Source organism: Eulemur rufifrons, chromosome 2 (assembly GCF_041146395.1).
Source record: "Eulemur rufifrons isolate Redbay chromosome 2, OSU_ERuf_1, whole genome shotgun sequence".
NCBI classification, from domain to species: Eukaryota; Metazoa; Chordata; class Mammalia; order Primates; family Lemuridae; genus Eulemur; species Eulemur rufifrons.
The window spans coordinates 97,751,924-97,824,012 of NC_090984.1; the positions used below are offsets into that span (position 1 = coordinate 97,751,924).

Consider the following 72,089-nt stretch of genomic DNA (forward strand, 5'->3'; position numbering starts at 1 on the left):
AATCTATAGATTCCATGTAATCTTGACAAAAACACAAATAGCATTTTTGCAGAAATAGAAAAACTCATCCTAAAATTTATATGAAATCTCAAGGAACCCTGAATAGCCCAAACAATCTTGCAAAAGTAGAACAAAGTTGGCAGGTGTGCACTAATTTAAAAACTTACTACAAAGCCACAGTAGCAAAAAAAAGTGTGGTACTGGCATAAGGACAGATACACAGACCAGTGTAATAGAATAGGCAGTTTGGGAATAAACCCTTACATACGTATGTAATTGACTTTCACTAATGGTGCCAAAACCATTCAGTGGAAGAAAGGACAATCTTTCCAGCAAATGGTGCTGTGAAAATTATATACCCACATATAAAAGAAGGAAGCGGGGCCATTACCTTACACTATATAAAAAAAGTCACCCCAAAATGGATGAAACACACAAATGTAAGAGCTAAACCTATAAAAGTCTTTGAAAAAAAGTTAGGGGATTGGATTGGTGATAATTTCTGATATGTGTCACCAAAAGAACTGGAAACAAAAATGAAAATAAATCTAAAAGTCAATAAATTGGACTTCATCGAAATTAAAAGTTTGTGCAACAAAGGGCACCATAAACACAGCGTAAAGACAACCTACAGAATGGTAGAAAATATTTGCAAATCACATAGCTGGTAAGGGATAAATATATATATATATTACATACATATATATATTATATGTGTAAACACACAAAACTTCCACAACTCAACAATAAAAAACTAAGAACACATTTTAAAAACGAGCAAAGGACATGAATAGAAATTTCTCCAAAGAAGATATACAAATGGCCAATAAGCACATGAAAGGATGCTCATCACTAGCTATTATGGACAGAATATTTCTGTTGCTCAAAAATCCATATGTGGAAACCCTAACTTCAAGTGTGGCTATATTTAGAGATGTAGTTGGAGATGGGACCTCCAAGGAAGTAGTTACAGTTGAATGAGGGCATTATGGTAGTGGGGCACTCATACAATAGAATTAGTGTCCTTATAAGAAGAGATACTGGATAGCTCATTAGCTCATATTCTCTCTCTCTCTCCTCACACTGAAGAAAGTCTCTTGCGAGAAGGAAGCCATCTGTAAGTCTAGAAAAGAGCCCTCATCCAAAACTGAATCAAACTCAGAAATTTAATCTGGGACACTTCTGGCCTTCAAAACTGTGATAAACTGTGCGAAAATAATTCAGTCTTCGGTATTTTGTTATAGCAGCCTGATCAGACTGATACAGATTTTGGTTCTGAGAATTGGGGTGTTGCTATAACAAATATCTAAAAGTGTGGAAGTCACTTTGGAACTGGGATAGGTAGAGACTAGAAGAATTCTGAGGTGCATGCTAGTAAATTGCCTTGAAGGGACTGTTAGTAGAAATATAAACATTAAAGGTGATTCTAGTGTGAGTTCAGAAAGAAAGGAGGAGAACTACAGAGAGCTATATAGAGGGCTCTAGAACTATCTAGCTTAGAGAAAAAAATATATAAAGATTATATATATGTAAAGAATATGTATAAAGAATACACACACACATATGTATATATGATCACAAACAGAATTTTTGTAGAAACATGGATGCTAAAGGCCATTATGGTGAAGTCTCAGATGGAAATGAGGAACATGTTATCGGAAAGTGGAGGAAAGATGATCCTTCTTACAAGATGCAAAGAACTTGGCCAAATTGTATTCTAGTGTTTTGTGGAAGTTAGAACTTGCAATAGATGAAATTGGACATTTAGTTCAGATTCCTGAGCAATCAATTGATGGAATGATTTAGTTTCTTCTTACTGCTTATAGTAAAATGTGAAAGGAGAGAGAGAAAATGAAGGAATTATTAAGTAAAAAGGAGCTAGAACATGAAAATTTAGAAAACTCTCAGCCTACGCATCATTTCAAAACTGAGAAAGCACTTTTCTGAAGAGAACATTGTGGGGAGTTAGTTATGCTCCCAGCAAAATATCGGGTCCCTCAGGCAGGGGTTGTCACAAAGGATGAAAAAATAGTAGGAAATAGAAATAAAAATAATACACAGAGGCAAAAATATAGTTTATAAAGAATAGATTTATGAAGATAGGCAAAGGAGGGTACTTGGAGGGCTACAGGATTTTCCCATCAATCCCGAAAAGCCGTGACTGAAATTTTACATAGGTATTTATAAGTACAGTGTTTCAGTTGTCAGGGGTAACAAGATTTACATAATAACAGATAGATTGGTTTAGGTTCAAAGTCTTCCAAAAGGCTTCTACAGATCCCTTAATTAACTCTATGTGAACAAATGGTTACAAAATCTTTTTAGGGCAAACTTCTACGTTTTAAGATAAAGCTATCACTTTAGCAAAAACAGAGACATCATGGCTCTGGTTATTCTGTATTAGAACAGAGATTTCAGAAGTCAAGCATGAGCTGTCGCTTATGCTAATTACTTTCACTGCATGGGACTGTCTGGGCCCTGGCTCGGCCCAGCTCGGGTGGCGTATCTTATTGATCAGCTCTCATCTCAGGCAGCCTGTCTTTATTGATCAGCTCCCCATCCCATGGCTCCATGCAAAACCTGCTTTGTCCTTCAAAGCAGGTGAGAACCACAGGCTTGAGACTGCAGGGTCACCTTGGAATGCAGCTGCTACTGACCATTGAGATGCCATCCTGAGGCAAGGCAGCTTTTGATATGCGGACTAACACGTTCACATTTTCCTTCAGGGCAAAGCCTTGCAAAACTCCTGAAATCATTTCTGTCTCTAAGAATATAGGAAGCATTTCTATAAATCAATTATTTCTTAGGCTCAGCAGAACACTAAGGCTGTGGCTGAACAACCATTTGATAAGGAGATCAGTATGAGTGTGAACCATGGATTTAATCAGTGATCTCAGCAGAAGCCAGGAACAGAGATGGGATTATACCAGTAGAAACACTGTCAGCTGGGACTAAAAGAGACAATAAAAATGGGACAGAATGAAGGAAGGCTGTTGGATTTCCCAGATTTTATAGGATGGAGCCATAGAGCTATATGGCTGAAAACATATATTATGCTGCAAGAAAAATGAAGAATGACCCTAAAGCTAATTCAGAGATCATCAGGGTCCCACTCCCACCACAGACCCAGAGTGCCTAGGCTTGGGGTGGCAAGGCTGCCTCCACCTTAGTTCCAAATGGTGGGGCCATTGTGGGGGTTGCAACAGGTCATGTTGCTGATGCCGGATCCTTGGGAGTGGGACCCCTGTCCCACAGAAGCTTGGGGGTGGGAGATACCTAGAGTAGTTGGGACAAGGCCACTATCCAAGTCAGTGAAGAAAGCAGGACCACTAGAAGGCAGGGCATTAGCCAAAGATTATTCTTGGACCTTAAGATCTAATGGAATTTCTCTTGCTAGGTTTTGGACTTGTATGGAACCTATTATCCCTTCCTTCTTCCTGGTTTTCCCTTTTGGAATGAGAATATCTATCCTAGGCCTGTCTCACCATTGTATTTTGGAAACACATAACATTTCTGGTTTTATGGGTTCACATCTGAGGAGAGATTTTGCCTCAGGATGAACCATACCTCAAGTCTCACCCATATCCAATTTAGACAATATTAAGATGAGATTTCGGACCTTATACTTTAAATTGATACTGGAATTAGTTAAAACTTTTGGGGCTGTTGAGATGGAATGAATGTATTTTGCATGCAAGACAAACATAAGTTTTGGGGGCAGATGTGAAATATTATGGAATTATACATGGTGCACGAAGGAAGTAATTAAGATTAAATGAGGTCATAAGGGTAGGCCCTAATACAATAGGATTGCAATTTTCATAAGAAAAGATACCAGAGCATTCTTTCTCTCTCTCTCCAAAAAGATACCATAGCATTTTCTCTCTCTGTCTCTCCCCCTCACCCCCGGCCAACCCCGTCTCTATGCACTAAGGAAAGATCATAAGAAGGTAGGGAGAGGTAGGGAGAAACTGACTACCTGCAATCCAAGAAGAGAGTCTTCACCCAAAAGTGAATTGGGCAGAAAACTGACTTTGGACTTTTAATACTCAAAACTGTGAGAAAACAAATTTCTGCTGTTTAAGCCCCCCGAGTCTCTGGTATTTTGTTGTAGTGACCCTAGCCTACTAAAATATTAGCCATTAGAGAAATGTAAATCAAACAACAATGAGATACCAGTTCACACTCATTAGGATGGCTATTATCAAAAAAAAAAAAAAAAAAGAAAAGAAAAAAGAAAAAAAGAAAATATGAAGTGCTGGAGAGGATACAGAGAAATAGAAACCTTTGTGGATTTCTGTTGAGAATGTAAAACAGTATAGCCACTATGGAAAACTATTTGGCAGTTTCAAAAAGTTAAATGTAGAGTGATGATATAATTCAGTAATCTATTCTCTGTATAGCCACATGAATTAAAAAGAGGAACTCAGATTCTTGCACATCAATGTTTATAGAAGCTTTGTTTACACTAGCAAAAAGGTGGAAACAACCCAAATGTCCATCAAGAGAAGAGTGGTTAAACAAAATGTGAAATACCCATACGATGCTATATTACTCAGCCTTAAAAAGAAATGAAATTCTGATACATGGTACAATATGGATGAACCTTGAAAACACTATGCTAAGTGAAGTAAGCCATTCAGAAAGCACAAACATTGTATAATATCATTTATATGAGGTAAGAGAGAGTTAAGAATGATCCAGCCCAAAATGTACTGATATGGTATATTGATTATTGCAAGCTGAAACCACTTGCAAAACTGTAGTTATAGAAAGGGCTGAGATGCTCTTTCCTACATGTTGCAAGCCATAAAAATTCCTTTGAGAAAGATGCCTTCCCTGTGTCAGGATGAAAAAATAACCCTATCACCAGAGGCTGAAAATTGTTCTTGTGACAGATATGTACAAATAAACTTACTGAAGAAACCCTATCTTCCACTAGCTTTACACCACCTTCAATATATCTCCTAGTGACCTCCCTAGAATGTACCGCCCCTAGATCAGATCCCTTTGTCCTGCCATTTCTTCAGAAATTTATCATTCTTTGTCTAAAAAGTAAAAACAAAATTCATTTTGGTCATTTATTTGGGTCTTACCCTCTTATGAGGGTCCCCATGTATATGTAAAAATTTATAAAACTTGTGTGCTTTGCCCCTGTTAATATATCTTGTGTCAATTTGGTCTCTAGACCCAGCTGACGATCTCACTTAAGAACTAAGATGGGTAGAGGTCATCTTTAGCCACCCCTATAGGTATCTAGAATAGATAAATTCATAGAAAACGAAAATATGCTAGAGGTTACCAGGGGCAAAGGGGAGGAGAGATGGAATGCTTATTATTAATAGGCACAGAGTTTCTGTTTGGGATGATGAATAGTTTTGGAAATGGGTACTGGTGATGGTTGTACAACATTGTTAATATACTCAATGCCTTAAATTGTACATTTAAAAATAGTTAAAACATTTTTTTAAAAGTTAGCAATAGAACTTTTGCGATCTTTTTCTTTTTTTATACTTTATCACAAAATAAGTAGTTGTAACTTTCCGTGCAATTCCTAAAAGTGTCATGATTGATGTAACATTAATTTTTTTTTTTTTTTGAGACAGAGTCTCACTCTATTGCCCAGGCTAGAGTGCCGTGGAATCAGCCTAGCTCACAGCAACCTCAGACTCCTGGGCTCAAGCAATCCTACTGCCTCTGCCTCCCGAGTAGCTGGGACTACAGGCCTGGCTAATTTTTTCTATATATTTTTAGTTCTGGTTACTTTCTTTCTATTTTTAGTAGAGACGGGGTCTCCCTCTTGCTCGGGCTGGTCTTGAACTCCTGAGCTCAAATGATCCTCCTGCCTCGGCCTCCCAGAGTGCTAGGATTACAGGCATGAGCCACCGTGCCCAGCCTGTAACACTAATTTTTAAGTTCAGAACAAAATTTAAATATTTTTACAGCTATCCACTTATTTATTTAAAAATAGGTGGATAGCTATTTTTTTAAATAGCTGTAGAAACACAATGGATTCACCTGGCAATATAATCTTATGTCTAGAAAACCCCAAAGACTCCACCAAGAGACTCCTAGAATTGATAATAAATTCTGCAAAGTCACAGGTTACAAAATCAATGTACACAAATCAGTGGCATTCTAATAATAGTCAAGCTGAGAGTCAAATTAAAGACTCAATACTATTCACAATAGCTACAAAGAAAATAAAATACCTAAGAATATACTTAATCAAGAAAGTGAAATATCTCTACAAAAATAACTACAAATCACTGAGGAAATTGCAGATGACACAAACAAATGGAAAAATATATCATGCTCATGGATCTGTAGAATCAGCATTGTTAAAATGTCCATACTACCCAAAGTGATTTATACCTTTAATGCAATCCCCATCAAAATACTAATGTCATATTTCACAGATCTAGAAAACATAATTCTACACTTCATTTAGAACCAGAAAAGAGCCTGAATAGCCAAAGCAATCTTAAGCAAAAAGAACAAACTGGGAAGTTTCAGGCTGCCAGACTTCAAGCTGTACTACAAGCCTATAGGAACCAAAACACCATGGTACTGGCACAAGAACAGAGATATAGACCTTTGGAATAGGACTGAGAATCCAGAGATGAAATCATCTGCATATGGTCATCTAATCTTTGATAAAGCAGACAAAAATACACACTGGGGAAAAAAATCTTTTCAACAAATCGTGCTGGAAAAAGTAGATAACTACATGTAGAAGATTGAAACTGGATTCCCCACCTCTCACCTCTTACAAAAATCAATCCACAATGGATAACAGAATTAAACCTAAGGCATGAAACCTTAAGAATCCTAGAAGAAGATGTAGGGAAGACCCTTTCAGACACTGGCCTAGCCAAAGAATTTGTGAAGAAACCCTCCCAAAGCAATAACAGCAGCAACAAAAATAAATAATAGGACCTGACCAAGGTCAGGTCAAAGGCAAAGAATTCTTGAAGAAGACCACCAAAGCAATCACAGCAGCAACAAAAATAAATAAATGGGATCTGATCAAATTTAAAAGCTTTTGCACAGCCAAGGAAACTATCATTAGAGTGAATAGATAGCCTACAGAATAAGAGAAAATATTTGCTCTCTACACATCTGATAAAGGGCTGATAACAAGAATCTATCTAGAACATAAACAAATCAACAAAAAAAAAATCAAACAACCCCATCAATAAATGGGCAAAGAAAATGAATAGAAACTTTTCAGAAGAAGATAGAATAATGGCCAGCAAACATATAAAAAAATGCTCAACATCTCTAATCATTAGAGAAATGCAAATCAAAACTGTAAGACTGGTGGCAGGCACCCCTCCCTTCCCTAATGAAAAAAGAGGCGGCTCCTCCTGTCTCTCGGTACCCTCCCCAAAACTTAAACAAAGGCCAACATCTCCTGGCTGAAGAAGCTCCCATCCCCCAACCCTAAGGACATATAAAAACCCACTCAAACTTCTGTGCCGCGCGACTTCTCGGGCCTTTCTCTCAGGGGGCACGCAAACTTCGCCCGGGAGCGCCCTAATAAAGCCTCATTGCTTTCCCCTTTTCAATTCTGTTCGTCTTTCTTTCTCTGGCGCCGGCTACTTCAAAGAAACCTTACATTTGGTGCCGGAAACCCGGGAGGGGCGTTAGGCTGTGCCGGCCCGCTCTGGGGCTGTGGCTGCACCACCCCCTTCCGAGAACTCTCACTTTCCGGACCGGGACCTCTGCTGACTGCCTTCCAGTCCCTGATTGACTACCTCAGCCTGAGTGAGTCATCCCGTGTTATCCCAACCCGGATCCCCCAGGAGCCTCCGTTCCTTCCGGGAATCTGTTCCCTCTCCGTTAAACCGTGGGCCCACGTCGGAGGCTCCCCCGTTCCAGGGGCTGAGGCTATTCGGGGACGCCTGAATTCCTCTCACCCCTTTCCGTGCCGGCACACTAGTCCTTGGGCGGAGACGTCCCCCCAGGCTTTTGCTGCCTCCGTAGCCAAGGATACTGTTCCTGGCTGTTTCCCATCCGGGTTAAGGCGACATGGGTAACCAAAATTCCAAAATTCCCCGCGAGACGCCCCTGGGGTGTCTGCTGGCCAATCTGAAGGCCCTGGATTTAGACATCCAGCCCAAGCGCCTCATTCTTTACTACAACACTGCCTGGCCAATGTATAAATTGGACAATGGCTCCCAATGGCCTAAAAATGGGACTTTTGATTTCAATATTCTACAAGACCTTGATAACTTTTGTCGCAGGAATGGCAAATGGTCGGAGATCCCATATGTCCAAGCCTTTTTCTGTCTGCGCTCCCATCCTTCTCTCTGTCTGACCTGCCACCCCGCACAAGTCCTCCTTGTGCTGGATCCCCCACTCCCCTCCTCCTCTTCTCCCTCTAACTCTCCACCGGATGTCTCTTCAGATGCCCCTTCTGCTTTCTCTGATCCACCAGACTCCCTCTGCCGTCCCCCCACTCGACCTCCACCATACCCGCAGGTGCCCGCCCATCCTCCCACATCTCCCAGCCGCTTGCTGCCGACGTCTCCAGTCAGCCAGCACACTCGCTCCCACGCAAACCCCTCGGACCAGCCCCTCCTCTGTCCGTTACGGGAGTTGGGAGGTGGCAGGCGCCGAAGGGCTTGTACGCATACATGTTCCCTTCTCCCTTTCTGACCTTTCTCAGATTGAAAAGCGCCTAGGTTCATTTTCTAATGACCTTACAGCCTACACCAAAAAATTCCGTTACTTGACACAGGCATATGACCTTACTTGACATGATATTTTTGTTATACTATCCTCTACGCTTACTACTGATGAAAAAGAGCGCGTCTGGACAGCGGCTCAGGAATATGCTGACAATGTCCACCTCACGGACCGCTCTATGCCAGTGGGGGCCGAGGCTGTCCCTCGCAAAGAGCCGGAGTGAAAATACCAACCTGACACCCCGGCCGGCCAGGAGGGCAGGAAACAGCGGGACCACATGTTGCAATGTGTCCTTGCCGGCCTCCAGGCTGCCGCCCACCGTGCTGTAAATTATGACAAACTCAGGGAAATCACTCAAAGGGCGGATGAAAACCCCGCAGCCTTTCTCAGCTGCCTTACAGACGCCCTTATCCAATATACCCGCCTAGATCCTACCTCCCCCGCGGGGACTACTGTCCTTGCAACTCACTTTATTATTCAGTCCTCCCCTGACATCAGAAAGAAACTCAAAATGGCAGAGGAGGGCCCTCAGACCCCTATCCGAGACCTGGTGAATATGGCATTTAAGGTTTTCAATTCCCGAGATGAACAGGCAGAGGCCCAAAGGGAGGCCCGTGTCCGCCAAAAGACACATCTGCAGGCCCAAGCCTTGGTTGCAGCCCTGAGGCCGGCAGGACTGGCAAAACCATCAACTTCGTCTAAGGTGACCAGCCGCGCTCCACCAGGCACCTGCTTCAAGTGCGGTAAAGAAGGCCACTGGGCCAAGCAGTGCCCACAGCCACGTCGACCCACCAAGCCTTGCCCGGCATGTGGTCAAGAGGGACACTGGAAAAGTGACTGCCCCTTGGGACAGAAGTCCGGAGGGTCAGTCCTTCCATCCCTAGACCTGCCGATGTCAGCTTTGGGTCTGGCTGCTGAAGACTGAAGAGGCCTCGACTCGGCGACCCCGATAACCGTCGCGGAGCCCAGGGTAACAATCAAGGTAGCGGGTAAGGCAGTGTCCTTTATGGTTGACACGGGGGCTACCTACTCTGTCCTGCCTTCCTTTTCAGGCCCTACCTATCCTTCCCAGGTGTTGGTCGTGGGTATTGACGGCAATCCCTCTCGTCCGCCCACCACCGGTCCCCTAACTTGTCTAATAGACGACCGTCCCATCACCCATTCCTTCCTTATCATGCCCTCCTGTCCCACTCCACTTTTGGGAAGGGACTTATTAACCAAGCTAGGAACCACCCTCCACTTTTCCTCTGGAACTTCCGCCCTCCTTCTTCTCTCTCTCTCTCCAGATTCCTCAGCTCCGCCCACAGCCTCTCCCGCTTTACCGAGTCCTACATACCTCCTCCCACCAGAACTCGTAGACCCCCAGGTTTGGGACACCTCCACCCCAGTGGTGGCCACACACCACACCCCCGTCCTCATTCGACTCAAAGACCCCTCATCCCTTCCCGGCCACAGTTCTCTATTTCACCAAACCACCGCAGAGGTCTAAAACCCATCATAAAACGTCTTCTGCGTGAAAAACTTTTAATTCCAACTGACTCTCCCTATAACACACCCATTCTCCCGGTAAAAAAGCCAAATGGCTCACACCGGCTAGTCCAGGACATTAACGAGGCAGTTGTCCCCATACACCCTGTGGTGCCTAATCCCTACACTTTACTCTCTCATATTCCACCCTCCACCACCCATTTTTCTGTCCTGGACCTCAAGGACGCTTTCTTCACCATTCCGTTAGACCCAGCCAGCTACAATCTCTTTGCCTTTACATGGGAAGATCCCGACACGAACATGTCTCGACAACTCACTTGGACTGTCCTGCCCCAGGGGTTCAGGGACAGCCCCCACCTCTTTGGTCAGGCTCTCACCCAAGATCTTCTTCAATGCCCCTTACAACCAAGCACTGTCCTCCAATATGTGGACAATTTATTACTTTGCAGCCCCTCATACTCTGATAGCCGCACACACATTGCCTCTCTACTCAACTTCCTTGCCTCTAAGGGCTACCGGGTGTCCCCCTCCAAAGTTCAGCTGTCTAAGCCTACTGTCACTTACCTTGGATTTAGTCTCACCCCCACTTCCCGTCATCTCACTGTTGATCGCCAGCAGGCCCTCCGCGACCTCCAGCCTCCCACCACTGCAAAACAAATTCTATCCTTCCTTGGGTTTGTTGGTTTCTTCCGACACTGGATCCCCAACTTTTCTCTCCTTGCCAAACCCCTCTATGAGGCAGCACGTGATGCCTCTGCTGGCCCTCTGTTAAACCCTCAGGCTGTCTGCCGCGCATTCCTAAAACTTCGAGACTCTCTCTTACAAGCACCCCCTCTAAGACTCCCTCATCCTGAAAAACCCTTTAACCTCTACACGGATGAGCGCCAGGGCCTGGCCCTCAGAGTCCTCACCCAACCTCTGGGACCTACTCCCATTTCCACCCCAGTGGCCTACTTATCCAAACAGCTGGACACCACGGTCCGTGGCTGGCCACCCTGCCTCCGCGCCTTAGCAGCGGCCACTGCTCTCACAGGGAGGCCCTGAAACTCTCCCTGGGACAGAACTTATATGTCTTCTCCACCCACCGTTTACAGGATCTTCTGACTCACCACTCTTTAGCCCTCCTCACCCCGTCTAGACTACAGGAATTCCATCTCTTGTTTATTGAAAATCCCACCATTACTTTATCACAGTCCCCGACTCTAAACCCTGCCACTCTGCTCCCCATTCCCTGCCTAACCCTGGCCTCACACTCCTGCTCAGAAATGGTTGAAGCCTCCACTACCTCTAGACCCGATCTGTCAGATAAGCCACTTCCTACAGCAGACTTAACTTTCTTTGTTGATGGCAACTCTGTCACAGGTGAGGACGGCAAATGCCGGGCAGCCTATGCCATTGTCTCTGCCTCTCAGGTAATAGAAGCCTCCGGACTTCCGGAGGGCACCACCTCCCAAAAGGCAGAACTCATTGCTTTCACCCGAGCCTTACACCTAGCCCAAGGCAGGAATGTAAATATTTACACAGACTCCAAATATGTGTTTATGATAGCTCACTGCCATGCTGCCATATAGAGAGAACGGGGCTTTCTCTCCACCAAGGGCTCCCCTGTTATTAACGCCACCCTTATCTCCTGTCTCCTCGAGGCCCTTCAGTTACCCACCCAATTAGCTATCATACACTGCAAGGGACACCGGACGGACGGGTCCCCCGTCACTAAGGGAAACAACTATGCTAATACTATTGCCTGTAGTCTAACATCCCCAAAACATCCTAGTCCAGCTCCTCTTCTTTTCCTTTCCATTCCTTCCCTCCAGCCTCACTACACTCCAGAGGAGCGTGACAGCCTTCTCGCCCAAGGGGGATCAACCACCACTGAAGGGTGGGTCCTCCTAAAAAATGACAAGCTGGCTCTCCCTAAGGCACAGGCCCTGGAACTCGTTAGCCAGGTCCACTCTTCACTTCATATTGGCACTAAGGGCCTTTTCCACCTCTTACAGCCTCGATTTTCACACCCTGCCCTATATTATCTCATCAAAACTGTTTACTCAAACTGTGACATCTGTGCCTCTGTTAACCCTCAAGGGGGCTTCAAATCCCCTATATCCACCCACCAGATGCGTGGTCACCTCCCTGGACAAGACTGGCAGGTCGATTTCACTCATATGCCACCTCACAAGCGTTTCAAATACCTTTTAACACTGGTAGATACCTTTACGGGATGGGTTGAGGCCTTTCTTACTGCCAATAAAACTGCTGCTGTCGTTGCCTCCACTCTCATTACTGAAATTATTCCACGCTTCGGCCTTCCATCCTCCATTCAGTCTGACAATGGCCCTGCTTTTGTTTCTAAGGTCATTCATCAGGTCTGTGAGACTCTCCATGTTGAGTGGAAACTTTATGTTCCCTACAGGCCGCAGTCCTCAGGAAAGGTCAAAAGGGCTAACAGACTGATCAAAGACCACCTCACCAAACTCATTATTGAGACCCGCCAATCATGGCTTGACCTTTTACCCTTAGCTCTCACCTGGATCAGGGCAGCCCCTCGGCATCCTACCTACCTTAGCCCTTTCGAACTCATGTACAGCCGGCCTTTTCTCATTAACCACCATCTTCCAGCCCAGCCCCCACCTTTGGCCTCCTATCTCCCATATTTCTCCCTCCTCAGGCAACTTCTCCGGGCCCACGCGGACAGATATCTACCTCAGCCTCCGGAGACCGACTCAGATATCTCTCACACGGGTGTACAGCCTGGCGACTCGGTACTTCTTAAAAGTCTTGACCCTAAGCCCCTTGAGCCCCGGTGGATGGGGCCCCACACAGTCATTTTGACAACACCTACGGCTGTAAAACTCCTAAACGACCCTACCGGTTGTTGACATCACATCTCACGCACAAGAAGGTTCTCATCTCAAGATGCTTCCCTGTCCTACTCCTGCCACCAGGTGGGTCCCACTAAACTCCGTTTTACGCAGACTCCTATGTCTCCTGGCCCTTCCAACAGCTGCTCCTGATTCAATATATGTCTGGAGATTTAAGGTACGCGAAACCCGCCCCTCGAGAGACACCCATGTGGCTGGCTCTGCTGACTGCTCTCCAAAAGGCTGTCAAACGGCCCTCACCATTCCCCTGTCCCTGACATCCGTTGACGGTGCCCCACTCCCGGTTCTATGCTACCTATATGACCAAACTTTTGACTATTGTCAGAAGCAGGCTGACGTGTATAGGGGGTGCACTAAATTGTCATGCCACTTCCATAATACTAGATATCCAAAGGGATGGCAAGGTTATTATTATAGGAAATACAGTTGGGGACCTAACACATTCTATTTCTCAGACAAAAATAAACTTCAACTAGATATCCTCGACCCTTGAAACCAGCGTTGGAAAATTGGAGTCACAGGCAAGGTATACTGGAAAATGCATGACTATTACCCTTCAGAGACTATTCACGTCAGCCGTGAATACGTCCTGGCCCACCAGACACAGGTTCAAATATCTATCAATATTCTAGAAGCAGAAGAAACTCTAGCAGGACAACTTTCCTCCCACCCTAAACATCCCCCTCTTACCTCCTGGCTGAATATTATTCAACATACCCTCGCCTTCCTAAACTCCTCTAAAATAATCTCTAATGTCTCCCACTGTTTCCTCTGTGCCTCCTTTCAGCGACCCCTACTGTCTGCTGTTCCCCTAAACTTTTCTAACCCCCAGAGGACTCCCTTATCGGGTCCCTCATGCTCCACTCCACTCACTTGAGCTCCCCTATGGGAACCTGAGCCCACAGGCCAACCTTATGCAGATCGTATATGCTTTCTCACCACCCTCACTGACCCCCAACCTACAACTTCATGGACGCTGCCTCACTAACCATACTGTGACCACGACCATCTCTTCTGCTCGGGGACAGTTCTTCCGGTGCAACGGAACACTTACCCGCTATGTCAATACGTCCACCCTGGGTCCTTGTTTCCCTGTCATGGTCGTCCCTCAATTAACTCTATACGGTGAGTCTAAATTCGGGTGACTTCTCCCGGGACCCCGCTCAAAACGAGCCATCTTCTTGCCGGTCCTGGTGGGTCTCAGCTTGGTCTCCTCCATTGCAGCCTCAGGGCTTGCAGGAGGTGCCCTAGGCCACAGCGTCATTTCTGCCCAAGACTTTGCAGATCGCCTACAGCTATCCCTGGAAACCATGTCCACGTCACTTGCTTCCCTGCAGAGACAAGTGACTTCTCTGGCTCAGGTAGCTCTCCCAAACCGGAGGGCTCTGGACCTATTAACGGCTGAAAAAGGAGGAACCTACATTTTCCTCTGCGAGGAATGCTGGTACTACGTCAACGAGTCAGGCCTTATAGAACAAAACATAAACAAACTCGACACCCTGAGTGAAGAACTACACAACCAACACGGGCAGAGTACTTCCCCCTTCGGATAAATACAGTCCCCACTAACTGCCTGGCTGTTATTGTCACCATTTGCCTAATCTTTCTCTTTGTCCCCTGTCTTTTACAGTTTCTCCAACGCCGCCTGCAGGAATTATCCAGAGTAGCAGTAAACCAGATACTTCTTCACCCCTACTCTCCCCTTCCAGTCACCCCCCCACCAGCCGACTCCAGCCCATAGCCCCCACTACGCCCCTCAAAAGCAGGAAGTAGCCAGAAAGACCATAACGCCCTATTATCACTAAAAGGCCGGAAGAATGTAAGACTGGTGGCAGGCACCCCTCCCTTCCCTAATGAAAAAAGAGGCAGCTCCTCCTGTTTCTCAGTACCCTCCCCAAAACTTAAACAAAGAAATTCCTTACTCCTGGCGCCCTCCTGGCCGAAGAAGCTCCCATTCCCCAATCCTAAGGACATATAAAAACCCACTCAAACTTCTGTGCCACGCGACTTCTCGGGCCTTTCTCTCACGGGGCCCGCAAACTTCGCCCGGGAGCGCCCTAATAAAGCCTCGTTGCTTTCCCCTTTTCAATTCTGTTCGTCGTTCTTTCTCTGGCGCCGGCTACTTCAAAGAAACCTTACAAAAACAATGAGATATCACCTGTCCAATATTTTTATGATTTCCTGAGACTTCCTTTATAACCATGGATATCACCTTTTTTGGTAAATATTTCATGTGCATTTGAACCGAATTTGTGCTGTAATTGGGTGTAGTGTTTTTATGTGTTAATTAGGTTAAGTCAATTAACGTTGCTTGAATTTTCTATTTCCTTATTCATTTTTTTTGTCTTACAGTTCTATCAGTTACCGAAAGAAGAATGTTAATACCTATGGTGGATTTTCTATTTTTCTACCCTTTCATATTTCTCAAGATTTCCTTTATACATTTGGAAGCTATTCATTAAGTAGATACAAATTCCTATTGAGTTTTGTCATATCAAATACACGCTCTTTATATCTATAACCTCTTAACCACTGCTATTATTATTAACCACTGCTATTATTATGGTTTCTTCAGGTTTTTTTGCCAAAATGAATTAGCAAAATATTGCAACTATTTTAGAGTCAAAGTTATTTCCTTGTACTTCCAACTTGAAACTTGTCCCCCTAGAGCATGTTGAGATGTGGTTGTGATTTTCATCTAGAGCCATAAAGGGTGGTAGGAGTATGTCTTGAGGAGACTGGATATCCTCTTGCAGAGTAAGTTCCCCAGCTGAGGTCATTACAGGGTCTGAAGTTAGAGATGGCTAGACTTCTCAGCCACCTTTTGGGCTCTTTTACTAGTAAGGGAGACTCGCGGATACTTGGGGGGATCTAATCAGAAACATCCAAGTCCACCTGGAATTCCCCATTTGAAGTCCCAGTGTGTTTTCCTTCTCAATGTACTAACTTTTCCCACTAGAGTGTTGACAAATGTATGTATTTAGATCACATTGTAATTCTGGAACCCCTACAGGTATTTTGAGTTTTGTTGAGCTTGGTCCTATGGCAAAAGCAGAAATTCTTTCAATTCCACTATTTCAGCTGAGAATGTAGGGTCTTGAGCCTAATTGTGTAAATTGTCCATTATCATTAAACGTAGCTATCCTGCCCCTCAGTCCTTGAGGTACGATAGTTATCATCACATAGTCACTTTGTCCCTTTACATACTTGTGTCAATAGGGCATTTCATCAGAATCAATGTTGAGTAGTAATTTAAATAACTGTGATGCCACTGCATGCCCATTCCCCATTGGATGGGAATTCAGCAGTGTGCTTGAAGCCATGGACATGCTCAAACTAATCCCAGATTCCCATTTTGTCTTTCTGTCTTGCTATCACTCCTGGTACCAAGTCCTGTGTCTGTCAAGATCCAGTCCGGGAAAGAGAAACCCACCAAGGAAAACTAAGATAGGAAAACTTTGAAAAGGTATTAAAGGTCTGAAAGGACTTAAAAAAGGGAACACGGAGGTACACAGAGGTAGGATTCCCAGAAGGAGCTATTAATGCATCCCTAAGAAAGGGGAAACAAAGGGAAGAGGTTGGGGTCATCAAAACCTAGATTGTTTCTAATGGGCCTCATAGGTCTGGACCTGGACTGTAGGGGACAGGGCATTCCTTGGTGGTGCTGGTGATTTAGGATCTCAGGAAAGCGGTGTTGTGGAGCTCATAGCTGGACCTCTTAGAAAGTGATGCTGAGGTAGTGCTGGCCCCTTAGGGACTTGGAAGACGGTCCTCCAAAAGTATGATTTAGTTTTCAGAGGAAGGATATTGCTCACCTGGGGCTGGTATCAAGGCTATTTGTGGCATGGCCTGATAGAGCTGGTAGTGTAACATCTCAGAAAGAGACACTGTCAGGCTGACATTGGTTGCCCAGGGGACTGGAAGATGGGCTTGTTTATCTAGTTCTCAGACTTGCGAGGGAGGGAGCTCTGTTCTGCCGGTACTGGTACCTTCGATGGTCTTGATGGAGCTGGCTCTGGAAATGTGGTATTAACCAGCTATCACCGCCAAAACAAGGAAGCACTGCTAGGGGTACGAAGAAAGTAATAGCAAGCAAATAGAAAGTAACAACTTATCCTCTTTTTGCCTTTTAGTGTCCCTCTAGTGCCCAACTGGGTAAACTCTTTAGGAAGCCCCCTCCAATGTAGAAATATAATATACAGAATGCTATCTCCAGCTTCACAGACCAAATACAATTTTTCGGTTTAGAATTCAGTAAACAGTTGAGATAGTTAGCATAAGAACTGTTAGCATTAAGCTTTTGTTATATTCTTGGTAATAGTAAACAACAACAGATATGGATTCATGGGAAGCCCTCTGATATTTCCACTCTGTTGTGTTTCATTTACTTGTGGCCAACTAAATTGATATCATGACTCACTATGGTTTGTGACACAAATTTGGCAAATGCTGAAATGGTCTAGACTGAGTGCATGGAAAGACGTGATAGGGTTTTGAGGAATTTTTTAATTGCTACTGGAAATAGAAGAGTTAATGACTGATGCAGAAGAAGATTCTCACAGTGGTTGAAGTCCCAGTAATATTAGAGGAAAGACCTTTGGAACATACCAGTGCACAAAATTAATGGGAATGCAGTGTTCCTCCAGGACTTGTCTCTGTAGTAATGCAACGGTGACAAAGTGTGGCCTGTCACAAAGATTCTTTGGAAAAAACTTTTGTGTTATAGCCTCATCATATTTCTGACAATGCTTAATATAGATTATTATGCTCTCCAAAGCCTTTTTCTTTCATAATCCTCCCCCAATTTACCCATTCCCATCTTAATATCCCAAACTCTATGACAAATACCAAGGATATCATGAAGAGAGACATGGAAAGGAAATCTGGCAATTGGGATTTCACCTCTTTCAGAGATACATTCCCTGAGAATGTATCTAGTGATCTTGGTTTTCTCTGGTGGCATCTGGTAGTACCCATTAGTTCTGAAATCCCACACAGGTGGGTACAGTTTCTCTTGACATCATAATGCCAAGGATATTGCTCATGCTCTATACTTCTGGTCCCATTTATACCCTTATTTAGAATATTCAGGCCACCAGTATGTGTTAACAACGTGTGTCCAAATTTGTTTTAACTTTTGATTTCAAATATTAAGGAAATTATTAATGATACTTTTAAGTGAAAGTCAGTAAATGACCAAAATTAACTTCTACCTGACCCAAAATTTATGTTTTCAACAGTAATGTGGTTTTTAAAGTTCACTCAAATGGTGGACATTCAAACATTTTATTGAACTGACTCTAGGGTTAAGCTCCTCAGCTCATCGTTCTCTGGAAAATTGAAATCTATAGATCCAAATAGCTCCCCAGCCATGTGAAAAGTAGATTTGAATGTATATTTACATGACCAAGATAAGCCTCTAATCATTGAGAACAGGATGCAGGTGGGATGTGTGGAGAGAAGACTGCTGCTTCCATGCTGTGACTAGGGGCAGCTGGGCTGTGTGCCCTGCCCCCAAACAGCTGTCTCACTCCCTGATAGGCCATCAGTGTTCCTTCCTTCCCTTGAATGTCCAGGGCTTTTCTGCAGATAAGAATGCATTATAAAATAAAAATAGTCTTGATTGGAGGAGGTCTTCCAATACTAATAAGTCCTTTAAGGAGGGTTTTTTTGACGATAAGTTAGAACTGGATGGGGTCTATATGAGATGTCTGTGGATAGGAGAGAGAAAATGGAAAAAACTCTGTGAATAAAGAAACAAAAAATGGGCCGGGCGCGGTGGCTCACGCCTGTAATCCTAGCACTCTGGGAGGCCGAGGCGGGTGGATCGCTCAAGGTCAGGAGTTCGAGACCAGCCTGAGCAATGAGCGAGACCTCGTCTCTACTAAAAATAGAAAGAAATTATCTGGCCAACTAAAATATATATAGAAAAAAAAAAATTAGCCGGGCATGGTGGCGCATGCCTGTAGTCCCAGCTACTCGGGAGGCTGAGGCAGTAGGATTGCTTAAGCCCAGGCGTTTGAGGTTGCTGTGAGCTAGGCTGACGCCACGGCACTCACTCTAGCCTGGGCAACAAAGCGACACTCTGTCTCAAAAAAAAAAAAAAAAAAAAAAAAAAAGAAACAAAAAATGGTGGGATTGGGATGGATTGTCGACATGCTTCCTGAAGGTACAGGATGCCAGTAGGTTTTTGGGTGGAAGAGGAATTTGGATCATATGCCATGTCTTTTTAAAATGGGATTATTTTTGTAATTTTACATATTTAAAGAATAGTATATAATGAATCATTATGTATCAACCATCAATGTTTGATAATTATCCACCTGGGTCCAGTCTTCTTCATTTATTCCATGGGAATGCCCCTTCCCCCATATATATTAAGAGAATCCCATGCATTTTATTGCTTCAAATCAGTCCCGATGTGAGAATCAGTTTGCTTCACTTTCTTCTCTCCCTCTCCTACCCTTCCTATCCCACCCACCTCATCCTAGCTCTTCTTATTTTCACTTTTTATTTTCAGCACTGCAGCTCTGATGGTCCAGCTCTGCCAGGACACAGATCCATAAGGTCAGCTCTGCACCCTCTGCAGCTCAGAAGAAGGAAGCAGACCAGCAGTTCCTCACTCCCTGTCCTCTTGTGCTCTGAACAGATGGCTCTATAATGACAGCTCCATAATGGCAGTGGGTGAGACCCTGCTGTACCTCAGGGCCACTCTTCTGCTGCTCTGGCTTGAGGTGTCTTTGTCCATTTATGGCCACTCTCAGGCCAGGCCCTCCCAGCAGTTCACCTCCCCAGAAGTGGTGATCCCCTTGAAGGTGATCAGCAAGGGCAGAGGTGCAAAGGCTCTGGAATGGCTCTCCTATAGCCTGCAGTTTGGGGGCCAGAGACACATTGTACACATGAAGCTCAAGAAGCTGTTCGTTTCCCCATACCTCTCTGTGTTCAGGATGCCCTCGTCCAGGATCAGCCCTACATCCGTGATGACTGCTACTATGACGGTTATCTGGAAGGGTTCCCTGAGTCCCTGGTTGCCCTCAGTACCTGTTCTGGGGGTTTTCAAGGAATGCTACAGATAAATGACCTTGCTTATGAAATTGAGCCAATTAGGATTTCTGCCACGTTTGAACACCTGCTGTATAAGATAGACAGTGAAGACACACAGTTCCCACATAAGAGATGTGGTTTAACAGAAGAGAAAATAGCACGTCAATTGGAGTTTCAACTCTCATACAATTTCACTCTGAAGCAAAGTTCTTATTTAGGCTGGTGGACCCACCAGAGTTTTCTTGAGCTTGCAATGTTTGTAGATCATAGTAGATACCTTTTCTCGGAAAGTAACGTGTCAGTAGTTCAGTTCCAACTATTTGCTCTTGTCAATATTGTGGATGCTCTCTATAATGCTCTTAACCTTGATATAATTTTGACTGGGATTGAGATATGGACTGAAAAAATCCATTTTCTACTAGTGAGGACATAGAGCATGTTGCGGAGGAGTTTGCTTTTTGGAAGCGTTTTGACTTTGAGAAGCGAGTGCATCATGATACTGTACATCTTCTTATAAAGGAAGGAGATGGTTGGTGTGAAGCTTGGTATTGCCTATATTAAAGGAATATGCCAGACTCCACATAATTGTGGAGTTGAAGTTTTTGAAGACAACAGCGTGGTTGTTTTTTCAGTGGTTTTCACCCATGAGCTTGGTCATAATTTGGGTATGATACACAACACTCGATGGTGTGTATGTGGGCACAAATTTTGCATAATGTATGCCTACAGAATGCCAACAACTAGATTCAGCAACTGCAGTTATGCCCAATATTTTGACACTAGTTACAGTATTGGATTATGTCTTCACCCTCCTCCATATCCAGAGAATATCTTTAGGCTGAAGTTCTGTGGAAACCTAGTGGTTGAGGAAGGAGAGGAGTGCGACTGTGGAACCGTGAATCAGTGTGCGAAAGATCCCTGTTGTCTGTTAAACTGCACTCTGAGTCCTGGAGCTGCCTGTGCTTTTGGAATGTGTTGCAAAGACTGCAAATTCATGCCATCAGGAACTTTATGTAGACAACAGGTCACTGAATGTGACCTTCCAGAGTGGTGCAATGGGACATCCCATCAATGCCCAGAAGATGTGTATGTGCAGGATGGGTTTTCCTGTAGTGTTAATACCTACTGCTATAAAACGTCCTGCAGTAACCATGATATGCAATGTAAAGAGATTTTTGGCCAAGATGCACTGGGTGCATCTCAGAGTTGCTACAAAGAAATCAATACCCAAGGAAATCGTTTTGGTCACTGTGGTATCGAAGGCACAATATACGTGCGGTGTTTGACTGCTGATATCCTGTGTGGGAGAGTTCAGTGTGAAAATGTAAGAGAGATTCCCAAACTGATAGACCATACTACAGTGCATCAATTTCACTTCAATGACACGACTTGCTGGGGCACTGATTATCATTTAGGGATGTCTATACCTGATGTTGGTCAAGTGAAAGATGGAACTACGTGTGGTCCAGAAAAGATCTGCATCAACAGGAAGTGTGCCAGTATGGTTCGTCTGTCACCAACCTGTCAGCCTGAGACCTGTAACATGAGAGGGATCTGCAATAATAAACAGCACTGTCACTGTGACCGTGGGTGGGCACCTCCCTACTGTAAATACAAAGGCTTTGGAGGTAGTATTCATAGCGGCCCACCTCCTAGACACAGCGTGGAAAGGTTAAATGTGAAGAGAAATTTGAGTTATATCTCATTATGGTGGCTTGTTCCTTTGATTTCCTTATTTTTATTTTCCTTCCTTGTACTTTGTAAGAAAAGGAAAGAAACAAGGAACAAAGTGAAGAAAAGCATAGAAAGTAAGAAAACAGAAAGGAACAATGGAGAAAGAAATAAGAGTAAAACCAAGGCTCATATATCATTTAAAAATCTCTCATTTTTTGTTTTAATAATAGAGAAATACGAGGGCATATCTGACTGTTTAAACAAAAATTCAAAGATCTTTCATGTCGAGATCATAAGCATTAGCTATCATAGAAAGTATTCCTAGCATGTTCTAACTCACTCTTCAGTGTTTTAAGCAATATTAAAAGTTCATTTTCCCCAGAAGTCATCTCTTTATGTTTCCTGAGCAAAGGCACAGAAAACACATATATTTTTTTTATTTCAGGATATTATGGGGGTACAAACATTTTGGTTACATGTTATGACTTTCCCACACCCAAACCAAGATTTGAGGCATGCCCTTTCCCCTCTACAACGCTCACCTCGTCCATTAGTTGTGAGTTTACCCACCCCAAACCCCCAGTCCCTACAGAATATTACCACCGTGTGAGCACCTTAGTGTGGTGAGTACATGTGGTGCCTATTCTTCCATTCTTGTGATACCTCACTTAGGAGGATGGGCTCAAGCTCTATCCGGGAAAATATAAGAGGTACTAGATCACTGTCATTTGTTATAATTGAGTAGTATTCCATTGTCTACATATACCATATCTTATTAATCCACTCAGGGATTGACGGGCACTTGGGTTGTTTCCACATCCTTGCAATAGTGAATTGTGCTGCCATAAACATTTTGAGTGCAGATGTCTTTATTATAGAATGTCTTTTGTTCCTTTGGGTAGATGCCTAACAGTGCTATTGCTGGATCAAATGGTATTTCTATTTTTAGCTCTTTGAGGTGTCTCCAAATTCTTTCCCACAGAGGTTGCACTAATTTGCAGTCCCACCAGCAGTGTAAGAGTGTGCCTATCTCTCCACATCCTCGCCAGCATTTGTTGTTTTGGAATTTTTTGATAAAGGCCAATCTCACTGGGGTTAGATGATATCTCATTGTGGTTTTGATTTGCATTTCCCTAATGATTAGAGATGTTGAGCATTTTTTTTATGTTTGCTGGCAGACTAATGTCTGTCTTCTTTTGAAAAGTTTCTGTTCACGTCCTTTGCCCATTTATTGATGGGGTTGTTTGATTTTTTTTCTTGTTGATTTTTTTGAGTTCTAGATAGATTCTTGTTATCAGCCCTTTATCAGATGTGTCCTTTCAAGGGCATAGAATTCTTTGTCTTTTCAAGGGCTTTTATTGGCTCCTTAAGTCAACCTTAGTTTTTTTAAAAAAACTGTTCGGTCATATCCGAGAAGATCACATTCCAGCTAAGGGCTTGGTAATATAACCAGCATTTCCAGCTGCTTCCTGTTACAAGAACAATAGATTCTTACTGAACTCATATAAAAACTATATTGTCATAAAAATAAGAATATTTACTAATAGTTTTGAAATTCTGGAGGGATCAAGTAGGGAGAAAGAGTAAATGCTTCAATTTTGCTTACAAAATTACACTTTACCAAATTGTTACAAAGCTACAGAAAGCTTACAAGTTTTCTTAAATCTGTAAAAGGAAACATAAAAGAATAATCAATGTTTCAATCAAAAAGTCATGAAAAAAATCATAATTCTTCATTTCAGGCTCATATAATCAATTCTTGTTTTGCTTGATGTTTAGTTAGCAATTTTGTGAGTCCAATTTTTTTTTTTTGATTAGAGTTCTAGAATTTTTACCCAGTCCAAAGTTATCAGAAAGATACACTCAGAAGTTTTGCAACCTCCTTGGACCCTCACTGATGCCCTGATACCTGCTGTCCTCGGTTACCTCTTGCAACCCCTCTCTTCTTCCCCCTTCCCTTAGCACAAAAAGGAGCCTAAAGTTTATACCAGCTTAAGATGGTTCTTTAGGAAATTAGTCCACCATTTTCTCAATTTTCTGGCTCTCTGAATAAAAGTCTACTTCCTTGCTCCAACACCTTGTCTCTCGACTTATTGACTGTCCTGCCCTGAGTGGTATGAGCTTGGACTCAGTTACAAATTAGCCAGCCAAGAGTGGCTGCTTGTGGCCAGCTAGCCCTGTTCAGGGGAATTTTGGAGTAAGTCCTTAGCAGCTGCCTGGACCATTTGTTCCAGGGAACCCCCTGGATTTCCCAGGACAATTCCAACTTGTTGCCACCAGATCAAGGAACTGACAAACCTTTGTGAGTCATGGAACTCAATTTGAAATTTCATAGGGTAAGTTGCTTTGGTGTGTACAACTGGGAACTCCCTTCCCCTCTATTTGGGGGTTTTCCTGAGAATAAACCACTCTGTTCTTGTTTTTGTTGGGGTATCCTGTTGGAGAGGGGAATAGTTGTTGGGCTTTTATCCAATTTGAGAACTGGATCATTTGCATTTGTCTGTCAATCATCTTTGTGCTTTTGTGTGATCTGTCTGTAACTTTGTAATTATGGGGAACACTCCATCTATCCACAAGGAGAGTCTGCTAACATATATCTTGAAAAAATGGTCTCATGATAGTTATGAACCTATGACTAAGAAGAGATTTTTTTTTCTTATGACACGGTTTGGCCACAATATGTCTTGTGGTAAGAGGAATGATGGCCACTGAATGGTTCTTTAAACTATTATACAATTTTACAGTTAGAGTAAAAATAGGGTCTAAAAAATAAAAAATAATTTATAGTTAGAGCTATTTTGTGAAAGAGCAGGAAAAAAGTGATGAGATCCCTGTACATGCAAACATTATGCTTTTGCACCAAGATGAAAAAAAAAAAAAAAGCAAGATGAATGCCATCTCATGGTACAAAGAGCTGGAAAGGCTGAGAAGCCATGAGGTAAAACACCCAGTTTTCAGGTGGGGCAAATAGATAATGAGGAGGAAGGAATGTTAATCCAAACCTTGAACTCATCCCCTACTGTGCTGGTAGTCCCTTTACCCTGACCAACGCCCACTCTGATCTTGCCGCTGCCACCTCTGTGGTCACTGGCACCTTTTGCTCCCACTCCTGTGCTAACCGGCTGAGGGGCTGAATATGCCACAGGCCTTAGGGCCTTATCCATGCATGGCTCAAAGTGAGGCACTCCCCAAAACAACATATGGGGCACAGGGACTTGGTTTGGTGTCACCATCTGGGACCTAGCAGGGAACCCAATTTGATCAGGGGGCCATTTGCAGAGCTGGGCAATTTCCACTGCATCAATATCTGGTAGGAGGACTAAATGTCCAGGATCACCTGGCTGGTTTTCCTGGGATACACAACCCATTTTCAATCTCAGATTTATGCAAGTGGAAGAATAACAACCCTTCTTATAGAAAGGACCCCCTTTGCATGACTGAGATTTTTACCTCCATTTTTTGCTACAAAGCACCTTTCATGGGCAGACATACACACTTATGAATATGATGTTGACTGGAGATGAGAGGAGGATAGTTATTGATAAAGCTAGAGAAGAGTCACCCACATCAGCTTCACCAAGCGGACCCAAATAGAACTCCAGACATGAAGAGTCTCCACTGCTGAACCTATCTAGGGTCTGAATGACAGGCAAGATCATTATAGGAAATGTATTTTGGTGGGCTTATGAAAGGGGATACTCAAGGAAAAAAGTCTTGACAAACTTTAGGAAATACAACAAAAACCTAATGAGGACCTTTCAGAATTCCTAGAAAGAATTCACTAGGCATACAAGTGTTACACAGATGCTGACCCTGAAGCTCCTAGGAATACCAGAATGGTAAAGATGACTTTCATTGGACAGAGTGCCCTGATATTAAGAAAAAGTTACAGAAACTAGGTGGAGCATTTGGAATGAACCCTTCTCAGTTGGTAGATATTGCTTTTAAGTTTTTAACAATAGGGAGCAAAACAGAAGAAAGAAGATGCAAAGAGAAGTGCCACTTTCCTGACCGCTGCATTGGATTCCTGGAAGACAGGTAATGACAAGAAAGGTAAGCCCCCATTTGTTAAAAATCAATGTGCTTACTGTAAAGAGGAAGAACCCTGGAAGAAAGATCACCTCAAGTTGAAGAAAGGAAAAGCAGAGGGTAACAATAAGATAGAAGCAATTCAGATGGTTGAGAGGGAAATATGTTCAGATGAAGAATGAAGGAGCCAAGGGGCTCCCTTAGACTTAAGGCATCCATCCAATTCAGATTTTTGCACAGAAGCCCCACGTACAATTGACAGTGGGGAACTGATTAACTTTAGTGGACACGAGTGAAACCTATTAGTTATCAACACCAAGTTGGCACAAAGAACTTCTCTGTCTACTCCTGTTGTGGGAGTATCAGGAGAAATACAAAACCATTCATTTTTACAACCATTAGGGAATGTCATTTAGGACAGCTCACACTGAAACACAGTTTCCTATTGAAGGAGCTCAGGAACTTTCACCCCAAAATATGACTCCTTGGTATAAAGAGTGTTTTGAATTAAAGGCCCTAGAGACCAACAGGTCTTTGGAACGGACTTTCCCTGTATTTGCATAACCGGATGGACCTATCAAAAGAACAAATGACTTCCTTTTCCTTCCCTGGATTCTCACTATATTGCAGGAAAGAAAATCAAGAATGCAACCAGGCCGGGTGCGGTGGCTCACGCCTGTAATCCTAGCACTCTGGGAGGCCGAGGTGGGCGGATCGTTTGAGCTCAGGAGTTCGAGACCAGCCTGAGCAAGAGCGAGACCCCATCTCTACTAAAAATAGAAAGAAATTATATGGACAGCTAAAAATATATATAGAAAAAATTAGCCGGGCATGGTGGTGCATGCCTGTAGTCCCAGCTACTCGGGAGGCTGAGACAGGAGGATCGCTCGAGCTCAGGAGTTTGAGGTTGCTGTGAGCTAGGCTGATGCCACGGCACTCACTCTAGCCTGGGCAACAGAGTGAGACTCTGTCTCAAAAAAAAAAAAAAAAAAAAGAATGCAACCAGACCTGGCCCAAGTCATTTTAAATATAATACCTGTCCCTCAAGATTAATTTAATTTGTGAAGAGAATCATTTATAAGTCAATCTCTTTCCCCCACCTGTTCATCTTCCCTAGCAACCATTTATTGCCCCTAAATGGAATTACCTGTATTCCTCATCTCCCCCTCCCCTCTAAAAGGAGAGATAAAAATATCTCTGGACTTCATTGGGATATAGGGTAATCACTCTGTGATTCTTCCCATATGCACAGTAAATAAACCTGTTCCTCTTATTAATCTGCCTTAATTGTGAGTTGATTTTCAGTGAACTTTCAGGGGAATGGGGAAGTTAGAATGCCCCATCCCTGACTGAGGCTGAGATCTCCTTTGTAAATTGAATGCTCAAGTAATCTTTTCACAGTTGGCTATCAGAATCCCACCAGAACAAGCTCTGAATCTGCAGATGGCTCTTATGGAGATGCTAGAGGAGGAGACAGATCTCCTGCTTCCTGAGGTTGATGAACAGGTAAGGCTGGACATGTGGGTAGATGGCACTCCAGGCAGGGCCAAAAATGCATGGCCAATATAGATTCCTGTCAAACAGGATGCTGGGATACCTAATCTAAAACAGTATCCCTTGAGACAGGAGGTCCAGAAAGGGATACAGCCAATTCCTGAAAAAATTTTGGCAACAGGACTAATTAGATCATATAGGTCCCCATACAATACTTCCATTCTCCCTGTCAAGAAATCAAACTCAGCAGAGTATCATTTTTTTCAGGATCTAAGGGCCATTAATGAGGTGGTTCAAGACTTACACCCTGTAGCACCTAAACTGTATACTCTGCTCACAAACATTCAGGGAGAATATGGATGGTTTTCAGTTTTGGATTGAAAAGATGCTTTCTTCTGCATCCTATAGTAGAGGAATCACAACAGCTATTTGCTTTTGAATGGCAGGACCCAGATACACAGACAACTCAGCAATATTGCTGGATGGTTTTGCCTCAGGGCTTCAAGAACTTCTCTACCTTATTGGGGTGGGAGTGGGGATGTTAGCCCAAGACCTTAGAAACCTTGTGTTAATTAGATGAAGGACTCTTACTGCAATATGTGGATGTTTTGCTGATAGCAAGCCCCACCTATGATAAATGTTTATAGAATAGTATAAAAACATTGAATCGTTTAGCTGAATGTTCATATAAAGTCTCTCAGAGAAAAACCCAAATATACAAACAGCGGGTCACCTATCTGGGTTTTGCTATTTCCTGAGGCCAGTGAGATCACTTATGTGACAGAAAGCAGGCCATAGCAGAATTGGCCCACCCAAGACTCACAGGCAACTGAGGGGATTCTTAAGGATTGTGAGATTCTGATGAATTTGGATTCCAAATCATGGACTTAAAGTAAAGCCCCTCCATGTCCCTAAAGGCACATGATCTAAAGCCTCTTATTTGGATTAAAGAATGTCAGAAGTCTTTCAGTACCATTAAGGAAAAATTGATTTAGGGACCTGCTTAAGGCTGTCATACTTGAAAAAGCCCTTCAATCTGAGTGTCCACAAAGGACAGGGAATAAATCTCAGAGTACTGACCTAAAACCTTGGGTACTATTCGATGACCAGTTGCATATTTCTCCAAACAATTAGACCACACTGCCAAAGAATGGCCCCTTTGTTTTCAGGCCATGGTAACCACTTGTGATATCCTCAACAAGCTGACAAATTCATCCCAGGACAGCCTATCACCATATATGTCCCTCACTATGTCCTTTCTTTGATGGAACAAAAGGGAGGCTATTGGCCAACATCGGGGAGGAGGGGAAAACACCAGGTCATTCTCCTAGACAACCCCAATGTGAGGCTGTAAGTTATTTCTGTCCTAAACCCTAATGAAAACTTACTTACTTCCTAATGAAACCACACACACCCCTGAGAACGACTGCTTACATGTTATTGAAGTAGTATATTCTAATCAGCCAGATCTAACTTACCAACTGCTGGTGGCTGGTACTATTGAAATTTTTTTTAAACCAACAAGATTTAAATTTTCTAATTTTTTGTTGCTAGTATTAAAAAATACTGTACAACAAAGTTATATAATGACCTTGTGTCCAGTAACCTTGATATATTTACTTTTAATTTTAATAGTTTATTTGTACTTTCTTCTGAATTTTTTACATATGTGCACAATCATATCATCTTTACTTCTTATCTTTCAATCTTTATACTTTTGTTTCTCTGCCTTGTCTTACTGGTCTGGATAGGACTCCAGGATAATATTGAGTATCATTGGTAACAGAGAATATTCTTTGTCTTATTCCTATATTTAGGGGGGAAGGAAATATTCATAATTTTAACATTGAGTATAATACTGCCTGAAGGTTTTTTAGCTGCCCTTTATCATACTAAGAATCCTCCCTCTTACTTTTAGTTTGGGAGAGTTTCTGTCATGATATTGGACTTTATCGAATATTTTTCTGCGTCTATTAAGATGATCATATGGATTTACTTCTATTCTGTTAATATGTAAATTATATGTGTTGAAATTTGAATGATAAACCAACATTGCATTCCTGGAGTAAATCCCGAATGGCTCTGATGTAGTATCCTTTTGTATTATATTTAGTGCTGGATTCTATTTGCTACTATTTTTTTTGTAGAATTTTTTTTTTTTTTTTTTTTTTTTGAGACAGAGTCACACTTTGTTGCCCAGGCTAGAGTGAGTGCCGTGGCGTTAGCCTAGCTCACAGCAACCTCAAAGTCCTGGGCTCAAGCGATCCTCCTGCCTCAGCCTCCCGAGTAGCTGGGACTACAGGCATGTGCCACTATGCCCGGCTAATTTTTCTATATATATATTTTTAGTTGTCCATATAATTTCTTTCTATTTTTTTTAGTAGAGACGGGGTCTCACTCTTGCTCAGGCTGGTCTCGAACTCCTGACCTTGAGCGATCCACCCGCCTCGGCCTCCCAGAGTGCTAGGATTACAGGCGTGAGCCACCGCGCCCGGCCGTTTTTGTAGAATTTTAAATCTATGTTCATGAGACGTATTATCTTCTACTTTCTTTTTCTTAAAATATCCTTGTTAAAATTTTATATTAGGGTTATGCTTTCCTCATAAAAGAAGTTGGAAAAATCTAACTCTCTCCTATATTTTCTGAGAGAGTGTACAAAAGACGGTATTTTTTTTTTTTTTTTTGTAGGTTTGGAAGAATTCATTAGTGGACTTACCTAGGCTTTTGGTTTTCTTTGAGAGATGGTTTTTAATTATGGATTTTTAATAGATACAGAGTTATTCTGATATTCTATTTTTTTCTTCAGGAAATTTTGGTAAGTTTTTTTTTTCTAATTTGTCTATTTCAAGCATGCTGTCAAACTGATTAGATTAAAATTACTTATCTTTTTTTAGTAATCTGGTAGATTCATAGCCACATCTCTTTTTTTCAGTTTTTATATTGATAATTTTAATTTGTTTCCTGATTTCTTAATCATCTTGCTGGAGGTTATTAATACATGAATTCCTTTTAAATAATGAAATTTTTATCTTATTGTTTGCTCTATTGTGTATCTGCTTTCTATTTAGTTCTCTATTTTTACTACTTTCTTTTTAAATTTTCTTTGGTCTTAATTTGCTACTATTTTATTGGCTTCTTAAAGTGAAAGCTTATTTTCAGTCTTTCTTCTTTTTTCTTTTTTAACATTTTTATTTTCAGAGATAGGGTCTTGCTCTATTGCCCAGAATGTAGTGCAGTAGTCTTAGCTCACCATAATCAAAAATTCCTGGGCTCAAGTGGTCCTCCTGCCTCAGCCTCCCAAGTAGCTACGACTACCAGTGTGCATCACCATGCCCAACTAATTTTTTTTATTATTATTTTATTTTTTGTAGACATGGGGTCTCCCTATGTTGCCCAGGCTGGTTAGAAACTCCTGGCCTCAAGCAATCCTCCCATCTCAGTCTCCCAAAGTGCAGGGATTACAGGCGTGAGCCACCATGCCTAGCTTTCTTCTTTTTAAATATGTTTCTTCAAATTATAATTTAACCTCTAAACACTGCTTTGCCTGCATCCCAGAAGTTTCAAAGTTTTGATAATGTTGTATTAATATTGTTCTCTTCAAACTGTTTCCCAGTATTCATTGTGATTTTTCCTTTGGCCCATTGATTATATGGAATTGTATTGCTCAATTTTCATCTTTACCCCTTATTGGTTATTTCTAGTTTAATTCTTGTGTGGTCAGGGAATAAACTCTGTACACATTTAATCCTTTCAAATTTATTAAAGTCTGCATTATGATCTGGAATATGATCTGTTTGATACATGTATCAAATGAACTTGAAAATAATGTATATTCTGCAATTTGGGTGGTTGGGGGGAAGTACTCCATAAATGTCAATTAAGTCACGTTGGTTAGGATATTTCATTTACAGTTGGAGGCTTAACAGGAATTTTATGAGCTAGTTCATCATTAGATATTGTTCTTCATGATTAATACATTATGTTGTAACACATTTCATTATGTCCTATCAATAGAAGCAGCTATTATTGGAGGATTTTTTTCACTGATTCCCACTACTTTCAGGTTGTACACTCAACTCAGTGTGAGCAAAATTCCTCTCACAATTATATTCATATATATATGTACACACATATATACATATATTCATATATTTTATTTTTATAGATTTAGGAGTTACAAGTGAAGTTTTGTTACATGCATATAGTGTATGTAGTGGTGAAGGCTGGGCTTTTAGAGTAACCAACACCTGAACTATGTACATTGTACCTGTTAAGTAATTTTTTGTCCCATACCCCCTTCCTACCCTTCCATCCTTCCTAGTCTCCAGTGTCTATCATTTCACTCTCTATGACCATGTGTACATATTATTTAGCTCCCACCTATAAGTGAGAACATGCAATATTTGACTTTCTGTTTCTGAGTTATTTCACTTAGGATAATGGCCTCCAGTTCCATCCATGTTGCTGCAAAAGACATGATTTTATTCTTTTTATGACCTAGTAGTATTCCAGTTTGTGTGTGTATATACACACATAGACATACACACCCTACACACACATACACACACACACACACATTTTCTTTATCCAATCATCCATTAGTGGACACTTAAGCTGATTCCATATCTTCACTATTGTGAATAGTGCTGTGATAAACATACAGGTGCAAGTCTCTTTTTGATATAAAGATTTCTTCCCCCCCCCCAAAAAAAATCATTAAAAGAAAAAAAAAGATTTCTTTTCCTTTGGGTATATACCTAGTAGTGGGACTTCTGGGTCGTATGGTAGTTCTATTCTTAGTTCTTTGAGAAATCTCCATACTGTTTTCCATAGAGGTTGCACTAATTTACATTCCTGTCAACAGTGTATGAGTTGCCTTTTCTTCACATTCTCCCCAACATCTGTTATTTTTTGACTTTTTAATAACAGCCATTTTGACTGCTGTAAAATGGTATCTCATTGTGGTTTCCATTTGCATTTTGTAGGTGTTAACTTTCTTTCTACCATATTTCTTTGGTACTTGGTATTCTGATTATCCTGATGCATATCCAACATGAAACATTATCTCCTCCATAGGTTTATTTATTTCATTAACAGCAGTAATAGTAATAATTTTTATAGTTTGAGAGCACTTTGCTTCAAAATGAGAAGTCTCAGTAGTAGAAATTTCAACTAACTATCTTGGGTGACTCAATGGCTATCTATCACCATATCATACATTTGAAGAACCCACTCACTTGCAAGCCTAAATAAGAAAAGAAGGAATTGGAACCCCTATAATTGATTTCAAGCCAGTGTAATAATCATTATGACTGTCTCAATATCCAAGATATTAGTAAAAATATTATATGATATTGTTGAAGTTAATAGATTAAAATCTGTTATATCTTTATGGCATACCCATTTCAATTAGGTTTTCAAGATGCAACCTCACTTATAATGGAAGAACTGTTACCTTTTCCATAATGGAATCATTGTATTTTTAATTAGCTCTCTAGTCCTTTATATCATTTCATTGATACTAACAGCAAAAATAATTCAAACAAGTAGAAACAGTATGAACTATCTGCCTGCCATTTCTTAATTTTAATTGCTTTACCATCTTTGCAGATCTTTTATATATTAGATAAAATTAATACCCATTCCTTAACTGTAAAACCATAAACCATCAATGATACCGAAGTTATGACTATACAGACTATGAAGACCTGAATTTCAATTTTTATATAATTCCCATGGCAAATCTTAAACCAGGGGAATTACAACTACTTCAGATGGATTAAATGAGTAATTTTACACATGGAAATATCAACTTATATATTAATTTCATCTAAAGGTGTATTATACTCATGAGCCATATCGACATCAGGCTTAGAGACAAAATTCCAGGACATTTAAATCAAGCAATTCCAACATCTACATGACATGGCCTATACTATGGGCAATGTTCAGAAATTTATGGATCAGCTTTATGTCCATTGTACTTTAATTAGTTCCACTAAAACATTTTGAAAACTGGTCAACATGTTTATTATAATATCATTGTGAAGCTAAATAGCATTAACCTTTTAAGTTAAAGCCTGATATTGATGACCTCTCCACAACAAAATGCCATAACTAGATACATCAACATGATTTCTTATTATTATCTCAATAATTCTAGCATTATTTTATTTCAACTAAAAATTTTAAATCCATCAACAAGATATTTGGAGCACCACAGCATGCAATCTTCAATCTCTTGAGAAAAAAGTAAATGAAAATTTATTTGTCTCTTTCCTGACTCCTGTGATAATATGATTACCTATTAATATTCCAATTATTTAATTTCCATATATTTTATTTCCCACATCCAATCACCAATAATTAACAATCACTCTTCAATAATGATTACAATGAGTAATTGTATTAAAATAAATAATACCAATTACAATATCAAAAGACTTGATCTGTAATATTAATTTTACTTATTTACGAGTTCAACAAATTTATTAGGCTTATTACTCCACTCATATACATCAAACACTCAATAACCAATTAATTTAGGTATAGCCATCCCATTCTGAGCAGGAACAGTAATTACTGGCTTCCAACATAAAACAAAAGCATCATTAGCCCATTTTCTACCACAAGGAACACACATTCCACTTATTCCCATGCTAAGTACTGAAACTACTAGTCTTTTTACTCAACAGCCCTACCTATATGATTAAAAGCTAACATTACAGCTGGTCATTTATTTGTTCATCTAATTGGAGGAGCCACATTAATTTTAATATGCATTAGTTCTGCAATGGCCTTAATTACACTGATTATTTTAGTTTTACTTACGTTCTTGAATTTGCCATAGCCTTAATTCAGGCTTATGTCTTCATGCTTAGTCAGCCCTTATTTATATGATAATACTTAATGACCTACCAGACCCACACCTATCATACAGTCAACCCCACCCCTGTCCACCAACAGGAACATTATCAGACCTAACCATAAAATCCAGTTTAATAACATAATTTCACTTCAATAATCTTATTATCCTTAGACCTACTAATACATTAATATATCAATGATGATGATATATTATTTGAGAAAGCACATTCCAAGGATACCACACATCAATTGTCCAAAAAGGCATATGTGTGGAATAATCCTATTTATAATATCAGTTTTTTCTTTTCTGGCTTCTTTTGAGCCTTTCATCATTCAAGCTTAGCCTCAACCCTATAACTATCAAGTTATTGGCCACAAACTGATATTCACACACTCAATCTTCTAGACATTCCATTGCTGGATACATCACACCTATTAGACTCAGGAGTATCACGTGAGCCCACCAAAGTCTAATACAAGGTAACTGCAAACATATACTTCAAGCCCTATTTGTTACAATTGCTGTAGGTGTATATTTTACATTACTACAAGTCTCAGATTATTTTGAAACCTCTTTTATCATCTCTGATGGTGTATATGGTTCAACATTCTTTATAGCAACAGGTTTCCATGGTCTATGTGTAATTATCAGTTCCACTTTTCTTATTGTTTTTTTGTAAAATACCATTTTACATATAACCATCATTTTGGATTTGAAGCAGTTGCCTGATATTGACATTTTGTAGATGTAGACTGACTAGTTCTATGTTTCTATCTAATAATGAGGATCCTATTCTTTTATAGTACAATTGACTTCCAAACAGTTAGTTTTGCTATAAAAGAATAATTAATCTGATATTTTCTTTATTAATTAATACTTCACTGGCATTATTGGTAATTATTACATTTCAATTACCACAATTAAACATTTACACAGTAAAATTACGTCCATATGGATGCAGATTTGACCTAGTAGGACCAGCCCATCTACAACGTTCCATAAAATTTTTTCTAGTAGCCATTATGTGTTTACTACTAATTTTTATTCTAGAAATCATTCTCCTACTACCCTTACCATGAGCATGTCAATCAACTTAAAACCAATTCACTATAGAACTAACTTTAATTTTAGCCATAGGCCTAGCCTATGAGTGAATTCAAAAGGGATGAATTGAATATGGTAATTAGTTTAAACCAAAACAAATTATTTTGACCCTTAAAATACCAACACGCCTTCAATTTATATTAACATCATCTTAGCATACATTGCATCCTAAGTAGGGCTATTAATATATTGAGCTCACCTAGCATCCTCATTATTATGTTTAGAAGACATATTATCATAATTTACTCTAGGAACAGTGGTAGTATTAAATATTTATTTCACACTATCCACCATAATACCAATCATTTTACTAGTTTTTGCAGCTTGTGAGGCTGCATAGGTCTAGCATTACATATGGCCTTGACTATGTGCAAAACGTACATCTTCTTCATTATTAAAAATTATTGTACTCACAGTTATTCTGTTGACATATATTCCAAAAAATTCTATAATGTAAATCAATATAATTATTTACAGCTTATTAATTAGTCTCTTCAGATTATTTCTCTTAAATCAGTGTAATTCAAACAGCCTAGGTTTCTCATTAATCATTTTTTTGACTCACTACCAGCTCCCTTTTTTACATTAATAACTTGGCTACTTCCCATAATAATTCTAGCTACCCAACATCATCTCTCCAAAGAACCAGAGACTGGAAAAAACCACACATCTCAGAATTAATTCTCCTATAAATATTCTTAATTATGAAATTTAATGCTATGGAATTAATTTTATTTTATATCCTTTTTGAAGTAACATTAATTTCAAATCTAATCATTATCACCTGATGGGGAAACAAACAGAATGACTCTATTCCTTATTATGTACACTAACTAGTTCTTAGCCCCAACTGCTAGCATAGTTCAAATTCCATAGGCTCACTAAATTTTTAAATAATCCACTACTGACTTCAAACATTACCCAACTCATAATCTAACATTGTTTTATGACGAGTGTGCATAATGGCATTCATAATAAAAACACTCTTTTATGGCCCCCACCTTTGAGTGCCAAAGCACATGTAGAAGCCCCAGTTGCTGGATCTGCAATTCTTGCAGCCATATTACTGACATTAGAGGCTATGGCATACTACAAATTACTAGACTATTAAATCCGCTGACAGAATATATAGCCTACCTCTTTTTTATGCTTTCAAAATGAAAAATAATTATACCAAGCTATTTTTGATTATGACTAACAGACAGAATCACTCATTGCATAGTCATCTGTAAGCCATATAGCACCAGTAATTGTACCTATCTTTATCCTAACACTAGGGAATGTTATAGGAGTTAGAGCCCTAATATTAGGTTGGTGCAAAAGTAATTACGGTGTCAGACCGTGAATTTTAAATCATTATAACTAGGTTCAAACACATCTTTGTTAATCAAAATCGGAACCATTACAATCAACACGTTTTTGCCAACGAGAAATGTTTCTTTATTCCTGTAGCATAAAAATCCATACTTTGGGATTCAAAGAACTCTTAGAAAGCATTTTCTACATCCTGCTGGTTGGGGAAGAGTTTTCCCTGTACAAAGTTGTCGAGATGCTTGAAGAAGTGGTAGTTGGCGAGAGGTCAGGTGAATATGGCGGCTGCGGCAAAACTTTGTAGCCTGATTTGTTCAACTTTTGAAGCAATAATCCCCTTTTCCTCTGTTTATCTGCCGAGATATAAATTATGGCCGAATCATTCGATACACTCCAACAGAACACCTGTATTCTTTATTTGCTTCCTTATTCACGTAGGACAAGGCCTATGTTATATATACTTTTCTGGAAACTTGAAATGTTGGAATTATCTTATTATTTACAGTAATAGCTATAGCATTTCTATGTAAATTTTACCATGTTATGTTCTGCAATGAGGACAAATATGCTGAGGAGGAACTTTAGCTGCGAATCTACTTTCAGCCACCTCACATGTCAGTACTAACTAGTAGAATGAATTTGAGGAGCATCTTCAGTGGATAAAGCCACCCTCGTGAGATTCTTTACTTTCCACTTTATGCTGCCATTCATTATTTCCACCCTAGTCATTACTCACCTCTATTTCTATGTAAAACAGAATGTAATAATCCATCAGGAATCTCGTCAAATACAGAAAATATTCCATTTTGTCCTTATACCACAATTAAAGATAACCAAGGATATCTTTAGTTTAAATTCCAGTTTAATTTTTGTGTGGCCAGAGAATAAACTCTGTACAAACTTAGTCCTTTGACTGTGTCAAGACTTGCACTATGGCCTAGAATATGATCTCTTTTGATACACGTGTCAAATGGACTTGAAAATAATATGCATTCTGCAATCTGGGTGGCTGTGGGATAGTGCTCCATAAATGACAATTAGGTTCAATTAGTTAGTGTTATTATTCAAGTAATCTATCTCCTTACCAAAGTTTTGTCTGTGTGTTCTATCAAGTATTAAAGGAAGTGTATTACAACCTCTAATTTTTATTGTTCATTTTTCTATTTCTTCTTTTTCTATCAATTCTGGAAAACAGTATGGAGGTTCCTCAAAAAAACTAAAATTGAATTACCTTCTTATTCAGCAATCTCACTAGTGGTGAGAAATCAGTATGTTGAAGAAATGTCTGTACTCCCATGTTTATTGCAGCATTATTCATAATAGCCAAGATATGGAAACAACCTGTGTTCAGCAATTACTGAATGGATTTTTAAAACATGCTGTATATATACACAATGGAATGCTATTCAACCTTAAAAAAAAAAAAGAACATTCTGTCATGTGACAACATGGATGAATTTAGAGGGCATTATATTAAGTGAAATAAGCCAGGTGCACAGAGACAAATGCCATATAATCTCACTTATAATGTGGAATCTAAAAATGCTGAATTCATAGAAGTAGACAGTAAGCAGCCTGGGAGCAGACCCTGGACCCCTGCCAAAACAGCTTTTGCCTGCCTTTGTGGAGTCTGAAGGTAGGCTCACCTGATCCAGCCCTGCCCAGTCCCACTCCTCTACTCATCTCTGCTGTGGTGGAAAATAAGGAGACCCCTGGCCCACCACCTGGGGCATTCAAGTGCTTTTCCTGAGGGGCTAGAGCAGGTCACAGGTCCCAGAAAACAACACTGCAGCTGGCTCCTTCCAGGATGCACCACCTACTGGTAGGGAGGATAACTTGTACAGCCTTTACAGGATTTACTGACTCAATCATACGAGGTATGGCTGATTCTTATCTAGCAATGTTAATGTAAGAGAAAAATGTTAAAAGTAAACAATCAAAGAAGTTAAATATAAACTTTGTAATCTTTAGTTTAAAAAGATAATATTGATATGAACTCATGATTTTTAATCTCCTTTATTTGTATATAATTTATATATAATAACATTAATGTACCCATGTTAAATGTAACAATTTAATGAGTTTTGACACATGCATACATAAAGGTATAGAACAATATACCATTACCCCCATGATTTCCTTGTGCCCCCTGCAATTAATCTCTTCTATCCTCTATTTTATGCTGCTGCTGATATGATTTCTATTACTATTGATTTCTATTATGGCCTATTTTAGAAATTCATATAAATTCAATTGAATAGTATTATTCTTTGAGTCCTGCTTTGTTCACTCAGCATCTTTTTGAGATTCATCAAGACTTTTCTTGTATAAATAGTTTGTTCCTTTCTATTGCCTGCAAGTATTCTATCATGTGATTCTAACAAAACTTGTTTATTCAATCACCTGTTGATGAATCTTTGTGTAGTTTCCAGTATTATGGCTGTTTATAAATAAAGTTGCAATGGATATTCACTTATAAGTGCTTGGGAAACATATGTTTAATTTCTGCTGGGTAAACTCCTAAGAATAGAATTGTTGGGCATAGAATAAGTATATATTTAATTTTGTAAGAAAGTTCCCAAAATGAGTTCCAAATGATTATAACATTTTATACTCTCACCAGCAGTGCATGAGAACTCCCGCTGCTCTATACATCTGAACTCCTGGTATTATGAGACTTTCTAACTTTACCAGTTTAGTAGATCTGTAGTGATATGTACTTGTCATTTAACTTGTATTTCCCTAATGACTAATGATACTGGCATTTTTTAACATATTTACCAACCTTTGTATATCTTCTTTTGGAAGTATTTTTTTCATAGCCTCTGCCCATTTTAAAATGGATTGTTCCTCTTCATCTCCCTGAGTTTTAAAGGTTATTTTTATATTCTGGATACATATATGTACCTTGAATATTTCTCCCAATCATTTTTTTATCAGTGTCCTTGGAAAAGCAGAAAATTTTAATTTTAATTACATCCAATTTACCAATTATTTTATGGTCAGTGCATTTCTGGGTGCTACATAAAAAAATCTTTGCTTACCCTAATGTTATATAGATTCCCCCCTATTTTTGAGAATTCAACATATGTGATGTATCTTGAGTTTATTTCTCTCTATGTGGAAGGTGGTGGCAAGTTTCATTTATTATTAGTAAGACATCCAGTTGTGCTAGAATTGTTATTGAGACAACTTTTATTTCCTCATTGAATGACCTTGTCAAATTTACCATAAAATCAATATAGCAAATATTTATGGATCTTCTAGGCTCCCTATTCTGTCCCATTGATCCATATGTCTCTTCTTAGACCAATGCTACACAGTTTTGATTAGGCAGCATAGCTAGATCTCAAAAAATGTACTGAGTGAAGGAAGCTAGATTCAAAGGAATACATGCTATTTGAATTCATATGAAATTCTAGAATAGTCAATATTCTTTAATGATAGAAATCATAGCAGTAACTACATAAGGTAGGGGATGCAGGACTGGTTGCTTAAGGGCACAAAGAAATTTGGAGGGTAATGATATGCTTCCTTTTAAAATTATTTTGGCTAATCTAGATTATTTATATTTGGGCTAATCTAGATATTACATTCCAAATGTGGAAATTTGGATTTTCATATAAATTTTAGAATAAGTTTGTCAATTTCTACATAGATGTCTTCTGGGATTTGTATTGTTGCAGCATGGGATCTGTAGATCGATTCAACTAATGTTGTATTTCTCATATCTCTAATTCATGTACTAGAGTTATTGTATAAGCCAGGGCACTACTTCCATCTGTGCCTTATCCTAATATACCACAAAGGAGAGTCTTAGTTTATTTATCTATTTATTTATTTTTGAGACAGAGTCTTTGTTGCCCAGGCTAGAGTGCCATGGCGTCAGCCTAGCTCACAGCAACCTCAAACTCCTGGGCTCAAGCAATCCTCCTGCCTCAGCCTCCTGAGTAGCTGGGACTACAGGCATGCACTACCATGCCTGGCTAATTTTTTCTATATATATTTTTAGTTGTCCATATAATTTTTTTCTATTTTTAGTAGAGATGGGGTCTCGCTCTTGCTCAGGCTGGTCTCGAACTCCTGACCTTGAGTGATCCACCCGCCTCGGCCTCCCAGAGTGCTAGGATTACAGGCGTGAGCCGCCGCGCGCGGCCGAGAGTCTTAGTTTATAATGCTACCGTACACTGGTTGTCACAAACCTACTTGCTGCAACTATGAGTCCTAGTTGCTATCTGACAAATAACTGATCAAATTCTAGACTCTTGCCTCCTATGGGTCTGCCTTTTAAGGAACACTTCTGCTACCAACAGCCTAAACACACCCTGAGACATGGGTTTGAGTGTGAGTAATTTATTTGGGATATAATCCCAAGATTTGAGTGCCTGGTGAAGGAGGAGGAAACTGAGACAGGAAAGGGATAAAAGACAATCAAGCATTCATTAATGGGTGAATGACCATGTGAGCAACTAGGACACAATTATACTACAGACTCTCTGAGAGACAGTATCCAATATCTCAGAGTTGTCCCATGAGGATTGGGGAAGTTGTAATGTTCATTCATAAAACATCTCTCATTGGTTGAGAGTTGCTTCCAGATGCATTAACCCCCTCTTGCCTCCAGCCTGCTCCATGAATGGCCCAAGTATACTCTTGAAGTAGAAAACCATTAGTGTGTATAGGAATTGTCACCAGTACTACAGATAATCTCAAGTTTCAGACTAAGAAGATACAGGCAGGCACCACTAGCATCTACTGTACCATACTTTCCAATCCCAAATACCTTTACTTTTACTCTGACTTCCCCAGGATTGCATTTCCCTAACAAAGCATTTGAATTTAGCCCTTGCCTCAGCATTTGTTTTTCCAGGGAAGTTGGGTGCAGTAGATGCTGATGGCCCACCCTACCCTTGTCCCACCTTAGTTCACCTGCAGCCACAGTAGACAATTTCTATGCTCTGACAGTTCTCCACTTCAAGTGCTTGCATCTTAGGTCTTCTCTTCCTGACAGCTTTCTCCTAAACCATGGGAAAATATTTCAAAGTGTGTTTCACATGACTTCTTAGAAAATCCACAGGGATGACTCCAGTAACCCACAGAAGAAACCTGCTCATTAACCTACCCTTTTTTTGTGCTTCCCAAATAAACTAACTCCACCTAAATCCTTATCTCTGTGTCTGCTTTTTCGGGAACCCAAATAAAAACAGTAGGTATGATTACATACTTGTTATAAATAGCATAATTCTAAGTACACTATTCGTTATATGTTATAAATAGTGTAATTCTAATGACGTGCCTTGATACAATTGACTGATCTGGCCCTAATTAACCCAACCAATTTAACTCTTTTTGTATAGTAACAGTTATAGTTACTATACAAAAACTATATAGCTTTTCTTAAAATTAGAATATTATAAAATTTGATGCTTCTTGTAAAAATTTACAAATAATTAAAATAATAAGTAAAATACTGTGACTCAAACAAATTAACTTTGAAATATAATACATAATCTCAACCAGTAAAGCAGTAAAAAGGGACTTATTCAATAAAGTGTATCAGGACAACTGGCTACCTACTTGAAAAAGTATGTGATTGGATTCCTATGTCATTCCTTATAGCAAAATAAATTCCAGATTTAAGCATAAAAGCTGAAGCCAATATTATCCCAGAAAAAAATTCAATCATTCCAAAATTATCACATGTAGAAATACAAAACTCAGCAAATGTAAAAGAATACTAGATTGATAAATTTTACTGTAATGAACTTCAAATACTTTTTACAACAAATAATTTCAAAATAGAATTAAGAAATTGAAGCAGCTATTATTTGTTTCCATGTGGACATATATACTAACAACATGTGAATCTTTCTCTGATAGTCAGGTTTAATCATATCATATTCTTGACTCACTCTTTCCTATTTCTATGGCTCCACCAGATGTCCTTTTCTCCTTTTTGTTCCTGGCTGGTACATTGTTACACCTTCTCCTCGTCTACTCCTAGAGTGCATCAAACCATACAGGGGTGATCACAAGTGACGGGGACACACAAGTGGGGCAACTAATATGATGGGGGCGGGACAAGGTCTCACTCTGTTGCCTAGGCTGCAATGCAGTGGTGCAATCATATCTCACTGTAACTGTTCACTATAACCTCAAATTTCTGTGCTGAAGCAATCCTCCTGCTTCAGTCTTCCAAGTAGCTGGTACTACAGTGTGTGCCATCATGCCCAGCTAATTTTTTAAAGGAAAATTTTGTAGAGACAGGGCCTTGCTATGTTGTTCAGGCTGGTCTCAAACTCCTGGCCTCAAGCAATCCTCTTGTCTTGGCCTCCCAAAGTGCTGGCATTGTAGGCATAATAAGCCACTGTGCCTGGTCTCATCTAACATTTTATAAGAAATACTTTCCCAAAGATATAACATTTAACCTCTATTGAGAGAAAAATAGGAGTTTTCTAGTTTAAGGAAGTGGGAGAGGTTAGTAAACAGCATTTGGGGGATGAGAATTGCATGTATAAACATGCAAGAGAATAACACAGTCAAAAATTTTTTGAACAGAAAATAGTTAAAGGATGCCAAGTTGGGAAAGCATAATGAAAAATGATATCCAAAAGGTCATTTGGCTTAATTTACAGAGTGCCATTCTAAGTTAACTGGATAATACAAAGGATACCTGATTATATCCGTGATTTCAAGAGACAGGCTTTCCAAAACCACTGAGAATAGACTGAGGAGAAGGCAAGTTGGAGATAAAAAGACCAGCAAAGTACACTAGGTACAAACAGCAGCATTTTAAATACATATATTTTAAATATTCAAAGTTTAATTTTTAGCAAGAGCCCCAACAGTCTTAAAATAAATAGGATTGGACTGACATCACCAAGGTGGCAAAGTATTATTTTTAATTTTCCTAGTTAATATCATGCATTTAATACTTCATTCAAGTACTCATCATTACTTCCCTCAAACATTTATTATGTATTAGGCACTGTTCCAAGTATTGGGGTTATGACAGTGAGCAAAACAGATTAAAGAAACGTGCCCTTATGGAGTTTATATTTTAGAATCAAAGGAAGCTTCAAAAAGATACCCAAACTGCCAAATTAAGACATAGAGAATAGATACTATATCAAAAAGAAAGATCACAAATGAATGACCTAATATCACACATCTAGGAACTAGATAAGCAAGAACAAACCAAGCCTAAAATTAGCAGAAGACAAGAAATAAAAAAGACCAGAAAAGAATGAAATGCATTTGAAACAAGAAAAAACCCAACAATACAAAAGATTAATGAAATAAAAACTTGGTTCTTTGGAAAGATAAAAAAACAAAACAAAACAAACAAACAAACAAAAAAATGATAGACCACTAGCTAGATTAACCAAGAAAAGAAGAGAGGGGATTTAAATAAGATTAATCAGAAATGAAAAAGGAGACATTACAACTGATGCCACAAAAGATCATCCAACACTACTATGAATATCTCTATGTACAAAAACTAGAAAATCTAGAGAAAATGCAGATTTTTGGAAACACACAACCTCCCAATCTTGAATGAAGAAGAATTAGAAATCCTGAACAGACCAATAACAAGAAATGTGATTAAATCAGTAATAACAAAATTTCTCAACAACCACCGAAAAAGCTCAGGACAAGATGGATTCTCAACCAAATTCTATCAGACCTACAAAGAACTGGTACCTATCTGACTGAAACTGTTCCAAAAGATTAAGAAAGAGTAAATCCTTCCTAACTCATTTCACAAAACCAGTATCCCCCTAATACCAAAGCCAGGAAAACAACAAAAAAAGAATACCACAGAACAATATCCATGATGAACATAGATAGATGCAAAAATCCTCAAGAAAATACTAGAAAACCAATCCAAAAACACATCAAAAGGATAATTTTCACCACAATCAAGTGGGTTTCATCCCAGCGATACAAGGATGGTTCAACATATACAAATCAATAACTGTGATTCACCGAATCACAGTTGATAAACTGTGATAAACCGAATTAAAAACAAAAACCATATGATCATCTAAATTGATATAGAAAAAGCATTTAATAAAATCCAGCATCACTTCCTGATGAAAACCTTCAAAATTCTCAGCAAAGAAGGAAGATACTTCAAAATAATAAAATCCATATATGACAAACCCACAGCCAACATCATACTGAATGGGGAAATGTTGAAGGCATTCCTCCTAAGAACTGGAAAAAGACAAGGATGCCTACATTCAACATTCTTATTCGACAAAGTACTGGTAGTCCTAGCCAGAGCAATCAGGAAAGAGAAAGAAATAAAGGGCATCTAAATCAGGAAAGAGGAGATGAAACTATCCCTGTTTGCTGATGATATAATCTTATACTTAGAAAACCCTAAAGACTCCTCCAAAAGACTACTTGAATTGATAAATTCAGTAAAGCCTCAGGTTAAAAAATCAATGTGCATAAATCAATAGCATTTCTATATGCTTATAATAGCCAAGCTGAGAATCAAATCAAGATCTCAATACCATTTACAATAGCTGCAAAGAAAATAAAATACCTAGGAATATATTTAACCAAGGATGTGAAAATCTCTACAAAGAGAACTACAAAACACAGGTAAAAGAAATCCAGATGACACAAACAAACAGGAAAACACCCCATACTCATGAATTGAAAGAATCAATATTGTCAAAATGTCCATATCAACCAAAGTGATTTATAGATTCAATGCAATTCCCATCAAAATACCAATATCATTTTTCGCAGAATTAGAAAAAACAATTATAAATTTCATATGGAATCAAAAAAGAGCCCAAATAACAAAAGCAATCGTAAGCAAAAAGAATTAATCTGGAGGTATCACATTACCTGACTTCAAATTATACTACAAGGCTATAGTAACCAAAATAACATGGTAAAAGTAGACACACAGATCAATGGAACAGAATGGAAAACCCAGAAATAAAACCATACACATACAACTAAATGATCTTCGATAAAGCAAACAAAAACATACACTGGGGAGAAGATGCCCCATTCAATAAATAGTGCTGGGAAAAACGGAGAGCCACGTGCAGAAGAATAAAACTGGATCCCTATCTCTCACCATACACAAAACTTAACTCAAGATGGACTGAAGACTGAAATGGAAGACCTGAAACCATAAAAATTCTAAAAGAAAACCTAGGAAAATTGACCACACCCTGTATCATGAGTCAGTAAAAAACACATCTGCACCAGAGTGTGTATAGCAGCACAATTCACAATTGCAAAGATGTGCAAACAACACAAGTGCCCATCAACACATGAGTGGATTAACAAAATGTGGTATATGTATACCATGGAGTTCTACTCAGCCATAAAAAAAAAAAAAAAATGACGAACTACCTATTGTATTTATCTTGGATGGAGCTGGAGCTCAGTCTTCTAAGTGAAGTACCACAAGAATGGAAAAACAAACACCCCATGTACTCACCATTAAATTGGTACTAATTGATCAACACAAATGTGCACATATGGGAAGTAACATTCATAAGGTGTCAGCAGATGGAAGGAGGGAGGAGAGGATGGATAAATCCACCGGATGGGTGTGTGCTGTCTGGGAGATGGGCACACTTGTTGGGCGGTGCAAAGGCAGTTTATGTAACCAAAGTGTTTGTACTCCCCTAATACTCTGAAATAAAAATTAAAAATTAAAAAAAAGGAAACCTAGGAAAAACTCTTCTGACATTGGACTAGGAGAAGAATTTATGACTGAGACCTCAAAAGCAAATACGACAAAAACAAAAATAGATAAATGGGACTTAATTAAACTAAAAAGTTTCTGCACAGCAAAAGAAATAATCAACAGAGTAAAGAGACAACCGACAGAATGAGAGACAATCTGCAAACTATACATCCAAGCAAAGAACTAATATCCAGATTCTACAAGGAATGCACATAAATCAGCGAGATAAAAACAAACAACCCTGTTAAAAAGTGGGCAAATGACATGAATAGACACTTTTCAAAAGAAGATATACAAATGCTCAACATCACTAATCATCAAGGAAATATAAATTAAAACCACAATGAGATACCACCTTACCCCATCAGAATGGTCATTATTAAAAAAATCAAAAATCAATAGATGTTTAGTGTAGATGTGGTGAAAAGGGAACACTTATACACTGTTGATGGGAATGTAATTTAGTACAACCTCTCTTGAACATGGCACGGAGATTTCTCAAAGTAGATCTACCATTTGATCCAGCAATCCCATTACTGGATATCTACCCAAAGAAAAAGAAGTTATTACATAAAAAGACATCTGCACTCATGTTTATCACAGCATAATTCACAATCGCAAAGATAAGGAATCAACCTAAATGCCTATCTACAAATGAGTGGATAAAAAAAATGTGATAAACACACACACACACACACACACACACACACCATAGAATACTATTCAGCCATAAAAAAGAATGAAATAATGTCTTTGGAGCAACTTGGATGGAATTAGGGGCTATTCTCAGAAGAGAAGTATCTCAGGAATGGAAAACTAAATACTTGTTCTCACTTATAGGTGGGAGCTAAGTAATGGGTTTGCATGAGGATTTAGAGTGGTATAATAGACACTGGATACTCAGAAAGGGAGAGGGTATGAGTGGGGTGAGGTATGAAAACTTACCTATTGGGTAAAGTGTACACTATTTGAGTGACAGGTACAACAAAAACCTGACTTCACCACTGTCCAATTTATCCATATTAACAAAAAACCATTTGTATCCCCTAAATCTATTGAAATAAATAAATACATACATATATACATACAAAGAGAATAGAGCCTGGCTTGGTGGCTCACACCTGTAATCCCAACATTTTAGTAGGCCAATGTGGGAGGATCACTTGAATGCAGGAGTTTGAGGTTACAGTGAGTTATGATCTTGCCACTGCACTCCAGACTGGGTGGCAGAGTGAGATCCTGTCTCTAAATAAATGAATTAAATAAATAAGTAAGAAAGACAAAGAAAATAGACAAGCTTGGCTAGGAAGCACACAGGGAACAAGGTCAGGAGTTTTTATTAATATTAAATAAACAATTGTTTTATACTTAACAAAAATTCACTTCCTTCTCTTTTGGTTACCAAATAAGCCCAAGGAGTTGAATGGGACAAACATTATTATCATCCCCTGTTTCAGATTTTGAAGCAGAATCTCAGAAAGTTAAAGTCATTTTCTAAATTGCTAAATGGCAGTCAAGAGGCAAGACTCACTCCTGGATACACTGATATCTGTCTCCTGCCTTTCTCATAAGTCACACCTGTGCATAAGAAACACAAAAGGACTAAAGAAAGGGTAAGATGGAACTTTATTTGCTGCTTTAAACCAATGAACAGTAGGTAGGAACAATGTTAGGAATTACTTGTACTTCATGACAATATTTCTGATACTGATGGAAGGGAAGATCCCTGCATCTTTCAGTAAACAATCAGAAATGTGCTCAGTTTCAGGCACGTACCAACATTTCTACAGCTAAGGGGCCAAAACTCAATAATACATGGGATAGTAAATTAGAGAATTTTTTTAACCTGATGAGTGAACCTTAGTCTCCTGGGGACCAGAATAGTATCGAAGATACATAACGAGCCCAACAGTACACAGAAAAATTAAAACAGACAAAGAAGGAATCACAATGAGTGGCAAGAAAACTCTTCCTTTTGCAGATGCTGGGCCACTGTCAACACTACCTCCATAGCCTCTGAGCAGACAGTAGGGTGGGGACCACCCATAGCCACAGTGGCAGTGATGCTTGTTATTGCAGATCCCCTTCATATTGCAGGTCTCAGGAAGGCAGACTTGTGACAGGACAGATAGACTGACACACTTCTTGTGGATGCAGATCTTTCCTGGGCCACAGGCAGTGCCATCTTTAATTTCACCAATGTCAGGTATGTCCGTCCCTAAATGATAGTCGACACCCCAGCAGGTGACGCCATTGATGTGAGTGTGCTGCACAGCAGAATGATCTTGGAAAGAAGGAATGGCTCCCACATTCTCACACTGAACTCTCCCACAAAAGATATCAGAGGTATTACATTTTAGGTATGCCGTGCCATTTATACCACAGTGACCAAAACGGTTTCCCTGGGAGTTGATTTCTTTATAGCAATTCCAAGGTGCACTCTTTGCACCTTTACCAAAAATCTCCCTGCACTGTTGGTCATGGTTATTACATCTCTTTTGATAGCAGTAGGCACTGTCACTACAGGGGATCCCGTCCTGCACATATCTATCTTCTGGACATTGATGGGATGTCCCATTGCACCACTCTGGAAGGTCACATTCATTGAGCTGTTGTCTACAGAGTTCCCCTGATGACATGAATTTGCAGTCTTTACAACAAAGCCCAAAAGCACAAACAGCACCAGGCCTCAGAGTGCAGTTCAACAGACAACAGGGATCTTGTTCACACTGCTGTACAGATCCACAGTCACACTCCTCTTCTCTTTCAACCACGCCGTTCCCACAGCGCTTCAACATAAAGACTTCCTCTAGTCTTGGAAAATTGTGCAGGCATGATCCCTGGTTTAAAGTGGTCTTCATAAAATCAGCATAACTGCAATTGGTGAATTTCTCTGCTGGCACTCTGAAAGCACTCATGATGCAACCTTTTTCCCCACAGAAACAGAACTGCTCATCATGCTGCATGCCCAAAGTGTGACCTAATTCATGGGTCACAGTGTTGGCAAAAAGATACCAGGTGTCTCCTTGGAAATTATCAACTCCACAATCAATAGGAGGACGACATATTCCTGCAACATAGGCTATACCAAATATACTTATAAGAGGATTTTTTATGAAAATATGTGCAGCATCATGCTGTATCTGGGAAAGACTGATCCGTTTCCATTGAGAGAAATCTTCCAGGACCTGTTCTATACTTACTATAGGAAAAACATTTCCTTGATTCCAGATTTCAATCCCAACCAAAATTACATAAGTATCCAACTGCTGATACATGGAATCCACTATGTTGATAACAAGAAATACATCCTGTTGCACATTTGAGAAGTTGCTTTGGAAGTAAATGAAGAAATCGTGGTTTACCACCACAACTAGCTCCAGAAACCATGCATGGGTCCACCAGTTACCAGCAGAATTTTGTTTCAGAGCTGAGTTCTCAACCACTTCAAATTCCAAGTGTTGGTATGCTATTTCCTTTTCTTTTAAGGCACATCTCATAGGTAGGAATTGTGTCTCGTTAGTGTTTATCTTATAAACCAGGTGTTCAAATGTGGTAGAGTGCCTGATGGGTTCAATTTCATAAGTGAGGCCATTTATTTGTAACATCCCTCGAAAGCCCCCAAAACAGGTACTGAAAACAACCAGAGACCCAGGGGCTCCCTCCACATAGCCATGATAGTAACAGTCATCAGGGACAAAGGGCTGATCCTCCAGGAGGGCATGCTGCTCTGTGTAGGTGAACACTGGGAAATGTCTGGAAATCAAGAGCTTCTTGACTCTCATGTGGACAATATGTCTCTGGCCCCCAAACAGCAGGCTGTAGGAGAGCCATCCCAGAGCATTTGCACCTCTGCCTCTGCTTGTTACCTTCAAGGGAATCACTATTTCTGGGGAGCTGAGGCGTTGTGAGGGCCCGGCCTGGGAAAGGGCGGGTGGGTACCAAGACACCCTAAGCCAGAGCAGCAGTAGAGTGACTCTCATGGATGCTCCAGCCTCCATAGCCACCATTATGGCGCCATCTGTCCAGAGCAGAGGAGTGCAGAGTGTGGGAAACTGCTGGTCTGGCTCCTGCTGAGATGCTCAGGGTGCAGGGCTGACCTTTATAGATCTGTGTCTTGGCAGAGTTGGATCATCAGAACTGCAATGCTGAAAATAAAAATAAAAAGACAGGTGGGGATGGTGATAGGATTGGGTAAGAAAGTTGGGAAAGAAAAAGCATGGAGAGACAAAAAACTGATTGATGCGTCAAGAAAATACTTTGGATTTGCTTTTCATAAATGGGGTTGGGGAATTAGAGGGTATAGATAAAACAATATTGGCTATATGTTGATAATTGTTGAAGTGGAAGAGAGGTATTTATATAGTTATTCAATTTTTCTAGGTGGTATGAAAACGTCCATAATAAGAAGTTAAAGCAAAAGTAAAGAGACTTAATAGTACGGTGACTTTATATCTCAATTTGTGCAAGACAGTATTGGTTTATGCCTGTTGCCTTTGCAATAACTATTGATAGTCTCCCCCCCTTTGACTGTGAAAACTGGAGACATCAAAAATAATCACAACAATTATTGCATCAATTTGTATCAGTCTTATGGTTTACTTTAGTTTTTCTTTATCTCAAAGTGATTTACTCTCTCCTCATTGGATTCTCCTTCACTCATAACACTATTAGACTGCAAAATCCTTACTGCAGGGTTAATGATTTTCACTCCTTTCATAATAGTATCTTCTATAGTGCCAAGTATATTTCTGTGTACAGTGAAAAATGCAAAAAGGGAGGAGTGGTGGTGAACTGCCTTGGATTATAAATGAATGCCACTTAAAATGTATTCTTATTTGATTATAACTTTTAGAAGAGGAAAAACATGCGTAAAAAGCTGACATCCTCTAAGGGTATGTATGGGGAGAACAATGTTGTTCTCTCCAGTTACCGGCAGGAGAATCCCAAAAACAAAAGGAAATGCCTTCAGAAGAGAAAATGAGAATCTATGTAGTTTAAAGGCCTTGCAAAAAGGAACTCCATGTTGTTAGGACAAAGGCATCAGAGTGCCTAGTATTTTGGGATAGCCAGGGAGAGCCCCAATGTTTGCTCAGATATATTTACCAACAGTATTTGAAAGTGGGGAATTTCTGCACCTCGCATACAGTCTGGCTGGTAACACTCACCTATTTCTTCCCTTATTCATTAAGCAAGCATTTATGTATTTGGAGCACACAAAGTGCAGGACATTTACTAGATATTATTAAAAAAAACTCACACATCATTAAATGAATTATCAATTTGTGGAGAAATTTGTGGCAGGAGCAAGAATAAACTTTAGGGGGCCTATAACATTGTATTCAATATTTTGTAAATTTTGTAAATTACACGCCCTTTTCTTTTGCTGAGGGGACAACACGTAGATTTCATCATAGTCTCAAATGACTGACAAAAATGAGGCTAAGAAACACTAAACCTGTGTAAAAACAGACAAGTAAACAGACAATTATAATATATGATCTAAACCAGATTAGTCTGAGGTTAACAAAGTTTATGTTTCAGGAAGCTTCATTGTACAGACTTCCATAATGAGCCTGGAAGGGGCCCAGCAATGGACTTTATAAAAGTCACCAAATTAAGAGTTTTCAAAATTAGTTCACTATAAAAGAAAAATTTGAAATGCACTGAAATATTACAATTCATACATAAAGGACTTGATAAAGGTTTTCTAAAATTTGGTAATAATGTATGTCATTTATCTCACTACCAATAACAAGTTGTGAAGCTGAATTTTTTTCTAAGCTATTAATGATACAAAATAAATTTTTAGCAAACATGCTGGGGAAAGAATATGCCTTTCAGTTCTTGCCTTAGAAATTATAACAAAGTTGTCATAGAGAGGCAATTAAGAAGTGGCAATTAAAAAACTGTAGGGAAAACATATAAGTGTGTCAGGAAGTTAATATAAGTATGAGGGAGTAAATTTTGTGATGTTTATGGTGTTTTCAACCTTTTAAAATTTATAATTTGTTTCTTTCTTATGCTAAATAAATGTTCATTTTTATACATATTTTTTGCAATTGTAATTTGGTATTCTTTTTCTTAAAATAAGCCTGTCATCATGTAGATACATCAGGCCTCAAAATTTGATTCCACCCTTGATTGTAATAAACATACTGATGAAGGTAAGTGCAGTTTCTCATAAGAACACAAAGGAAGAGCATCTAAATCAAGCTAATCCAAGAAGACTTGGATAGAAAAATGAAGATGTCAAACCCAACACCAATCATCTCCTGGACTCTGAATCTGTTTCTAATCAATGCTTTCTTTACCCCTTATTCAAGTTCCCCAATAATATCCCTCCATACGCCTTCCCCTGTGCCTTCCAGAGTCTTCCTTTAGTGACAAAGGAAGACAGAGAAAGAAGAAATCAAACTCCATCCTCAATCTCTTCACACAAATCTCCCTACATCTACTTACTTTATTAAATCTGAGCTTCAACAGAATTCACTGCTTGCCCTAAGGCTTGCTCTACAGAAGCTCCATTCTCAGAAGTCATATGTACCACATGGTCCAGAATGTGACTTCCTGTTCTCCACAGCTCACAAAGTCAATACCAAACCATTCATCCTATAACATCTAGCTGCACTATTTTTTATATTTCTCATCAACCACCCTATCACTCTTGCATAAACTTCAAAGGCTTTGGCACCTGACTGATAGTTATTTTCCATCAAAAATCCTACTGTCCTCCTAGCTAATATTAGCCAGTGTATAGACAACCCATCTAAAAACTGGAGGGTTTTAAATGGTTACTTCTTCAGTTCATCATCAGTGTAACTCGTGGGCTTACCCACTCATGGTCATAATTTATACCTTGTCATCACACAAAAAGTTCTTATATCCTAAGCAATTTACCAACAATTTAAATCCTTCCAGCTCTCCCTTACTCTTGCTATTTCTATTTTTCAAACTCAAAGAGAACCCAAATACTTTTGTCTTTCATTGTCTCCCAATTTCTCTCAATCTCACACCTTTGTCTTCCTTGTCATTTGAGCCATCACTTCAACCACTGTGTGCCAAAATCTTTAACTCTCTAAAGTCCTACTTACAACACAAATCTGGAGGTGGGGGTCAGAGAACTGTATTAATCTTGTCATATAATTTCTTGACTCCTACATCAAAGCCACCAATGGTACCATGGGGAAAAAAAAAATCCAAAACAATGTGCTTGTGAGAGACTTAAAAAGATAATGTACAATCAGAACTGGAATGGCATGTCCTGTCTCCAGGGCCTAAGGAATGGAGACATGAATTCAGCAGATGTTTCAAACCCTCCCATCCCTTATTTTTCCTCTTCTTTATTGTCCTGGATATTACATTCACACCTCCTTAATGTTCTGAGTTTCCTCATTTACGTACAGTGCCAGGAGCTGAAAATTCATTCTCATTGCCTTTCAATCACAGTATAGTTAGCTGAGTACCGTTTTCCTTTCTAATATAAAATATTTAAGTTTTTTATTTGCCCTAGATTTGCTATGTGGATGGGGAAGACTTGTTTCAGTCTGAACAATATCCTTCCATTAACTTGCCTGTAGAGCCTGGCTCCATCTGAGCAGTTTCCATTGCTGTAAGGTAGGCACCATATTCCACAAAGTGCAAGTAGCACCCAAGAGAAAAGAAAAAACTTCCAAGGACAAACATCTCTGTATTGGGGTGAAATCCTAACTTCCAGATTTGCTCTCAGTGTCGCTCTTGATGTGTTTTCTGCTTGTTATGGAGTAGGAGTTGTTATGGATGGGAGGATGAAAAGTGGGAAGAACTAATAAAAGATATACTATTGTGGAGAAGACTGATAAGCTGCATGAACCTCTTTTATATTATTGTTTTTCTTGGAGCTTAGCATGAGAATAGGCAAGAATAGGAAAATAACTCCAAAGAATCTTTCAGCCAGACTTTTTTGTCTTCATTCCTAGGACTCCAGAGACCAAACTCCTGAAGGAACATCATTCTACCATCAATACTATGAAGTGGTGCCACTAAAACTCCATGTTCTCTAACATAATTGGACTCTCAAATTAGATAACAGATGTCCTCCACATGTTTTATAAACTTTTTCCTCCTTTCCCTGCAGCTATTTCAAATTCCTCAACATCCCTACCTACTCATCTCCCCTCTTACCCTAATGCACTGTTCTTCCATCTCTCTGTCACTAATATCCGACCCATTAGAGAGTCATGGGATTAATTTAGTTGGTTATGACCTGCAGTTTTTTTCTTTAAGGAAATAGAAGATTCTTAGCAACTCTTGCACACTTGGTGCCAAAAATTTGGGACCATATGTGTGTGTGAGGCCACTAGGTCACAATATAAAATGGATCATTTTCTCTGGAACACAGCAAAAAATATATCTACAGTGATATCAAATTGAAGGGCAAAATGGTTTCTAGGCTTTTCACCATTACAAACCTATCTGAATCCATATCCATATATACCTCTCCTCCACCTCACTCCCCACCCAAGTCTCATTGGAAGCATGATTTCCCCCCAGATTCAGGTAGTAGCCCCTTACTCTCTGTTCTAGATCTTATCTTCTACCTACTTGAGGGCTGATTCTATCGATTTTCCCTACTCTCAACTGTATCTTCATCTTCTTCTATTTTGCCTGTTTTTATTGGCAATTGGGGTAAGCAACTCATCCTGATATGCTTGCGAATGTCCTGGTTTTAAAACTGAAAGTCCTGCATCCCAGCAACCTCCTCAGTTCCAGCCAAACCAGAATGGTTGGTTACCGTACTCCCTAGCCATACTCAAGTCACTCCCATCTTTAAAAAGTAAAACAAAACAAAAATTAAGAAATGTCACATTATCCAAAGGACTACTCTAGATACCAACTTATTCATAGAACCAAACTTGATGAATGACCTACCAGTAAAAGAAACAGTAGTTTCCATGGCCCTTTCTGTTTAGATGGTCGGTACCACCCTTTATCAATGAACAAAGATTTGTAGTTGAGACCACACAGAACACAGGGAAATATAAGCTCTCCCCCTTTTGTCTCTCAGGTTACTAAATTCTAGATTTAGCTGCTTAGCAACAAAGATCTTTCACTTCTACAGAAATAACTGGCTCTCAAGTGTATTGTGCTCTGACTCTACCACTTCTATACAATTTTATTTCTGAATTCAATATAATGGGAGTTGGATAGCCTCCTCAGCTCCAGTCTACGTTCTTCTACAGTGTAGATTCGCCTCTGCTTCATAATTTTGCTCATGCCATTGCATTGGCCGAGACAGTCTAATCACTTTTCATTATTGGACCAAATTATTGTAACTTTCTAGGGTAAGATCAAATTCCACTTCCATTATCAAATCTTTCCTAAATAATCTAGACAATATTGATATTCTACCACTTCCCTTACTACTATCATATTCAATGAACTTTTATATTATAACATTAATAAACTTGCTATTTTCTGTTTTATATATGTTTTTAAAATTTCATCTCTTATTAGACTATAATGTTTGTTAGGAGAATATGTTCAAAGTGGTTGGTTAAGAATTTATGGGATAGTGATTGGCAAAATATATAATTGTTAATGAACCCACAAGGGGGTTCAATGTTGCTCACTGCATAAAAAACCAATTACTGAGACAAAAAGGATTGTGAAGGAAGAAAGGATTTATTGCAGGAGACACATCTACTGGGAAAGGAAGGTATGGACTGCCTCAAAGCCACCTCCCTGATCAACAGGGTCAGGGTTTTTTCTAGAGGTGAAATGAATAATGCATGAGGGGAGTGAGCATCACTATGTGTTTGGGGTGGAGTGTAGGGCACACAAGCACAGTCAGAAATCATGCTAGTACATACATCCCATTTTCAAAAAATGGCAGATAAGTCCCACCCAGGTTGGCGATTTTAGTATTAAAATGAACTAGGTGTTAATATTTGTCATTCTTTCAGCCTTATGAGCAGGCTCAATGGGTCCTTGGGCACAATTTGTGGTAGAGTATTGCGTACCTTGTCTTCTCCAGACAAACAGGTGTGTAAGGCTTTGTAGTTATCTCATGACTGTTATGGTCTGGAGTGCGAGAAAAAGACCACCTAAAGACCGAAACTGAGCCAAATTGTCAGTCTTTATTAGTTGGCCAGTGACTACCCTCTGCACCGCTATGAGACAGCTACACAGAGAGCAGTCCTGAGCCAGGAGAGGCCGGGTCTTTTAAAGGCAAAAACTACACTCTGAAAAACTATCCAATTGCACAAGCAAGGTTACAGAAGCCAAAGAAAGCATTAATCTTAGCCACGATACATTCTTATCTTGTTTCAGCAGGATTGGGGAGGGGTTGGGAACTTTCCATATCTTTGAGGTGGGCTTTCATAGGAGTCACACAGCTAAAATTTAACTCTGAAGTAGTATGGTTACAGACAACATTAATCTTAGTTAAAAATATATTCCACATTCCACTTTTTGCTTATCTGGGTACAGCCCTATGTTGGGTGCCTCAGTGCTCCAGGGCGTTTCGACCCTGGGCTGACTGCTAGTTTATCTTGTGGACAGTTGTGTGTAATGCACCATCCTCCTCCGTATTCTCTAAGCTTAAACATACTAGCAGAAGCGAGACGGTAGGTTCGGAGACAGATAAGGGTCAGGTGGAAATTTTCCACTCTCCTAAGCAAGCAAGCATAATACAGAAGCTAATGTCTGGTTATTGGCTGCCTATGGCCCCTAGGCCCTAACAATGACTGCAAGGAAGAGCCACCATTTCTGGGAAAGAAACTCCACAGGGAATGCATCAGTGCAACAGAAAGTTACAAAGTTCTGGTCAGCAAATCTTACTGACCTGGGAACTTGAAACATAAGAGAACTACAAGAAAAAAAAAAACTACAAAAAATGTTTTCTTGCTTATGGAGCTGGTTACATAATCTGAGCTCAACCATATGTTAATAAAAATTGGATACAGGCTGGGTGTGGTGGCTCACACCTGTAATCCCAGCAATTTGAGAGGCCAACGCAAGAGTATTTCTTGAGGCCAGGAGTTCAAGATCAGCCTGGGCAACATAGCAAGACCCCAACTCTACAAAAAACAAACTAGACAGGCACAGTGGTGCACACCTCTAGTCCTGGCTACTCAGGAGTCTGAGGCCGGAGGATTGCTTGAGCCCAGGAGATCAAGGTTTACAGTGAGCTATGAAAAAGCAATCCCATTTACAACAGTTACCCAAAATATAGAATATGATCCAGAAATCCTACTTCTGAGTATATACTCAAAAGAATTGAATCAGAATCTGAAAGAGATATCTACACTCCCATGTTCATTGCAGCACTATTTATAATAGCAAAGCATGTTAACAATCTAAATGTCCATCAATAGATGAATGGATAGGGAAAATGTAATATAAACATACAATGGAATATTATTCAGCTTTAAAAAATAAATGAATCATGCCATTTGTTACAACATGAATAAACTTGGAAGATATTATGCTAAGTGAAATAAGCCAGACACAGAATAACAAATACTACATGATCTCACTTATATCAGGAATCTTAACTGTCAAACTCATAGATGCAGAGATTAGAATGGTTACCAGGGGGCAGGGGAGGAAGAATTGAGAGGTGATGATCAAAGAGTACATAGTTTCAATTATGCAAGATGAATAAGTCCTAGAGATCTACTGTACAGCATAGTACATATATCTAACAATACCATGTTGTATAATTAAAAATTCATTAAGAGTGTAGACCTTACTTTAAATGTTCTTTTAAGAACAAGAAGGAAGAAACTTCTAGAGGCAATAGCTGAGTGTAGGGCATTATATATGGTGATGATTTTATAGGTGTTTACTTATCTCCAAACTCATCAAGGTGTATATACTACATACATATGGCTTTTTGTATGTCAATCATACTTCAATTAAAAAAATGCCTGGGTATCAATTGTCCATCTCTAAAAGTATACTCCCAAATTCCAGCTATATGGATCCAAGGTTAAAAACATTACCTTTAAGGGATTTTTATGTTTTATGTCTAAATAAGCCACACATGTTATATGCAAACCAAGAATGCAGGCCACAAATTTGAATTGCAAATTCTCAATTCTACAGAGACCAAAAGAAAGTCCTGTAGCAGCACCACCATCTTTATCTTTCCTACAAAGCCAAAGTCATAAAGAAAATATCTCAAAAATGAACAATCACAATCTTTGAAGAAAATTTGTTGCTTCAACTGTTCTTGCCAAGTAAGAGTAGGACCCATGCAAAATATCAATGTTTACTTCCAGTTGGTCTGTACTCACCGTATTTACCTTTTCATTTCTGAATTTCTAATATGTAACATACTGGCTATAACAAAATAAGTGAAGGGGAAATGAGTTATGTGCTAGAAAGTTAATTATGGCTCCAGTTGCTCGTAAAGCTCTGATTCCTTCAAATTTCTATTAAATACTTGTGGGAATCCCCCAGGGGTTTGCCACATTTGCTCCACTGAGGAGATCTTCTTCATGTGTCATGCAGTACATTCACCTTCTCCTGAGTTAGTTTGTTCCCATGATGTCTCCTACCACTGATAATGTCAAAGGAGGAAACTATAGTGTCAATACCAGAGGTGAGGAATGTTTTCATGTTAGAAGGCTGCATTAATTTAGCTGTAATTACATAAGGCCACATTCAAGAAACTTCAATTAGACATACTTAAAAATGTACATTATTTTATAAAAATCTAACTACTATGTACTTAATTTCAAAAAATGAAAACTATTTGTTAATTTTAAAATTAACTAACGTTTTAATGACTTTGTTGTGTCTGCTTTTTGTTGGAAAGCATTTGAATATTTGGTTGCAGCATGGAGGTCCACAGTGCCAGTTGATCCTCTAGATGGGTGTCAGTCGTTTGTGACCTTAAGGGCGTCTTGATTTGGGTCTGGTAGGAGAATGTAGATTCACAGCAATAAATGTTTGAAAGGCAAGAAAGCATTTTGGGGGCATGTTGCTGAAAGTGTGGGTATTCTGCATTTTTCCATATTTCAACTGGATCTTCTTAGCATCAAACAATGACTTTAAAATGTCCCCTACCGAGAGCTCAATCAATTCCATCTGTAGTTCTTTAGGTAAGTTGGTGATATCAACTAGGTAACACTGAAATGCTCAGCTGGGGAAGACTGCAGTTCTGCCTCAGCAGTGGAGCAACCCCAGTGCTCCTGAAGGGACTTGGAGAAGGGGACTTTTCCTCTCTCTTACCCACCACTAGGTACACAGGAGCTTGACATGGGTGCACCTGTAGGATGGTCTTTCTGGGGCATTTTGGAGTGACTGCATCCCCATGGGAGGTGTGCCCTCCAGGGTCAGGCCTGCACAAGGGGTGCAGTCCCACTCCCTCTCTACACAGAATGTCAGCATTCCCGCAGATGGACAGAGGTGCCTGTCAACTGAATATCTGAAACAACAGCATAGGGACATTATGGCGAGGCAGATTACTTTTCTGCCAGCCTGGTAGTACACGTAAGGTAGCTTCTTCCCTTTCCCTGTGAAGAACTCCCCCAGTGCATTTCACCAGGAGCTCCCCCAGCCACCTCTGTCAGGGCTGATACTTTTGCCCATCATTGTGGTATTGGATATACCCATCTGCTTCAGCTGCAGCCGGTTCTTACCTGTAGATACCTCCTACTGCCCTGAAGGCTGAACTGTTCAACACAGTGAAAAAAATTCTAGGGGAAAACAGTACATACCACTAGGGAAGCAGATAAGCTTCAAGAAACTTCTACCATTCCAGCCCCGCAGGAGACAGGAATCTGCTCATACACACAGTACATTGCTACTGCAATCACCCGAGAAAGCCATTGCACAAAGATTTTCGATAACCAAGGAACCCATACAAAGTTGTTGCCACTAAGCACCCAGAGGCGAAGCTAGGTGATCATCAACTATACACGTTATAGTCACATCCTCAAAAGGGGAAAAAAAACTAGTTGAATCAAAAATAAATTCAAAAATAAGAAGAAGAAATAGTCTATCTAGATGTGAATGAACCAGAAAAATAATTATGGCAATATGAAAAAACAAAGTTTTACAATGCCCCCAAAGGATCACACTAACTCTCCAGTAATGGATGGAAACCAGAATGAAATCTTTGAAATGCCAGTTAAAGAATTCAAAATATTGATTATAAAGTTGCTCAATGAGATCCACAAGAAAGTTGAAAACAAACATAAAGAAATTAAAAAAAAAATTCAGGATGTGAATGAAAAATGTTCTAAAGAGATAGGTACTTTAAAAGAACTTCTAGAAAGATTGAATTAGGGAATTTCAAATTGCAGTGCAAAGTTTTAACAATAGACTAGACCAAGCAGAAGAAAGAATTTCAGAACTTGAAGGCAAGGCTCTTGAATTAACCCAATCAGACAAAAACAAACAAACAACAACAAAAAAAGGATTAAAAGAAATAAACAAAGTCTCCAAGTAATTCATGATTATGTAAAACATACAAACGTAAGGGTCATAGGTATCTGAGGAAAAAGAAGAAAAAGCAAAATGTTTGGAAAATCTATTTGAGGGAAAAACCAAGGAAGACTTCCCTGGTGTTGCTAGAGATTTAGACATCCAGATCTGAGAAGCTCAGAGAACTCCTGGTGGAGGAGGGCAGGATGGCTGAGTAGAGGAAGCAGACATACGCTTCCTCTCCAGAGAACAACCATGATATTCATCAAAAACCCAGTCTGAATAGATCATAAGAGGGAGAAAAAGCTAAGACAACAGTGAGGCGATGGAGAACACTCAGGGTGAAGCTAGAAGACAGACTGCCTGGGTGAGGTTTTTTTTGAGGCCTTGAATGGTCTCCAACTGAGATCCAGGAAAGGGGCAAGTGGGAGACCTTTGGGGCCCCAGGCTTCTGCCTGAAACCTTTCCAGTTTTGACTGAACAGGAGCTCCTTTATACTCACAGCCCCAGAGAGCTGCAGGGAATTCGGGTGTTTTTACAGGCTTCTAAACTCCAGACACCAGTGCCTAGAACTAATTGGAAGCACTTCCCCCAATCCTCTGAGCCCGGCCCTCAAGCCTCTGCCTCATTGCTGGGCCAGGGAGGGAGATGGGAACCCAGGCGATCTGCACCCCCAGGAAAAATATCCCCCGCTGGCCATGGGCTGCTGCAGAACTGAGGGGTTTTGAGACGAGAAACCTTATGCCTGCTGGCCTTTTCACAGAGCTGCTGGCCTGGCTTCTTCCACAGAGAGTGGTATCCTTTCTCTCCCCCTTCTCCCACTGAACTGCAGCAAAACTCCAAGCAGCTGGCTTGAGTACCATCTACGCTGCTGGAGACCAGCCTGCCTTTCCTAGTCAGAGTTGGTGCTTGGACTTGAGCATCCTAGGAATGGGTCTGAAGACCTATTCCCATATCCCGTGACTTGATTGTGTCCTTTGTGGGTGAGGAGGGGATATGTGTGAACTGGTCTCAAGTGGGGAGGGAGCCCATGTGGACAGAACAAGAAGAGAGTCTGGAGGGCTTTTGCATTATGGCATACACATGGGACATCCCGCCCCCCTTGAAAATAGCAGGTGTTCTTTCTGTCCTGGCAGGGGAGGCTCGCAGTCTGGTCCTGCTGTGCTGACAGAGCACAGTTGCCCTGTAACTGGCCCAAATGATTCGGTCAGAAGCCAGAAGGACATGGGAACCCAGGCAATCTCTTGTACCTCAAGGTGGAGTTTCCCCATTGCAGCTCTGGGCCAGAATGAAACTGGGGATTTTGGATCAGAAGCTCCACACCTGCCATCATTTTCCCTGGAGCTGCCTGCCTGGCTACATCCACAGAGTGTGGGGTTCTTTTCCCTGCTTCCCCACCACCAAACTGCAGCGCAACTTCAAGTGGCTGCCTTGCATTCCCTCCAGGCAGCTGAGTACCAGCTTGCTTTTTCTAAGTCAGGATAGTACTTCAACTTGGAGAGTTTAGGAACGGGCTTGTTCCCATACTCCCACAATGCAATTGCATTGCTCAGGGGCATGGAGGGATTTGTGAATTGATTTCAAGTGGGGAGGGAGCCATGTGGACAGAAGTGAGAGAGAAGTGTAGTGTGCCTTTGTGCTGCAGTGCAGACACAGGACACCATCCCCTTAGAAATGACAGCAGTGTTCTCTGTCCTTGCATTGGAGGCTCACAGCCTGGTCCTGCTGTGCTCTGAGTGCAGTTGCCTACTGAGTGGCCTAGCTGATTTGGCCAGAAGCTGGGGGATGAGTGGGTGGGGAGAGCAACCTGAACCCCACTTCCATCTACTAGACTGTGGATTCTTGACTACTTTAAGTCTATGAGCAGGTCCTATGGAGTGGTGGGGGCATCTCCACAACCTCCAGGATTCCCCCAGCAGCCTGGAAATTGACCTTTAGCCCTCATTGGTACAGCACTTGTACCAGCCTCTGGGGAACCTGGATGCAGACTTGCCTGAAACGGCCCCACCTGGCTCGCCCCACACATCAGCCTTGGTGGTGGCAGATCACAGGAAGGGGCCCCCTGGGAGTTCCAGGGCCAAGCCCAGTGTGGGGGACATCTGAGTGCATCTTCTGGTAGAGTAGAGCTGGACATAGCTCCCACAAACAACACCACATCTAGCTTTCTTTGGCCAGCATAACTTACTGGCAGGAAGTTCAATGTGTACAGCCCATTGCATTGTCGATTCAATTGTACATAGCTTGGCCAACTCTTAACTGCAAGTGCCACCTACTGGTCCGGAGACAAAACTGCATGTTCCAACATAATTCTTCTTGTTAGAAGTGCACAGGGCTGGGGAAAGAAGCAAGATTCCAGAGAACCCCATCTCTCTTTCTTGGCAGAAAGCAGGGAACCTACCCCCATATATAGTATATCACCACTACAGTCTACAAATAATTAGCATTTGAGAAAACCACAACAATAAACTATCTATTACTAAAAAATCTATAAAGAGCCTTGGCCATATCAAAGACAAGCAAAGACAAAGGTCCTTATCTAATATAGCATATATCTAATAGCATATATTAGATAAGCATATATCTAATAGCATATATTAGATATAGCAATTATCTAATAGCATATATTAGATAAGGACCCAGTCAAATCTTTGAGAGGGGAAACAAACAAACAAAAAAGAAGTCCCATTTAAACAAAAGTAAAGTCAAAACACACGAAGCAGCAGCTTCTCCAGAGGAGAAAGAATCAACACAAGAATTCTGGCAACACAAAAAAGCAGAATGTAACAACAACCCCCCAAAAGTTACACTAGCTCTCCAGCAAGTGACTCCAATCAAAAGGAAATTTTTGAAATGTCAGATATGCAATTCAAAATATAGACCACAAGTAAGCTCAATGAGATTGGTGACAAAGTTGAAAACCAACACAAAGAGACCTAAAAAATAATTCAGGACATGAATGAAAAAATCCACTAAAGAGACAGAAACTATCTGTCTATTTTATGTTTTTAAACTTAAAAAAATAGAACTTCTGGAAATTAAAGAATCTTCTATGGAAGTACAAAATACAGTGCAAAGCTTTAACAACAGACTAGACAAACAGAGGAAAGAATTTCAGAGCTTAAAGACAAGGCTTCTGAATTAACCCAGTTAGTCAAAAATAAAGCAAAAAGAATCAAGAACAATAAACAAACTCTTTAAGAATTATGGAACTATGTAAGATGACCAAACATAAGGATTACAGGTATCCCTGATGGAGAAGAAGAAAAAGCAAAAAGCATAAAAAACCTAATTGAGGGAATAATGAAGGAAAATTTCCCTGGTCTTGGTAGAGACTTAGATATCCAGATACAAAAAGGTCATCGAACTTCTGGAAGACAAACAGGGTATCTCCGAGACACATAGTCTTCAGACTGGCCAAAGTCAAAGTGAAGGAGAAAATCCTACAAGCATCCAGGTGAAAAATTCAAGTAATTTATAAAGTATAACCCATCAGACTAACAGCAGACTTCTCACAAGAAACCCTATAAGCCAGAAGGGAATGGGGTACTGTCTTCATTCTTCTTAAACACAATAACTGTCATCTAAGAATTCTATGTCATGCAAAACTAATCTTCATAAATGAAGGAGAAATGAAGGCTTTCCCAGAGAAGGAAACACTAGGGAATTTCTCACCAACAGACCTGCCCCAGAAGAAATCTTTAAAAGTACAATATACGTTGAACAAAACAATCGATACTCTACAGTGTAAAAACAACCAAAAGTGAAAACTCACAGCTCTTATAAAACAGAAATACAAGGGAGAAAGCAAAGAAACTAGGTAGCATTCAACATGACTGGTATAGTATCTCATATATCAATATTAACATTGAATGTAAACAGTCAAAATGCCCCACTTAAAAGATACAGATTGGTGGAATGGATTAAAAACACAACGCAAATGCAGTCTCTAGGAAACCCATTGAACTCATAAAGATTCTCATAGACTTAGGTAAAAGGGTGGGAAAAAATATTCCATTCAAACAGAAACTAAAAGTGAACAGGAATAGATATTCTCATATCAGATAAAACAGATTTAAATCAACAACAGTAAAAAAAAAAAAAAGGTGAAGATAGTCATTATATAATGATAAAGGGATCGATTCAACAAAAAGATAAAATAATCCTGAACACATATGCACCTAACACAGGAGCAGCCAGATTCATAAAACAAACACTACAACACTTAAGCAAAGAAATAGACAGAAACATCATAATAGTTGGGGACTTCTGATAGAAATACACAGATCATTGTGGAAGAAAATGAACAAAAAAACAAGATTTCAATGGGGGTCTATAACAAATGAACCTAACAAACATTCACAGAACATTCTACTCCAAAACTGCAAATATATATTCTTCCCATCAGTACATCGAGACATTTTCCAAGATAGATCACATGTTAGGCCACAAAAAAAACTCTCAGAAAATTTTGAAAAATCGAAATGATACCATGTACCCTTTTAGACTATACTAGAATAAAACTGGAAATCAATTCCAAGAGGAACTCTCAAAACTATACAAACACATGGAAATTAAACAAACTATGACCGAACAATCAGTGACGAAATCAAGATGGAAATAAAAAAATTTATTAAATTTAATGATAAAGGTGACACAAGCTTCAAAAATCTCTAGGACACAGTAAAAGCAGTTATAAAAGGGAAGTTCATAGCACTAAATGCCTACATGAAAAAGACAGAAAGATCACAAATTAACAACCTAATATCATACCCTAAGGAACTAGAACAACAACACACCAAACCCAAACCTATCAGAAGAAAAGAAATAATAAAGATCAGAGCAAAACTAAGTGAAATGGAAATAAACAAAAATTACAAACGATCAATGAAACAAAAGTTGGTTCACGAAAAGATAAACTAAATCAATAGACCACTCCTAGATTAACCAGGACTAGAAAAGAGAGGATTCAAATAACCTCATTCAGATATGAAAAAGAAGATATTACAACTGATACCACAAAAATATGAAAGATTATCTGAAACTACTATGAACACCTCTGTAATTACAAACTAGAAAATCTAAAAGAAATGGATAAATCTTGGAAAAACACAAACTCTCAAGCTTCAATAAGTAAAAAATAGAAATACTGAAGAGACCAATAAGGAGCAGTGAGATTGAATCAGTAATAAAAAATCTCCCCTAAAAATAGAAATATCATTTGATCCAGCAATAGCACTGTTAGGCATCTACCCAAAGAAACAAAAGACATTCTATAATAAAGACATCTGCACTCAAAGTGTTTACCGCAGCACAATTCACTATTACAAGGATGTGGAAACAACCCAAGTGCCTGTCAATCCCTGAGTGGATTAATAAAATATGGCATATGTATACAATGGAATACTACTCAATTATAACAAATGACAGTGATCTAGTACCTCTTATATTTTCCCAGATAGAGTTTGAGCCCATCCTCCTAAGTGAGGTATCACAAGAATGGAAGAATAGGCACCACATGTACTCGCCACACTAAGGTGCTCACACGCTGGTAATATTCTGTAGGGATTGGGGATTTGGGGTGGGTAAACTCACAACAAATGGACGAGGTGAGCGTTGTAGGGGGGAAAGGGCATGCCTCAAATCTTGGTTTGGGTGTGGGAAAGTCATAACATGTAACCAAAATGTTTGTACCCCATAATATCCTGAAATAAAAAAAATATATTTGTTTTTTCTGTGCCTTTGCTCAGAAAACATAAAGGGATGCCTTCTGGGGAAAATCAACTTTTAATATTGCTTAAAACACTGAAGAGTGAGTTAGAACATGCTAGGAATACTTTGCTGTGATAGCTAATGCTTATGATCTTGACATGAAAGATCTTTGAATTTTTGTTTAAACAGTCAGAAGTGCCTTCATATTTCTCTATTATTAAAAGAAAAGTTAGAGATTTTAAAATGAAATATAAGCCTTGGATTTCCTCTTATTTCCTTCCACATTGCTCCTATCCGTTTTCTTCGTTTCTATGCTCTTCTTCAACTTTCTTCTTTGTTTCTTTCCTTTTCTTATGAAGTACAAAAAAGCAACATAAAAATAAAGAAATCAAAGGAAGAAGCAACAATAATGACATATAACCCAAACTTCCCTTCGCGTTTATCCCTTCCGTGCTGTGTCCAGGAGGTGGGCCGCTATCAATACTACCTCCAAAGCCTTTGTTTTTACAGTAGGGAGGTGCCCACCCACTGTCACAGTGACAGTGCTGTTTATTATTGCAGATCCCTCTCATGTTACAGGTCTCAGGCTGACAGGTTGGTGACAGACGAACCATACTGGCACACTTCCTGTTGATGCAGATCTTTTCTGGACCACACGTAGTTCCATCTTTCACTTGACCAACATCAGGTATAGACATCCCTAAATGATAATCAGTGCCCCAGCAAGTCGTGTCATTGAAGTGAAATTGATGCACTGTAGTATGGTCTATCAGTTTGGGAATCTCTCTTACATTTTCACACTGAACTCTCCCACACAGGATATCAGCAGTCAAACACCGCACGTATATTGTGCCTTCGATACCACAGTGACCAAAACGATTTCCTTGGGTATTGATTTCTTTGTAGCAACTCTGAGATGCACCCAGTGCATCTTGGCCAAAAATCTCTTTACATTGCATATCATGGTTACTGCAGGACGTTTTATAGCAGTAGGTATTAACACTACAGGAAAACCCATCCTGCACATACACATCTTCTGGGCATTGATGGGATGTCCCATTGCACCACTCTGGAAGGTCACATTCAGTGACCTGTTGTCTACATAAAGTTCCTGATGGCATGAATTTGCAGTCTTTGCAACACATTCCAAAAGCACAGGCAGCTCCAGGACTCAGAGTGCAGTTTAACAGACAACAGGGATCTTTCGCACACTGATTCACGGTTCCACAGTCGCACTCCTCTCCTTCTTCAACCACTAGGTTTCCACAGAACTTCAGCCTAAAGATATTCTCTGGATTTGGAGAAGGGTGAAGACATAATCCAATACTGTAACTAGTGTCAAAATATTGGGCATAACTGCAGTTGCTGAATCTAGTTGACGCCGTTCTGTATGCATACATTATGCAATATTTGTGCCCACATACACACCATTCAGTGTCGTGTATCATACCGATATTATGACCAAGCTCATGGGCGAAAGTCACGGAAAAAACAACCACGCTGTTGTCTTCAAACACATCAACTCCACAATTAAATGGAACCTGACACACTCCTTTAACATAGGCAACACCAAGCTTCACACCATAGAATTCTTTTATAAGAAGATGTGCAGTATCATGATGCACTCGGTTATCAAAGTTATGATACTTCCAAATAGCAAACTCCTCCACAACATTATCTAAGTCCCCACTAGTAGAAAATGGATTTTTTTCAGTCCATATCTCAAGTCCAGTCAAAATTATATCAAGGTTAAGAGCATTATAGAGAGCATCCACAATATTGATAATAGCAAGTACTTGGAACTGAACTACTGACACGTTACTTTCAGAGAAAACGTATCTACCATGGTCTACTACCACTGCAAACTCAAGAAACCTCCGGTGGGTCCACCGGTCTAAATAAGAACTTTGCTTCAGAGTGAAATTGTATGACAGTTGCAACTCCAATTGACGTGCTATTTTCTCTTCTGTTAAACCACATCTCTTACGTGGGAACTGTGTATCTTCACTGTCTATCTTATACAGCAGGTGTTCAAACGTGGCAGAAATCCTAATTGGCTCAATTTCATAAGCAAGGTCATTTATCTGTAGCATTCCTCGAAAACCCCCAGAACAGGTACTGAGGGCAACCAGGGACTCAGGGAACCCTTCCACATAACCGTCGTAGTAGCAGTCATCACGGATGTAGGGCTGATCCTGGACGAGGGCATCCTCCTCCGTGTAGGTGAACACAGAGAGGTGTGTGGAAACCAACAGCTTCTTGAGCTTCATGTGGACAATGTGTCTCTGGCCCCCAAACTGCAGGCTGTAAGACAGCCATCCCAGAGCCTTTGCACCTCTGCCCTTGCTGATCACTCTCGAGGGGATCACCACTTCTGGGGACTTGAAATGCTGGGAGGGCCTGGCCTCAGAGTGGCCATAAGTGAACAAAGACACCTCAAGCCAGAGCAGCAGAAGGGTGGCCCTGAGGTACAGCAGGGTCTCACCCACTGCCATTATGGAGCCATTTGTTCAGAGCAAAAGAGGACAGGGAGTGAGGAACTGCTGGTCTGGTTCCTTCTTCTGAGCTACAGAGGGTGCAGGGCTGACCTGATGGATCTGTGTCCTGGCAGAGCTGGACGATCAGAGCTGCAGTGCTGAAAATAAAAAGTGAAAATAAGAAGAAGAGCTACGATGGGGTGGGTGGGATACGAAGGGTAGGAGAGGGAGAGAAGAAAGTGAAACAAACTGAATCTCACATCGGGACTGATTTGAAGCAAGAAAATGCCTGGGATTCTCTTAATATATATGTGGGAATGGGGATTCCTGTGGAATAAATGAAGAAGATTGAACCCAGGTGGATAATTATCAAACAGTGATGGTCGATACATAAATGAGACCAGAAGTATAGAACATGAGCAATATCCTTGGCATTATGATGTCGAGAGAAACTGTACCCACCTATGGGGGATTCCAGAACTAACAGGGACTACCAGATGCCTCCAGAGAACACCAAGATCACTAGATGAAATATCTCAGGGAATGTATCTCTGAAACAGGTGAAATCCCAATTGCCAGATTTCCTTTCCATGTCTCTCTTCATAATATCCTTAGTATTTGTCATAGAGTTTGAGATATTAAGATGGGAATGGGTAAACTGGGGGAGGATTATGAAAGAAAAAGGCTTTGGAGAGCAAAATAACCTATATTAAGCATTGTCAGAAATATGATGAGGCTGTAACACAAAAGTTTTTTCCAAAGAATCTTTGTGACAGGCCAGTCTTTGTCGTCGTTGCATTACTACAGAGACAAGCCCTGGAGGAACACTGCATTCCCATTAATTTTGTGCACTGGTGTGTTCCAAAGGTCTTTCCTCTAATATTACTGGGACTTCAGCCACTGTGAGAATCTTCTTCTGCATCAGTCATTAACTCTTCTATTTCCAGTAGCAATTAAAAAATTCCTCAAAACCCTATCACGTCTTTTCATGGACTCAGTCTAGACCATTTCAGCATTTGCCAAATTTGTGTCACAAACCATAGTGAGTCATGATATCAATTTAGTTGGCCACAAGTAAATGAAACACAACAGAGTGGAAATATCAGAGGGCTTCCCATGAATCCATATCTGTTGTTGTTTACTATCACCAAGAATGTAACAAAAGCATAATACTAACAGTTCTTATGCTAACTATCTCAACTGTTTACTGAATTCTAAACCAAAAAATTGTATTTGTTCTGTGAAGCTGGAGATAGCATTCTGTATATTATATTTCTACATTGGAGGGGGCTTCCTAAAGAGTTTACCCAGTTGGGCAGTAGGGGGACACTAAAAGGCAAAAAGAGGATAAGTTGTTACTTCCTATTTGCTTGCTGTTACATTCTTCGTACCCCTAGCAGTGCTTCCTTGTTTTGGCGGTGATAGCTGGTTAATACCACATTTCCAGAGCCAGCTCCATCAAGACCATCGAAGGTACCAGTACCGGCAGAACAGAGCTCCCTCCCTCGCAAGTCTGAGAACTAGATAAACAAGCCCATCTTCCAGTCCTCTGGGCAACCAATGTCAGCCTGACAGTGTCTCTTTCTGAGATGTTACACTACCAGCTCTATCAGGCCATGCCACAAATAGCCTTGATACCAGCCCCAGGTGAGCAATATCCTTCCTCTGAAAACTAAATCATACTTTTGGAGGACCGTCTTCCAAGTCCCTAAGGGGCCAGCACTACCTCAGCATCACTTTCTAAGAGGTCCAGCTATGAGCTCCACAACACCGCTTTCCTGAGATCCTAAATCACCAGCACCACCAAGGAATGCCCTGTCCCCTACAGTCCAGGTCCAGACCTATGAGGCCCATTAGAAACAATCTAGGTTTTGATGACCCCAACCTCTTCCCTTTGTTTCCCCTTTCTTAGGGATGCATTATTAGCTCCTTCTGGGAATCCTACCTCTGTGTACCTCAGTGTTCTCATTTTTAGTCCTTTCAGACCTTTAATACCTTTTCAAAGTTCTCCTACCTTAGTTTTCCTTGGTGGGTTTCTCTTTCCCGGACTGGATCTTGACAGACACAGGACTTGGTACCAGGAGTGAAGCAAGACAGAAAGACAAAATGGGAATCCGGGATTGGTTTGGGCATGTCCATGGCCTCAAACACACTGCTGAACTCCCATCCAATGGGGGATGGGCATGCAGTGGCATCACAATTATTTAAATTACTACTCAACATTGATTGTGATGAAATGCCCTATTGACACAAATACGTAAAGGGACAAAGTGACTATGTGATGATGACTATCGTACCTCAAGGACTGAGGGGCAGGATAGCTACATTTAATGATAATGGACAATTTACACAATTAGGCTCAAGACCATACATTCTCAGCTGAAACAGAGAGCTTATAGTAGTGGAATTGAAAGAATCTCTGCTTTGGCCATAGGACCAAGCTCAACAAAAATCAAAATAACTGTAGGGGTTCCAGAATTACAATGTGAGCTAAATACATACATTTGTCAACACTCTAGTGGGAAAAATTAGTACATTGAGAAGGAAAACACACTGGGACTTGAAATGGGGAATTCTAGGTGGACTTCGATGTTTCTGATTAGATCCCCCCAAGTATCCGCGAGCTCCCTTACTAGTAAAAGAGCCCAAAAGGTGGCTGAGAAGTCTAGCCACCTCTAGCTTGAGACCCTGTAATGGCCTCAGCTGGAGAACTTACTCTGCAAGAGGATGTCCAGTCTCCTCAAGACATACTCCTACCGCCCTTTATGGCTCTAGATGAAAATCACAACCACATCTCAACATGCCCTAGGGGGACAAGTTCCAAGTCGGAAGTACAAGGAAATAACTTCTACTCTAAAATAGCTGCAATACTTAAATAATTCATTTTGGCAAAAAACCTGAAGAAACCATAATAATAGCAGCGGTTAAGTGGTTATAGATATAAAGAGGGTGTATTTGATATGACAAAACTCAACAGGAATTTGTATCTACTTAATAAATAGCTTCCAAATGTATAAAGGAAATCTTGAGAAATATGAAAGGGTAGAAAAATAGAAAATCCACCATAGGTATTAACATTCTTCTTTCGGTAACTGATAAAACTGTAAGACAAAAAAAATGAATAAGGAAATAGAAAATTCGAGCAACGTTGATTGACTTAACCTAATTAACAC

General features: G+C 39.9%; 2 protein-coding genes and 1 pseudogene across 2 annotated transcripts; 1 reads left to right on the forward strand and 2 right to left on the reverse strand.

The window, feature by feature from the left end:
- The first annotated feature begins 19,594 nt into the window (after positions 1–19,594).
- On the forward strand, positions 19,595–36,889 carry LOC138398569 (disintegrin and metalloproteinase domain-containing protein 20-like; annotated as a pseudogene).
- Positions 36,890–47,915: 11,026 nt separating this feature from the next.
- LOC138380706 (disintegrin and metalloproteinase domain-containing protein 21-like) lies at positions 47,916–55,321 on the reverse strand. Its single transcript, XM_069465085.1, has 2 exons — positions 55,223–55,321; positions 47,916–50,460 (listed from the first exon to the last, which is right to left on the reverse strand). The coding sequence occupies exon 2, from the start codon at positions 50,320–50,322 to the stop codon at positions 48,154–48,156; it is 2,169 nt and encodes a 722-aa protein (XP_069321186.1). The 5' UTR covers positions 50,323–50,460; positions 55,223–55,321; the 3' UTR covers positions 47,916–48,153.
- An 11,408-nt stretch (positions 55,322–66,729) lies between these two features.
- LOC138398580 (disintegrin and metalloproteinase domain-containing protein 20-like) lies at positions 66,730–68,934 on the reverse strand. Its single transcript, XM_069492887.1, has one exon. It carries the CDS (start codon positions 68,932–68,934, stop codon positions 66,730–66,732), a length of 2,205 nt encoding a protein of 734 aa, XP_069348988.1.
- Positions 68,935–72,089: the final 3,155 nt, after the last annotated feature.

Excerpts from the sequence above, each read along its gene's own strand:
- LOC138380706 (XM_069465085.1), bottom strand. The coding sequence starts at position 50,322 with ATGGTGGCTATGGAGGCTGGAGCATCCATGAGAGTCACTCTACTGCTG.
- LOC138398580 (XM_069492887.1), bottom strand. The coding sequence starts at position 68,934 with ATGGCAGTGGGTGAGACCCTGCTGTACCTCAGGGCCACCCTTCTGCTG.